At 45.5% G+C, this 72089-nt stretch overlaps 1 protein-coding gene across 3 annotated transcripts; it reads left to right on the top strand.

Annotated features, from left to right (window-relative positions):
* Positions 1–19926: 19926 nt before the first annotated feature.
* Positions 19927–66850, top strand: LOC138295295 (zinc finger protein 850-like). 3 transcript variants are annotated; one of them, XM_069233501.1, is made up of 4 exons: positions 19927–20086; positions 56906–56943; positions 59992–60026; positions 60552–66850. In XM_069233501.1, the coding sequence occupies exon 4, from the start codon at positions 61232–61234 to the stop codon at positions 64016–64018; it is 2787 nt and encodes a 928-aa protein (XP_069089602.1). In that variant the 5' UTR covers positions 19927–20086; positions 56906–56943; positions 59992–60026; positions 60552–61231; the 3' UTR covers positions 64019–66850. The 3 variants fall into 3 exon arrangements, with proteins under 3 accessions (XP_069089602.1, XP_069089600.1, XP_069089601.1); XM_069233500.1 differs by lacking the exon at positions 56906–56943 and having other exon boundaries at positions 19960–20086; XM_069233499.1 differs by lacking the exons at positions 56906–56943; positions 59992–60026 and having other exon boundaries at positions 19957–20086.
* The last annotated feature ends 5239 nt before the right edge of the window (positions 66851–72089 follow it).

The following is a 72089-nucleotide window of genomic DNA, read 5'->3' as shown; positions in this document are numbered from 1 at the left end:
GCACTCCCCAGGATTGAACAGTGGGCAAGCCACCCACTGTAGAGACTTGTGAGACTGTGGCTTTGCACTCCCCAGGCCTGAACAGTGGGCAAGCCACCCACTGTAGAGACTTGAGAGACTGTGGCTTTGCACTCCCCAGGTTTGGACAGTGGGCAACCCACCCACTGTAGAGACTTGAGAGACTGTGGCTTAGCACTCCCCAGGATGTAACAGTGGGCATGTGGCCCCCTCGTGGATTTGGCGTCATGCACTCAAGCGGCTGAGGTGCCCCCCTTTCCCTCCCCCTGAGGTGCCTGTTTAGTTGCTCCACGGACTTTCTTAGAGCACTACCTGGACTACTATGCTTGGTATATATTTTGTACATGGTATATATATATATATATATTTCTGCCTACTTGCTTTTAATATATTACAATGGTTACACTCATTTTCTATTGTCTTTGCATTCTTCCGGGGGGGGTTTGGGGGGCTGTAACTGTGATGTATTGATATGCATTAGTGTGTGTGTTGTAGTGGGTGAGGGTGGGGGTGTTGCGTGTGTGTGTCCCTGTTTTTTGCCTCCCCTATCCCCTGTGTCGTAGGTGCAGTACTCACCGTGGTCTTCGCCACCGGCATTCGTGCTCCTGGTAGAGGAGCAGGAAGACTATTGTAGGTAGAATTTGGAGTTCCGGGTTCATGGCGTCCTCGTTCCTCGTGGGGTGTGTAGAGGTGAGCGTTTTTCCTTCGGGATTCCTGTTTCCGCCGTGTTTTTATCCGCGGGGAATCAGCACCGAAAAAGGTGGTGGATTGGCCTGTCATAATAGTGTGGGGGTTACATTGTCTCCCACCTGCCTGTTGGCGGTGACCGCCAAGCTGTTTATTTGTACCGCCGTGGCGATCGGAGTGTTAAAGTGGCTGTCTTTGTTGGCGGTTTCTGCCACGGTCGTAATTGCAAATATTTTACCGACCGCCAGGGTTGCAATGACCACCAATGTCTCCATTCTTTGAAAGCATTGCAGATTGCTAGTAATTCTTTTTCCGCAATGGTGTAATACTGTTCGGCTTCATTCAGTTTGGTGACACATATGCTATGGGATGCAATTGTCCAGTTTCTAGGTGACGTTGGGAAAGGATGGCGCCAACAGCGACATCGGATGCATCGGCTTCCACAATGAATGGTTCCTCCACATTGGGATGAGCTACAATGGGGCTGAAGTAAAAGCCTTTTTTAACTCTTGAAATGCCTTCTCTGTCTCTTGGGACCAGTTGAATGGATGAAGCGTTGGTAAAAATTCACAAAGCACAAAAAACATGGGATGTCACGTAGTGATTTAGGTGTGGGCCATTCTGCTACACCCTGAATTTTTCTCTCAGTCATTTGCATGCCATCAGGTGTTAAAATGACTCCCAAAAATTCTACTTCTTTGGTATGGAATTCACATTTACTTAATTTGCAAAACAAATTATGGTTTCGTAGAGTTTGTAACACCTTTTTACATGTTCTTCATGAATTTCTTCGGAGTTTGAATAGATCAATATATTGTCAATATAAACAATGACAAAGATGTCTAGGAATTCTCTCAGAACATCATTTAGGAAATATTGAAAAGCTACTGGGGCCTTGCACAGACCAAACTGCATCACTAGATACTCAAAGAGACCATAAGGAGTTTTAAAAGCCGTTTTCCACTCATCTCCCTCTCAAATTCGAACTAGGTGATAAGCACCTCATAAATCAAGTTTGGTGTAAATAACTGCTGATTTTACCTGATCTAATAAGACTGGAATGAGGGGTAGTGGGTATTTATTTTTAACAGTAATCTTGTTTATCGCTCTAAAGTCAATACAAGGTCTCAATTCGCCATTGGCTTTGGGTACAAAAAAACAGCGGAGAAGCCGCAGGAGCTTGTGATGGCCTAATTAGCTCGTTGGCTAAACATTGATCGAGGAATTCTTGTAGGACTTGGTTTTCTTTCTCCGATAATGCATAGATTCTACAATTTGGTATATTGGTGCCGGGTACAAGATCGATCTGGCAGTCGTACGACCTGTGAGGTGGTAATGAGCCCACTTTCTTCTCACAGAAAACATCAGTATATTGTGACTACTGTTGTGGCCGATCAATTTCCTTCCCTGCTGCAGTAGCAATAGAGTGTTGAGGATTTCCTTCTTTGTCTCTTCTTGGTTGAAGACACTTGTTTAAACAAGAGGAAGAAGAAAAATGCAAAACCTGGTTGCGCCAGTCTATGCACGGATTGTGTAACATTAACCACCCAATTCCTAAGATAAAACCATATTGGGGTGCTTGGATTATATCGAAGCAAATTATCTCACAGTGGTTCAGATTCCCATCATCTGTGCAAATCATTTGCATTCGTGAGGTTTACATAGTAAAGGGCCTCCTGCCAGTTCACTACCATCGACTGCATAAACAACTTCAGGAACCTTTTTCTTTACACTGGGTATTTGCAAGTCTAGTTCAGTTGGTTGATCCACACAATTTCCTGTTACCCCTGAATCAATCAGAACTTGTACAGTATGATGTTTTCCCTGTACATAACGATTTGTACAAGATCACACTGAAGGGATCGTCAATTTGCCGAAGAGGTCCCCTTCATTTTTTCTTGGGCACTTTAGTTTTCCTGTGTATTTTCCCAAAGCAACCGCTATCTTTTTCTTTGCCACAAGTGTTGGATCAAGTTTATCTTTTGGGTTTCACTTGACATTACTTTACGAAATGACCCTTTTTTCCACAGTACAGACACTGTCCATTTCTTCGTTGTATGTCTTTCTCCTCTTTGGTCAAGGGTGGACGAATAGTTCTGATATCCATTGGTTCTATATTAGGTTCTGAGGACAACTGAGGGTGTCTAAACCTTTCCATTCGCCAGTTGGGCCTTTCCCGTTTTTTCCTTACTCCTTTTCATTCTGTGAGTCTATGGTCTAGCCTCAGGGTTAGATTAATAAATCAGTACAAGTTTTCGGTTGCGGTTCAGTTTGGGCCAAAACGTCTTTCCGTTCTTCTTTTAGTCCTTGATAAAACACTGCTGACCTTTTTTCCTCTGCCCAAGCGGTTTCCACTACTAACAAATACGTTATCAAGTCTTTGGTTTCCTTGGCGTAACTCTAGTAACTCTTTGTCTGCAGACATGGTAATTGAGCACCTGTGAAATACCTTTTTAAATTCCTCCACAAAATGACGCCAATTATACAAAAGGGGACTATCTGATCGGACTAATGGCACTGCACAAGTAGCTGCATTACCATTGAGATAAGATATAAGGAAAGCAATTCTAGATTGTGGATCCGGAAAGGTACTGGGACGGCACGTAAAGTGTGGTTCCACCTGTGTGAGAAAAACTTGAACCTTATTGGGATCCCCAGAAAACCTTTCTGGTGCAGCCAGAGGAATTTGTGTCGGCACGTTTGTAGCTAGAAGCCAGGCCAGCCTCCTACAACGTTCACGGCTATGTTAGTAGGTGTTGAACGCGTAGGACGAGACTCAGGTTGTGACCAATCCACCTTACTCTGTAGCTGGGTTACTTTGTTAACTAAATCGGCTGTAACTTTTTTTGAGTCTGTTAAATCCCCTTGCATTTGAGTGACTACTTGCATAAGGGTGTCTAAGGTGGCCATTTTGCGCAGCTCGCGTACAGACCAAGAGGAAAGTATAAACTTGTAGGCTCACTATTCTGTCACGGTGCCCTTTCCTCAGGATCTGCAAGCTGCTGAGCAAAAGGCCCACCTCCCGGCATCACCAACTCAGAAAGCTATCAGAGCGCTGAGTATTGATGAAGCCAGACGGGGGAAAGGGAATTAGGGTAGGGAACTGCAGGCAGAGAGATCTGAAAAGAAAAATGGTTAGGACAAATATGCATATACTCATTCATAAAAGTATAAACTCACCAAAAGACTCTGGAACAAAGGCATCTCCATGATATCAGCTTGAGACTCTTTGTGAACTGGGCGTAGCCCCTTCTTTAAATCATGGAACAAGAACAAACTGCAATCTCTGTACCTAAAGATGGCAAGAGCTTTGGACTATGATCATACTCTGAATATTAACCATGTAACAATTATGCTTTCATAACATAAACATTTGATCTCAGCCTAGAAATGCACAAAGATTTAAATATGTATCTCACATATTGTACTTCCGAAAAACAATGAAACTACAGCTTGATTTTCCCAAGCGCTTTCACATTTGCAACTGAGGTCTGAAATGTTTTACTAATTGAACTTAAAGCATTTTGATCATCATGCATGAAGTGCTTTACTCATTATGCCAGGGGCGCTTCTACTTGTTTTGCCTGAAGCGCTTTGCTCGTTGTGTCAAATGGTGCTTTACTCGTTTTGACTGAAGCGCTTTGATCGTCATGCCAAGGGCGCTTTACTCGTGTGGCCTGAAGCACTTTGATTGTTGTGCCAACGGCGCTTTACTCGTGTGGCCAGAAGCGCTTTGATTGTCGTGCCAAGAGCGCTTTACTGGTTTAGCCTGAAGCGCTTTGCTCGTTGTGCTAAGGGGCGCTTTACTCATGTGGCCTGAAGCGCTTTGATTGTCGTGCCAAGGGCGCTTTACTCGTTTGGCCTGAAGCGCTTTGATCGTCGTGCCAGGAGGGCTTTATTTTTGGTCTAAAGCATTTTGCTTGTTGTGCTAAGGGGCGCTTTACTTTTGGGAGTAAACAACCCCCTTCAAGATTTGACTCATCAAGACCTTACCGATACGAGTACGACCTGGCGAAGCTGATGACCACTTCCGGAGCAAGCAGGGATGTCAAGCGGTACGCATGAAGCACCGCAAAGACGCGAAGCAGAGGTCAGGGTGGGTCCTGGACCGCGCACAGCCCTATTCCTGACACTCTACCAGCTGTCCAACTTGGGTGGAGGTAAGCCCTTGCCTTCCCAAGCAGGACAGTACCCTGATGCAGTGCGTCTCTTGCAGCTGCCAAGGCTTGTTGGCATCTCCTCCAAGGGATCTTCAGGCTATGTGGAGCTCCATCCCCCAGCACTCCTTCTTGGAAAGCACAGCCCTCTGCGTGGTTCTCCTGCGGCGTGGGACCCTCCTCTGTAGTGCTGTGTGGACTCCTTCTGCGACTCCTGTGTCCCCGTCCTCTGGGTCTGCTCCTGTGGGCTCTATGTGTCGCTGAGGGTCCCCTCTGACTCCCCCTTCTGGTTGAGTCCTCCTGGGCCTTGCTGGTCCCTGGCAGCACTACATTTCTACTAACCACAAGTTTGCCTTTGCCAAGCTTGTTTTTGGAATTCCTGTACCGACACCCATCTGCAATCTTCACTCCAGCGTGGGACATTTTCTGCATTTCACAGGAACTCTTCTCCGGCTTCTGAATTGCAGTGCTGACCTGTTCTTCATCACTGTCGACCAACTCCTGCAAGTACAGCTGGGTGGGTAGTAGCTCTTACTACTCCATGACTCCCCTGTGATTCTTGGACTTGATCCCCTCTTTCACAGGTCCTCTTCTCTTGGAATCCATTGCTGGTTTCTTGCAGTCTTGTCTGGGTGTCTTCTTTTCTTCCTTTGCTTCCTTTTGGGTGGTTTTGGGAAAAATCCAATGATTCACTCCTGATTTCCTGGTCGCTGGGGGGTGTTGTGGTACTTACCTCTGTGGCTTCCTGGTGCCTTAGCTCCCCTCTACACATTCCACTTACCTAGGTGGGATTCCTGCATTCGCATTCCACCTTTTTAGTATATGGCTTGGGCTGCCCCTAGGGTCACTATTGTTTATCTACATTTGCCCTGTTTTGTATACTTTTTTATGCTTATTTCTGATTTCTAGTGTACATATTTAGTGTTTTACTTACCTCCTGAGGGAGTGTTGCCTCTTCAGTAATTTGTGGTATTTGTGTCACTAAAATAAAATACCTTTACTTTTGTAACACTGTGTGGTTTCTTTCATGTGTGTAAGTGCTGTGTGGCTAAAAGTGGTATTTGCTGAGCTTTGCGTGTCTCATAGATAAGCTTTGGCTGTCATCCACACCTACCTCTAGAGAGCCTGGCTTCTAGACACTGTCTACACTATACTAATAGGGGATACCTGGACCTGGTATATGGTGTAAGTACTTTAGGTGCCCACCACACACCATGCCAGCTTCCTATAGTCTCTCGAGATGCCTGCAAGACACTCCAGGAGAGGAAGCAGATCCTAAGTAAGGGCTGTGATTGGTTCATATGGATCTCTTTATTTAGAAGAAGAAGATTCCATCCTTTTTGCTTTATTTCACTATTGTACTTTGGTGAGAGTAGATATACTTGGCTTGCTCTCCTATCCTGTTTTCCTTTCAGTGGAAAGATTTGTTTGTCTGGTTCAGATGAACATCTAAAGGGCTTCTGCACCCGCTCAGCCTTGGTGTGGCAATACTTTGAAAAGAGGCCAGGTGCCAAGGTTTGTGTGTAGTATGTTACATGAAAACTTTGCAGCAAACAGTTCAGCCGGGGCAAGGAAAATTAAACAATATAGCATGCATACTAGATGGAGAGACCTATGTTTTCGCAAAGGATTGCACAGACAGAGTTGGCTTGTTCTGTGGAGCTAGACAACTCTACAGGGACTTCATCATCATTTTCCACAGGGGATACTGTGCCTGTGTGGGTTCTAAGTGTACAGGTGAACAACAACCCTGTTCTTTTGAAAAAAAGCAATATTTCTTTGCTTGTGCAAGCAGGCACTTTTTTCAGAGACAAGCAGGTCTGCCCAGGGCAAGCCTGTCCAAGAGCACAAATGCCCCTCTAGTTGTTTTGTAAGCTTTTCTCTGTTTTGTTTTTAAGGTGATGCTTTTGTTGTTTCTTTGATACTTCAAGTTTTACATTTTTGTTGTACCCTTTAAAAAAATAAGTAAATAAATAAAAGTGTTTGAAAACACAATAAATGTTTTTATAGTTGTTAAAACCTCTTAACAAAAACAGCTCTTTTTACAGCTACCCTCTGTTTGTATGAATTATGTTGTTTGCAATATGTTTCCCTTTTTTTCCCTTCTTAAAATCTCTTGCAAAACTCTTGGGAGAGCCAGACAAGACCACCAAGATTGATGGCTTTCGCGAGGCTCTGTTAAAAGCTCACAACTCTGAGGGGGCAGTTCTTCCTGGTTTGCACTCACAAGCCTCCATTGACATTGTGTTTTTTATAATGGAATTTGCACGTACACTCAATGTATCAATGCATATACACCAGGATACTAACAGTGTGTTTAGTTTAATGCAGTGCAATTGTGGAGGGGAAAAATAAATCACTTAGATTTATGAAACAATCCACATGTTTTATGTACAGGAGACCAACATTGGTACACAGCACACACTGATTCTGATTCATTTATATTAAGTTCATTTAATATTATTAGAAAAAGTTCAATCATTATAGAGTTGTTATCCTTGGTAGGCCACAAAATGACAATGCAATTGAACTTTAATGTTTTTATCCCTATTTATAACTACATACATGTTTCTAAATATTGTTTCTTCCAGAGCTTTGGTTGTAGAAATATAAGATAGGAATTTGGAAGTTTCCAGGGTAACCTCTGCTTTATTTTAATAGAAACATCATCACATTCAGTTCAGCCAGATGAATTTGTGAGGTAGACTCTGTGGTGACCAGAGTTTATTGATGTGTCCACGATGAAAAGCAGTATCCACAGCAGTGTATGTTTTGTTATGAATTGATATCTGACTAGCTTAAAGTTGGCGATATCAGTATTGAGTTTGCTACCACAGCTCTACATCTTTGCTGCATGAGAATGAGATATTTTGAAGTGTGTGTTACAACCAATGTAGATAACTGTTTTGATTTGGAGTCTGGAAAGGACTTGTTTTGTACAGCTTTCACAAATAGTTTTTCAAATGACATGGACGTGCAATCTGGTACTGTAAGGTGCACAAATCAGTCTGACTGATTGTCTGTTCTGCCTGAATACCTACAATTTACTCGTTAATGGTTCAATGAGCAGTTTGTTGTAAATAAATAATTAATTGCAATTCCTTCATTTTCATACACATATAGTACTACAATGATACCCAAATGTCTATCATGGCACAATTTTATGATAGACCCTCGTAATTCCTTAGGGAGAACTACCCCCACCCCTCTCATGACATTCTCATGCATTACTGTGAGTTCATTGCAAACCTCCCAAAACTTCTTACAGTCATTAGCCAACTGTTGGAGGTGGCACGTTCTTGTTGATTGAGGCAAGGCCCTAGCCAGGCAGAACCTGCCACTCCTGTCAGGAGTCAGTGATTACACTTGCTGTATAACCTGCACTCACCCTTGGGTAGCTTGGCACAGAGAAGTCAGGCTTATCACAGAGGCAATGTGTAAAGCAATGGCACAGCACTTACCCACCACAACCACACTGAACGGGACAAATGAGACTTTACACAACGTGTGTGTAAAATTTGTATTTAACACACACATTGTCAACACAGCATGAATAGCATGTAAATGTGGGCAAAAATCACTTTTAGCAATAGAATTTACAATATTAGGCCAAACTGGTAACACCAACAACAGTATGTACATGTGAGAAAACAATACTTTCCCTCGCCACACCTTCATGCGGTGCTAAATGTTGCCAGCACATGACCCACCCTAGAGTTTACCAACTTAAATGTAACACATAAATACAGGGTGCACCCTGGTTCCCAATGCTAGCAGCAATAGCCACATACAAGTTTTGGACCATTTCCACATAGCACTGTGGCATAGGCCATACTAGTAAATTGTAATACCAGCCTCAGGAATTCCCTGACAGAAGAACGTGACCAGCAACGTCACGGTGCTGCTCTCGCATTCACCCACACTCACTCCAACACATCCAGTCTGCTCTGCCGTGACGTGCCAGGGGTATCAATCAGCTCATACACACACACACACACACACACTCATACGCACTCACTCCCAGCACCTTATTGCAGTACCCTGATACCCGGCTAGTGGATGTCACTGTGTCTGCCTCAAACTGCCCTCCACCCCTCCACAAACCAAAGATTGAATCAACCTTCCCCTGTATACTAGGCTGCTTGCGGCCAAAGTCACACTTACAGGATCCCCGGGACAAGGTTGGGGGGATCCGACAATAATTAATTATTTGGGCTCCCAGTAGGAGGTTCACTCAGAGGTCTGCAACACACAAGGTCACTGGGGCCGCCCTCTAGCCACCACTGCACCCAGCTGTTACCAAATAGTTACCAATTTCAGCACCTCCAGAATGGGGACGTACCGCTGGGGCGTTTTGACTTGAGTCACCCTTGACAATTCCGGGTGCACAAGAAGAGTAACTAGTCCGCACCACCTTTACAAGAACGCATCGCGTGTGGTGCATGAAGACATGAGTTGCACCAGACAATTACAATCCCATGTGAAATGCACGTGCAGTTGATGGTAACACACGGGAAATGCAACACGTTTGACAACACTCTCAACAACAATGGGCCACGTGGGGTCCAACACAGGGTGATCCCGTCCACACCACAAGACGTGGCGGTTCGAGTCTCCAAACACAATACTTAGTCCACGCTCATGCCACTGCTGCCAGGTGGAGTCCAGCATACGATGTAGGCGCAGAAGAAGGCAACTCCAGATGATACCAGCAGACCATTGAATGTCCCTGAGACTTCTGTAGAGAACAGGGGGCAGGCCAACCTGCCCTCGGAGAGCACACTTCGGGTTACTACACAGCAGAAGGCAGGCAGCTCAGGCCAGCCACAATACAGGAAGGGTGTGTGGATTCCTTCCTCGGACAGTTATCCTATTGGGCACAACAGATTTGTCTGGCCGTACCCGTCCCGCATCACTATAGATGCAACTCTCCTCTGCTGAAGAAAAATATTCCCTTGTTATACTAAAGTGTGCCTTTGAAGTTCAAAGTGGTTCAAAGGGTTCTTTGAATCACAGATGTCTCCCCTAAACTTCCTCCCTGTTGTCCCCGAGGCTGTCGAATGTAGATCCTTATCTTTAGTGGGGCCATGCTCTGGAGGTAAGTGTCAGAAACCTCTCCCTCCATTCGATCTATCCCTTGCCCCAAATTACAGGGTTCTGTCATTCTGGATGCCCAGGTTTTATAGCTATTGCTTGTGGAATGCATAGATGTGCTCTTCTCAGGTAAACAGTGGAATGAAGCTGAATTTACAGGACACACAAAGCATTTTAGAACCTAGAAATGCCCACTTCCTAGAAGCATTAACAACAAAACCACCTTTACGATCAAAGAGAGTTTGTCATTCTGAATCCAATGATACTAAACATCATGAGGCTGCTCCCCGGCAAACCACTATTGCAGCCAGACCTAATAAGACTCTTTCTCCCATGTTACCTTATGGGCAGAGCAGCTCTCATGGGCAGTGTGAATACGCATCCGTATTTAGCACTCCCTGGGCTCATGTGCCACAGCGCAAACACAAGCCTATGTCGTGAGGTTATTTTAGCAGCTTTTTATGGGGGCATGTTATTTTAGTCATAGGCTTGCAGCTTGTGCCCTTTAGCCTAGTTACAATTAATTTTATTTTCTGAGCAGAAGCTCTCTTCTGTGGTGATGTTTTATTTTCCTTTCGCTAATACACTTTTAGCACAAAAACGTTTTTCATTCTTTTTACTCTGACATTCTCGTTCTGTGCTCTACTCGAGGCTGTCTCCAATATGTTGTTGGAATACCACAATCTCTGCCACTTCACAGAAAAACACGTTTCTCTGTTAGGGTATTTTTCCTAAAACACCAGCTGCTTTATTGTCAAATATCTCTGTGGCCCGTATACGTTAGAGGGAGAGTTCCAGACAGAAAGATTGCCACTGCATGCTGTTGTTCCATTGCAGACGTCTTTTCCAGCTACAAGGGAGAGGACTCTCAGTAGACTGACAACCCTCTTCGCTACTACCATAGTTAGGTGTTGGGGATGGTGCCTTCCTAGGGATCCTGAAGGGTTGGATTAGGGTTAAGACTGCTGTGCTCTAATAGTACTTTAGTGGCGTAGGTAGGAATCCCAACACCTGGTATTCTGACACTATGGTGGGACTTTTCTTAAGTTTCACTTTCTTTGTCACTGCATTTTTATTATTATGTTTTATCATCCTAATAATTGTAGTACATGCCATTTTATCTAAAACGCAATTGATTCAATAAAATACATGGAACCAATTTATGCTTCTGTATGTCTTTGCATGTGTGAGATGAATGTAACTGAGAGAAAAGGATGAGATCTGTTTCCCCACGATTTCCCCTGAGAAATCAGAATGTCATGCGCACGGCTGCCACAAATCACCTCCACTTCTAGGTGCAGATGAGGTACTGCTAGCTGACCGAAAGGGTTTTTCTGACAGTTGTCATAAGGTGTGGAATTGGACTCAGATCCCACAGCCTGGTGGTGCTGCCACCCGACTCCAGAGTGTTATTGGTCATGGCACCATCAATGTTTGGTCAGGCACTCAATTACAGATCTCCCTGAGAATCTCTGTCTCACTACGTGCTAAAGGCACCCCAGTACGATTTACAGAGAAGTCTCTGGTATTCAGGATTTCCTCCTCAGCTAGATAGGTAGCACCTATTTTAGACTGAAGGTCGTTCAAGCTTGAACCTTGAAAGGATTAATCGCCAGTTGGTGTCCTTATCTCCGAACCAGTACATTTGCCATGGCGAACCTGCAATGGGTGGTAATTGCAGCAAACATGCGGCCTCCCCTCACTAACCATTTATTAGCTAATGGCCTTACAGCCCAGGGGGTCCTGTCACAGTTGTGGTTGAGGCTCATCCAGCTTATAAAACAGAAACTTTGTACTTTTGGGTCACTTTTCCAGCAGTTGATGGGAACACTTATGTATTTCATCATTATCCACCTGCTAATGCACCTGCACAATACAGACCATACACATACATAGAGATACCTCTATCTTTTCAAGACCACCATAACTAGCTTGATGGCGCCCTACTCCATACAACACTACATGTTAGGCTAGCTCCTCTCAGCAATGACGGTCCTACCTGGCCCTTATTGGCAATATACATACCACATCCAGATGCAGGCACCTTTGTGGTAGCTGAGGTTCACAACTTATATCTTGAGCTTACAGCAATATATAGACTCCTAGTACAATTTGTAATGCAAGCATTAGATACTAATCCAGCACGAGCAGCTCCGGCACAACCAAACACAGTCACACTAGGCATTAACCCTGCAAAGGTGCATTCGATCATGAGTAAAGTACCCGCCAAACGTAAAGAAATTCCTTTTTAGTTAGCTCAAAAAATAAACGCACTGGATGCTGTGTTTCCCCATATAGGACCTCAAGATAAACAAAGAATTCTTACTATGTGCTTGCCACTTGGAATGGTTCCTGCAGTGGACAACTGCAACACTTGGGGCATGGTATTTGGCAGTCTACACACTACTGCACTACATGCCAATCTTCCAGAAGCGTTAGAACAAATTCAAGATGCATACGCGGCTGCCCCAGCCCTGGTTTTGGGATGCAGTTAATGGAAAATTTTGCTTCAGTGTCCTAAATCATATTAAGCAAACTTAAAGGGGAATCAGTCGCAGTAGTAATGTGAATGCGGTTCCAGGACGTTCCTGCACAGGGTCAAGAACAAGAGCTGCATACATTTATTGCTGAAACTTCAAGTATAGGTCAGGACAGTTTGGGAGCCAGACCTACTAAACCACAATTACAGGGTAAATCCAATAAGGATTCTAGCAAGCAAGCAGCTGAGGGTTCTTAAAAACGCTACGACATACAAAAACTGACATTTGAAAAAGACAGGGGAGAATCTCTGCATTTGTAGACCCCTGATAAACGCTACAACCTGTGAAATAGAGATAATATAAAAACTCCTGATAGATATCAGGATACTGATACACGCCAATCTTGTTCCTTTCAGGACTCACCAGATAAATGCGAGAGAGCTGGGTAATCATAACAATGAACAGAGTATGTGAAACCGAAAAAAATACACAACGCTCATCAGAAGTTTCAATTAAAAAACAGAAGAGAAACTTCCACAACAAAAACCCCAGTTCAAAAAGAAGAAGGTGTGGCTATTTCTGCAGGAAATCCCATGCGAGATGAGAGTTTTATTAAAGAAAGAACTGGGCACTGGCTCTGCTAGGCAGCGCAGCAGAGGTCACAATAGTTTGCCGAAATCTTCAAGTACTACTGGAGGTGTAGGCTGTATAAAATGAAAATACAGTTAGGGAGACATTGAGGGCACAATTGATATTATATTCTGGAAATTACTAACTAGCATTTATGACATTTTGTTGGCCGAAAAAGATTGGCTGCAAGAATTTGTTAGTGAAGCCCCATTGAGGGAGGCGATCATTAAACCTTCCTTCTCACCCCTGTTTCCTATAGAATTATTAGAGTCATACTGCTTACGGCCCAAGATGTCCAGTCACTCACACAACATTTAGAATGGACCACTCGGTTGCTCCATGATCTGGATTATCTGATCAATGCAAAGAAATTCGATCTAACACCTTCTCGTCAGATGGAGTTTCTGGGTTTCCGGATCAACTCTTCTACTTCTCTTCTAGCCCTTTATGCCCAGAAATGACACTTAGGGGCTCATTCTGAGCCAGGCGGGCGGCGGGAGCCGCCCGCCTGGAGGGAGCCGCCAAATGACCGCACCACAGTCAAAAGACCGCGGCGGCCATTCAGACATTTCCTCTGGGCCGGCGGGCGCTCTCCAAAAGAGCGCCCGCCGGCCCAGAGGAAATGCCCCTGCAACGAGGACGCCGGCTCAGAATTGAGCCGGCGTAGTTGCAGGGGTGCGACGGGTGCAGTTTGCACCCGTCGCGTATTTCAGTGTCTGCATTGACATTGACTGCATGCCATTGGCATGGGCACTGCAGGGGCCCCCAGGGGCCCCGCGGCACCCCCTACCGCCATCCTGTTCCTGGCGGGAGACCCGCCAGGAACAGGATGGCGGTAGGGGGTGTCAGAATCCCCATGGCGGCGGAGCGCGCTCCGCCGCCATGGAGGATTCCCCCGAGCAGCGGGAAGTCGGTGGGAGACCGCCGACTTCCCGCTTCTGACCGCGGCTGAACCGCCGCGGTCAGAATGCTCGTGGGAGCACCGCCAGCCTGTTGCCGGTGCTCCCATGGTCGGTGGCTCTGGCGGCCACCGGCCGCCAGGGTCAGAATGACCCCCTTAATCCAGAAGGAAATCAGATCTCTCTCCGCAAAGACAAGACTTCCCTCAGGATACTTGCCAGGATAGTAGGCTTACTAGCATCTTCCACACAAGCTATCTTTCCAGTGCTTCTACATTACAGAGCGCTCCAACGCCTAAAGACCCATCACCTCCAAAAAGGCCTCACATACGCAAGGCTGATAGACCTCACCCCAGAGACTCGAAGCAAACTTCAGTGGTGGCTGGTACACATGTCAGCATGGAACGGCAGAGCCATCTTCGGCTCCTGGATGGATGTAATTCTAGAATCAGACTCCAGCAAGTGGGGTTGGGGAGCCAGGTGCAACTCCATTTCCACAGGAGGCCTCTGGTCTCGCAAAGAGTCTCATCTTCACGTAAACTGCTTGGAGCTGTTAGCAGGCTCCTTTGCCATAAAAACACTAGCCCCACGCTCCAACTGTTGCGTACTACTGCGCATGGACTGCATTTCAGCGGTCCGTTATGTAAACAAGCTAGGAGGGACAAGATCTCGAGTTCTAGCGGAAATAGCAAAGATATTTTGGCATTACTGCCTCCAGAATCAGATTGCAGTGACAGCGGAATACCTTCCAGGCCAACTCAATACAAAAGCGGACTGGAACACCAGATATCTCAGAGACCTCAGCGAATGGAAACTCCATCAATCAGTGTTCCAGGCCCTTCAAATGAGATGGGGCCAATGTCACATAGATCTATTTGCATCCCGCCTCTCTCATCAGCTGCACTGATTCTTTTCTTGGAGACCAGATCCCATGGCCATGGCCACAGATACCTTCCTTCAAAAGTGGATAAGGCCACTTCTGTATGCTTTTCCCCCATTCATAATGATACCGAGCGTAGCAACTCAAACTCTACAACAGAAAGTAGAACTGTTCCTGATCACTCCTCTATGGAGAGCTCAACCTTGCGTTTCCAGTTCTATTGAAAATGTCCAGGGACCCTCCAGTTCATATCCCTTCAATCCCGGAGCTCTTGTTAGACCCAGCAGGTCTGTCCCATTGGTGCGACACACGGGGTCTGGATCCCTTGTGGGCTCCCATTGCTTCCATAATCAATTTCTTGGCAGAAATGGCATCCGAAGGCTAAAGCTACTTCTCGGTCAATAATTACTGATTAGCCGTTTCAGCAGGCCACAAACGTCCATTGATGGGAAACCAGTAGGAGAACACCCTCTGGTAAGTACGGTCATGAGAGGTATCTGATTGGCTAATCCTCCCCAACCAAAATATGTGCATTTTATAGGATGTTAACATTATCCTAAATTTCTTATGATGCTGGGCCTGCAACGCCAATTTGTCTAGGAAACAACTTTCAGCCAAACTGACTATATTACTGTGCTTTATATGATGTAGAGGGGTTTAAGGCGTGAGATCTCTGGACATTTCTGGCAGAGTCTACTCCCCGGAAGGGGTTACTTTTTCCATCTCCAGAAGAACAAAAACGTTTTCCAGGCAAGTAACTTATCCTAATTTTCCAGAAGAATTGAAACTATGTGTTGTACAATGTTTAAGGGAATACGAAGATTGCACCAGAGAGCATTGACAGTCTCCTGGAGGTCAGCTCCTGATTTCTCTTCAGAAGCCTTTTCATCCAGTATCTTCAGCTACATTAGCTCGCTGGGTGAGATGGATTCTGACTGAAGCGGAGTTGATTCTTCAATATATGGGGCCCTGTGACGTCAGCGCGCTCAGCTTCCAGCGCGATCGAAAGAGAAATGCAAGGCATTTTTTTTTCCGATCACGTGGAGGAGGCCTAAGAGGCTTCAAAGGGAAGGAAAGGAAAGTCTCTCAGAGCATTTCAAAAGCTGGACTGTAAAGCAATCTGGCTTTTGAAATGCCCACTATTGTTATTAGGCCGATCTGCCCCCGGGGGGGGCAGAAGCCTCTAGGCGCCAGAGATACATTTTGGGGGGATTTTTTTTTTTTGTTTTGTTTTGTTTTTTAGAGGTGGGGAGCGACCCCTTAGGCAAGGGTCGCTCCCCGGGGAAGGGAGCGGCAAATTTATTTTAGGCCTTTTCTGCCCCCCGGAGTGGCAGAAACCTCTAGGCGCCAGGGATAAAAAATAAATATATATTTTTTTGTTTTTTAGAGGTGGGGAGCGACCCCTTAGTCAAGGGTCGCTCCCCTGGGGGCGGGGGGGCAACTTGTATTTAGACCATTTCTGCCCCCTGTAGGGGCAGATTGGCCAATTTTTGTTAGGCCAATCTGCCCCCATGAGGGCAGAAACCACTTAGGCACCAGGGATTTGGTGTGTGTGTGTATGCGTGTGTGTTCTTTAGGGGGGCAGCCCCTTGGGTAAGGGGCGCTCCCCATGGGGGCACATTACTGTTGGCCATTGGGGGCAGATGGGCCTATTTTTGGAAGGCCCATCTGCCCCCAAGGGGGGACAGAAAGCCCACCAGAGGCCAGGGAAGTTTTGTTTTCAAAAATAAGAGAGTGGCTTACTCTCAAAATCGTCCTACTTGGAATGGTGAGGGCTGCACTTTATGGACTTTGGGACGCTGTCATGTAGAAAAATCCACAAGACCTAGACACATCTGAAAACTAAACATCTGGGTGATTCCAGGGTGGTGTGTTTCACATGCACCCACACCATTTTTGTACCCACAATCCCCTGCAAACCTCCAACTTTGCTGGAAATCACACATTTTTCCCCACATTTTTGTGATGGAACCTTCCAGAATCTGCAGGAATCCACAAAATTCTTACCACCCAGCATTGTCTCATCTATACCGATAAAAATTCTGCTGCACTTGTCAGCCTAAAAATCGTTTTTTGCAAACTGGCCTTTTGGACCCCCTTTGTTCCCCTCAACATCGACATGTTTTTGGCTCTTCCCTTTTACAAGCACTTGGCCCACCTACACAAATTAGGTATCATTTTTACCGGGAGACTGAGGGGAACATTGGGTGGTATGAAATGTGTCCCAGTGCGGTGATCCCACACAGAAATGTGGGAAAAATTTGTTTTTTTTCGCTAAATTTGAGGTTTGCTGAGGATTCTGGGTAAGAAAACATTGGGGGATCCACGCAAGTCACACCTCACTGGATTCCCTCGGGTGTCTAGTTTTCAGAAATGTCTGGGTTTGGTAAGCTTCCCTAGAAGGCTGCTGAGCCCAGGACCAAAAACGTAGTTGCCCCCCTGCAAAAACAGGTAGTTTTGCATTTGATAATTTTGATGTGTCCAGATAGTGTTTTGGGGCATTTCCTTTCGCGGGCAGGAGGCCCACCCACAAAAGTGAGGTACCATTTTTATCGGGAGACTTGGAGGAATGCTGGGTGGAAGGAAATTTGTGGCCCCTCTCTGATTCCAGAACTTTCTGTCACCGAAATGAGAGGAAAAAGTGTTTTTTTGGCCAAATTTTTAGGTTTGCAAAGGATTCTTGGTAACAGACCCTGGTCAGAGCCCCACAAGTCACCCCATTTTGGATTCCCCTAGGTATCTAGGTTTCAAAAATGCGCTAGTTTGCTAGGTTTCCCCAGGTGCCGGCTGAGCTAGAGGCCACAATCCACAGGTAGGCACTTTGTAAAAAACACCTCTGTTTTCTGTGAAAAAATGTGATGTGTCCACGTTGGGTTTTGGGCCATTTCCTTTAGTGGGCGCTAGGCCTACCCACACAAGTGAGGTACCATTTTTATCAGGAGACTTGGGGGAATGCTGGGTGGAAGGAAATTTGTGGCTCCTCTCAGATTCCAGAACTTTCTGTCACCGAAATGAGAGGAAAAAGTGTCTTTTTGGCCAAATTTTGAGGTTTGCAAAGGATTCTGGGTAACAGAACCTGGACAGAGCCCCACAAGTCACCCCATTTTAGATTCCCTTAGGTGTCTAGTTTGAAAAATGCGCTGGTTAGCTAGGTTTCCCCAGGTGGCGGCTGAGCTAGAGGCCAAAATCCACAGGTAGGCACTTTGTAAAAAACACCCCTGTTGTCTGTGGAAAAATGTGATGTGTCCACGTTGTGTTTTGGGCCATTTCCTTTTGCGGGTGCTAGGTCTGTCCACGCAAGTGAGGTACCATTTTTATCGAGAGACGTGGGGGAACACAGAATAGCAAAACAAGTGTTATTGCCCCTTGTCTTTCTCTACGTTTTTTCCTTCCAAATGTAAGACAGTGTGTAAAAAAGTAGTGTATTTGAGAAATGCCATGTAATTCACATGCTAGTATGGGCACCCCGGAATTCAGACATGTGCAAATAACCACTGCTTCTCAATACCTTATTTTGTGGCCATTTTGGAAATAGAAAGGTTTTCTTGATACCTATTTTTCAGTTTTTATATTTCAGCAAATGAATTGCTGTATACCCGGTATAGAATAAAAACCCATTGCAAGGTGCAGCTCATTTATTGGCTCTGGGTACCTAGGGTTCTTGATGAACCTACAAGCCCTATATATTCCCGCAACCAGAAGAGTCCAGCGGATGTAACGGTATATTGCTTTCAAAAATCTGACTTTGCCGGAAAAAGTTACAGAGTAAAACGTGGAGAAAAATGGCTGTTTTATTTCACCTCAATTTCAATATTTTTTTATTTCAGCTGTTATTTTCTGTAGGAAACACTTGTAGGATCTACACAAATGACCCCTTGCTTAATTCAGATTTTTGTCTACTTTTCAGAAATGTTTAGCTGTCTGGGATCAAGCATTGGTTTCTCACCCATTTCGGTAACTAACTGGAAGGAGGCTGAAAGCACAAAAAATAGTAAAAATGGGGTATGTCCCAGTAAAATGTCAAAATTGTATTGAAAAATTGGGTTTTCTAATTCAAGTCTGCCTGTTCCTGAAAGCTGAGAAGATGGTGATCTTGCCACCGCAAACCCTTTGTTGATGCCATTTTCAGGGAAAAAAACACAAGCCGCCTTCTGAAGCCCTTTTTTCCCATTTTTTGAAAAAAACAAAAATGTCACTGTATTTTGGCCAATTTCTTGGTCTCCTTTATTGGAACCCACAAAGTCTGGGTACCTCTAGAATCCCCAGGATGTTGGAAAAAAAGGACGCATATTTGGCGTGGGTAGCTTATGTGAACACAAAGTTATGAGGGCATAAGCGCGAACTGCCCCAAATAGCCAAAAAAAGGCTCGGCACAGGAGGGGGAAAAGGCCTGGCAGCGAAGGGGTTAATAGAATTGAAAATTCTTGACACTTAAGCTAGATCATTTTTTAGTCACCAATATCCTCTGCTGGCTCTGAAGAAAGATACGATTGGGACACGTGGGAGGTGGGCTGAGCACTGTGGGGGCTGCTGGTGGGCGAGGACAGCTTACTTTAGTAACAAGACCTGCACATTGAAAGAGCGTGTTCTTTGGCAAACTGAACATACATACACCGAAGGTGTCAGAGACACTCATTGCAAAGGGCACAGAAGGCGCTCACGCCTGCGTGCTCGGAGTGAATATAACTGATTATAAATAGTGGTATTCAAGCAACCCCGGCCAAGTGCAGCAGCTAAGGTAGTGCCTGGAAATGGTGATCTGCGCATGCTCAGAGCCTCAGACACGCATAAACACTGAGCAGGACCAACTGATGTACGCATGCTCATAGTACTTGGGATAATTGCTAAAGCTCATCTGGGCATGCGCAGACCGTATGAGGGACTAGTTTATCTGCCTAGGCTCAGAGCCCTATACGCGTCTGTAAATTGAATTGTAATGGTGGATTTGCGCATGCTCAGTGTCTCGGAGTGTCCACACAGAGGAGGAAAAACTGATGTGCGCATGCTTACCGTACAAGACACTATACCATTTAGACATAGACAGGAACGGTGGATCTGCGCATGCTCCAAATCAGAGATACAACAGAACATTTGCACCAACGCCTGCTGTGCGCATGCTCAGAGGGTAAGAGGGGATTATACGCGCAGAAGACACCTCAGTCCCGAGACGTTCCCTCCCTGGAAGCCCATGGAGGCTCCTCTGCTGCTGCAGACATCACAAGGCCGCGGGGTCAGGGCCTGGTAAGGAAACCGCGGGTTACCATTGTACACTGAGCAGCACATGGGCCTGGCTGAAGGGGCCTCATAGAATGAGGATATCAGGCTGTAGTGCTAGGGGGAGGATGTGACGTCACGGGAACATCAGTATGTAGTGCTAGGGGGGGGATGTGACGTCACGGGAACATCAGTATGTAGTGCTAGGGGAGGATGTGATGTCACGGCAACATCAGTATTCATCTGTCCTAGGGAGAGGATGTGATGTCACAGGAACATTAGTATGTAGTGCTAGGGAGAGGATGTGATGTCACAGGAACATTAGTATGTAGTGCTAGGGGGAGGATGTGACGTCACGGGAACATCAGTATGTAGTGCTAGGGGAGGATGTGACGTCACGGGAACATCAGTATTCATCTGTCCTAGGGAGAGGATGTGATGTCACAGTAACATCAGTATGTAGTGCTAGGGAAAGGATGTGACAGGGAGAGCAGCTGACTTTACAACTTGGGGGCGGCAGGTGCGAGACTGGGCGCCGCCTCAGCACATAGTTATCTGTATATGAACCGTGCAAGTATTTCAGAATTAGGAAAGGGGAGCTTGGACGACAGGGTAGGTCAGACTGCCCATGACGCTCTTCAGTTAAATTGACTTGATAGAAGAGCGGCCAGCATCCATGAGATCCCCAAGGGGCCCATGTACCTGACCTAGGAGGGTTTCCACATTCAGAAGTTTATGATTCCACCAAGAGATTTCAGTTATTTCTTACATATCAAATAATTACTTTGGCGCACTACTCACCCGTTAGGGTCTCAAGGCGCTTGGAGAGGGGGGTGGGAAAGTTGCCGGTTACTGATCAAAAAGCCATGTTTTGCCGTGCTTTCTAAAGGTTAGGAGGTCCTGGGTCTTGCGTAGGTTGGTGGGAGGGAGTTCCAGGTCTTGGCGGCGAGGTGGGAGAAGGATCTGCCGATGGAGGCGGTGCGGTGGATGTGAGGGGACTGTAGCGAGGGCGGCGGAGCTGTCGAGTTGGTATGTGGAAGTTTACTCGTTTGTTGAGGTAGACCGGTCCAGTGTCATGGAGGGCTTTGTGAGCGTGGATGAGGACTTTGAAAATGATCCTTTTTTTGCTGGGCAGCCAGTGTAGGGATCTGAGGTGGGTGGATATTTGTTTGTGGCGAGGGAGGTTGAGGATGAGACGTGCGGCTGCGTTCTGAATTTGCTGGAGTTTTCTTTGAAGCTTGGCTGTGTCCCTGCGTAGAGGGCGTTGCCGTAGTCCAGTCTGACAATAGGAGTAGAGTTTTTCACTCTCTTTGTGAGGGTTAGGCCACCTGATCCCTGTGAATGTATTAGGCGAGAAACATGTTGACCATGACTAGCAGTTCTGTAGTGTAGGCAATACCCACACACAGTTCAATAATATCTAAATCTCTAATTAGAGTTGTAGACATACATTCAGTTGTTGGCAGGGAACCAGATAATTGTTTTCCGTACTTCCTCCTTTTTTCGTTTTTAACCTTGGCAGGGGTGCAAGGTTATATTAAAGATAGTTTTCTTGGGCACCTTTAGCCAGTTTTAGCAGTGTTCTCATCCCCTCTCAAATCCATTCACTACCGCCATTCTTTTTTATCTCCGGCAAAGAGCCCTCTACTAGGGCACGTCAGGCATTGCAGTGCAAGACTGACGAGGAGCATGGCCCAATGATGATGTATGTCACCCAATGGTGAGTGAGGGCTACTGTTCCTGTAAGACTAATGCATGCGATGACTGAAAAGACCCCCCCCCCTATTCTAATTGGTGGAATGAAGTCCTTTCTTTTGGAACAATGCATCTTATTTCAGTTATAGGTTCATGTAGGGAGATTGATGCACTGGACCACATAATTCTCCCTAGTTTTGTATCCCTAACTTTTTTGCGGTATGGAATCTTATGGCCAGCATTGTAGGTACATCCTGAGCCCATGTTTTTGTGATAATTTTCCCATGCAGGATACAATGCATTTTATTTTCTTCTGTGATCATTTTAGCTCTTTAAGAAAAATATATATATTTGGCCTTTGCTTAGAGGGATGGTTGTTTTGCATGTTAAATGTGGCTTGTTTTTTATCTGGGGCACCAAAACGCAGGAGGACCCACCATAATGGCTAAAGCGAGGGGTTGAAACAGTGATATGCCTCAGTAGCTCATGTCCATTAGTACAACTTAGATAATTTGTAGCATATTTTAGTGGTTTTAAGTGCTGTTTTTCTCTGTGACTTTTATATACATTCTTGAAGTTTGTTTTGTCATCAACTTACATTTCATTAGTAAATATTAGAATCTAATACATTTTTAATAATTAATTTTTAATAAGTATGAATTTAATGTCTGTATTAGCTGGATTTTGTAATTCATGTATGTTTTTAATGATATGTGTTAATCCAAAATAAACAAATAAATGAATGAATGAGTATGGCAGCTAAGGTACTTATTTTGTTACTGTTGGGTGGCTTTCCCATTTCCTGATCTATAAGTGAGTAATAACCGAAAATCATCCTATTTTTGCAAGAAGTGCTAACACTGGAGAAGAATCCACCACTGCATTTTCCTTCACCATACTATCCCTAGGTTGCAGGAAAGTGAATTCAGTGTATTTTGCTTCATATTTAGCACTTTCACAATAAATTGGAGGGCCTCTAAAATCATCCACATCTAAGTAAGGCCCTTATGCAGGCAGGAACTGAGTATGGGGCACCCAAGAACTAACGGTGATTCTATTATTACAGACCAAGAAAGTCCCGACAATGTCTTTCCTGCCTCACTTCTCCTTATGAAAATTATTCTACTTTTTCTGCGTTTGTTGTCTTCCTCCTATCCATTTCACTTTCCACACTATCATTTGCTTTACCTCTCTCATTCCTCTCCATTTTCTCTCTCATCCTATTCCATGTTATATGCTCTGTTTCTGTCTCTCTGATCCTCATACATAACATTTCTTTTAGCCCATGTTTGCTGCCTCTCCCCTTCTCTTACTCCCCTGCATCCCTCCTTTTGTCTATATCCTGTCCTTTCCAACTAGTTTTTAGGTTGAGCATAGCAGCGCGAAAGCGCTTCTTTTCCGACGTCTTGGTATCTATGTGGGCTTTTAAGCATGACAGCTTCAGCACCCTGACACCCCTCACCCCCCCCGGCAACCACCAACACCACAGATTCACCTCCGACCAACCTCCTGCTCTCCTGGACCCACGTCAACGACAATGACTCCGACTCCATCGAAATCATGATCACCATCCACTCCGGCTCTTCATCTGACCTCTGCCCTCACCACATCCTCAACTAAGCAAGCTCCATCATCGAACCCCAACTATGGAAGATCATCAACAGCTCATTCGAGTCCTCCACCTTCCTGGAGAGCTGGAAACACATCAAGACCAACGCCCTCCTCAAAAAAAAACAACAAAGCAGACCCAAAGGACCTCAAGAACTTCCGGCCTATCTTCCTGCTCCCCTTCCCGGCAAAAGTCATTGAGAAGGCTGTCAACACACAACTAACCTGCTTCCTCGAGGAGAACCGCACCCTGGACCCTTCTCAATCCTGATTCTGCAGCAACCACAGCACCGAAACTGCCCTCATCGCCGCCACTGACGACATCAGAACCATACTGGACAGCGGCAAAACTGCAGCCTTCATCCTCCTGGACCTCTTGGTCACATTCAACACTGTCTGCCACCATACCCTATGCTCACGCCTCAGCAATGCTGGAATCCGCAACAGAGCCCTGGATTGGGTCACCTCCATTCTCACCAGCAGAACCCAGAGAGTCCGCCTCCCTCCATTCAGCTCGGAGGCCACCGAAATCATCTGCGGCATACCCCAGGGTTCGTCCCTCAGCCCGACCCTCTTCAACGTCTACATGGCCCGCTCGCTAACATGGCCCGATCCCACAACCTCAACATCATCTCATACGCTGACGACACCCAGCTGATCCTGTCCCTCACCAAGGACTCCGCCAAGACCAACCTCCACGAAGGAATGAAGGCCATCGCCGAATGGATGAAGAGCAGCTGCGTCAAACTCAGTTCCGACAAGGCGTAAGTCCTCATCTTTGGTTGCACCCCCTCCGCGTGGGATGACTCCTGGTGGCCTGCCACTCTTGGAACCGCTCCGACTCCCACCAACCACGCAGGCAACCTAGGATTCATCTTGGACATCTCACTATCCCAGCAAGTCAACGTCATCTCCTCCTTCTGCTTCAACACCCTCTGCATGCTCCGAAAGATCTACAAATGGATACCCACCGAAACCAGAAGAACAGTCACCCAAACCCTCGTAAGCAGCAAACTGGACTACGGCAATGCCCTCTGCGCAGGAACCATGGCCAAACTCCAGAAGAGGCTGCAACGCATCCAGAACTCCTTCGCACACCTCATCCTGGATATCGTTGGTAAATACTTTACATTTGTCCGTCTTTGGGGTGGTTTAGTTACCGGCTTGGGGACCGACCCTCTTACATGAATAATTGCACGTTTGTCGATATGTTTGACTGCAACTGAACTTCTTTTTCCTTTTTGTGTGTCTCCTTTGCAAACACTCTCATGGTGGCCGTGGCGCTTTGAATCGGCTCGCTTACGTCAACTGTTTTAATTTTCATTTCTCTTTCAGGGAGGATTTACGATTTTGGTTGATCGCTGCCTTTCCTTTGTGTTGCACCTAGCCTTTTTTTGCATGGTCATCCCCAGTCTTTTTGCCTCCTCCCTTCTAATTTTTCTGACCAGTTTTTGTTGGCTTTAGGACTCAGCACTTTACCACTGCTAAAACAGCGCTAAAGTGCATATGTTGTCTGTGCAAATTGTACTGTTGATTAGTTTATCCATGATTGGCATATTTGATTTACTGGTAAGTCCCTAGTAAAGTGTACTAGAGGTGCCCAGGGCCTGTAAATTAAATGCTACTAATGGGCCTGCAGCACTGGTTGTGCCGCCCACATTAGTAGCCCTCTAACATGGTTCAGACCTGCCACTGCAGTGTCCGTGTGAGCAGTTTTAAACTGCCAATTCGACTTGGCAAGTGTACCCATTTGCCAGGCCTAAACCTTCCCTTTTACTACATGTCAGGCACCCCTAGGATAGGCCCTAGGTAGCCCCAGGGGCAGGGTGCAGTGTATGTTTAAGGTAGGACATATACTAGTGTGTTTTATATGTCCTAAGAGTGAAATACTGCCAAATTCGGTTTTCACTGTGCAAGGCCTATCCCTCTCATAGGTTAACATGGGGGCTGCCTTTAAATATCCTTAAAGCGCAGATTCCCTTTGAGAGCAGACACAAATATGGAGTTTAGTGTCTCTGAACTCACAATTTAAAAATACATCTTTTATTGAAGTTGTTTTTTAAATTGTCTGTTTGAAAATGCATTTTCTGGATTAAACCATTCTGTGACTCTGCCTGATAGTGGATTGTCTGTCTTGGTCAGTTTGACAAGTGGGCTGTTTTACACCTCTCTTGACAGTGACACAAAAGGGGGCGGGGGTGTAGCATGCATATCCTGATGAGCCATCTGAGCTAGAGGGGAGGGAGGAGTGGTCGTTCACACCTGAAAGGACTGTGCCTGCCCTCACACAATGCAGTCTCCGACCCCCTGGTGTGCGTCTGGGGCCTGGCCTGGACAAGGAAGGATCTTGCAAACACTTGAGACTTGAGGCAGAACAGGGGTATAAGAAGAAGACCCAAAACCCCAGACTTTGAGAATCTTTCTGGAATCAAGAGGAACCTCTGCCAAGGAGAAGAGCTGGAGAAGGAGTGCTGTCCTTTTGCTGTGTTGCTTTGCTGGACTGGCCTGCAGTTGCTGCTTCTGCCTGAAAAGAGTGCAAAGGGTGAACTTTGCTGTGTGTCCTGCTTGAGAAAGTTCTCCAAAGGCTTGGAGTAGAGCTGGCCTCCTGTTGGAAGTCTCAGGGACACCAAAGACTTCATTTTACTTGACCTGCAACACTGGGAACTGTGTGTTCTGTGCTGTACAAGAAGAAAAACCACTGCGATGCCGCCAACTAAGCCGCTGGCCTGCACCGCGACCTGCTGATGCCACACAGAGTCGCATTGCCCCGTTTCACACAGCGACCCTGGTCTCACCAACGTCATCATCAGATGACTTCGCAGCCCCGACGCCATCAACGCCAGCGCACCTGACTTCATCAGCCCGGAGTTCGATCCGCAAGGCGTGTGACTTTAAGGGCCCGACAACTCCTGCACCGACTCTGGAACCCACACTGTGACGTCAGTGATGCTGCTCTCCGGAGCTCACCGCAAGGATCACGACGCCTTACAAATCCAAGGTACTGTTTGCGGGTCTTCCCGACAGCGTAGCTGGCCCGCAACACGGCAGCCAGTCGGAACTGTTGGTTTTGTGCTCATGATGCTGTGATAGCCCCAGGGGGAGCTATTGACGTCAAGGAACTGTATTTTTGAGTAAATCTTGCAGAATTAATATTTTTATTACTGTATGTTGGATTTTTATCGTATTTGGTCTTGTTTTAAATAGATAAAGATTGGCTATTTATTTTTTTTAAACTGGTGTGATGTCCTCTGTAGTGTTTTCACTGTGTTACTGTGTGTTGTGTGCAAATTCTTTATACATTGCTTCTGAGATAAGCCTGACTGCTTGTGGCAAGTTACCAAGGGGGTGAACAGGGGTTATCTGAGCGGGTATCTCCCTTATCCTGACTAGAGTGAGGGTCCCTACTTGGACAGGGTGCAAACCGACTGCCAACTAGAGACCCCATTTCTAACACTTTAGAATGAAAACATTCTTTTTCGGGGTGGATTTATGATTTTTGTTGAAATAAACTTTTGGAACGGCATATGAAAACATGTTTAAAAAAAAAGACAGTTATGGACAATGTAAGGAAATGCCTCCTTGGCATGGTTACCCCCTGACTTTTTGCCTTTGCTGATGCCAAGTTATGATTTGAAAGTGCGCTGAGGCCTGCTAATCAGGCCCCAGCACCAGTGTTCTTTCCCTAACATGTACCTTTTTGTTTCCACAGTTGGCACACCCTGGCATCTAGGTAAGTCCCTTGTAACTGGTACCCCTGGTACCAAGGGCCCTGATGCCAGGGAAGGTCTCTAAGGGCTGCAGCATGTCTTATGCCACCCTGGGGACCCCTCACTCAGCACAGACACACTGCTTGCCAGCTGGTGTGTGCTAGTGGGGATAAAAAGACTGAGTCGACATGGCACTCCCCTCAGTGTGCCATGCCAACCTCACACTGCCTATAGGTATAGATAAGTCACCACTCTAGCAGGCCTTACAGCCCTAAGGCCGGGTGCACTATACCATAGGTGAGGGCATAAGTGCATGAGCTCTATGCCCCTACAGTGTCTAAGCAAAACCGTAGACATTGTAAGTGCAGGGTAGCCATAAGAGTATATGGTCTGGGAGTCTGTCATGCACAAACTCCACAGCACCATAATGGCTACACTGAAAACTGTGAAGTTTGGTGTCAAACCTCTCAGCACAATAAATGCACACTGATGCCAGTGTACATTTTATTGTAACATACACCCCAGAGGGCACCTTAGAGGTGCCCCCTGAAACCTTAACCGACTACCAGTGTGGGCTGACTAGTTTTAGCAGCCTGCCACACACCAGACATGTTGCTGGCCACATGGGGAGAGTGCCTTTGTCACTCTGTGGCTAGTAACAAAGCCTGTACTGGGTGGAGGTGCTTCTCACCTCCCCCTTCAGGAACTGTAACACCTGGCGGTGAGCCTCAAAGGCTCACCCCCTTTGTTACAGCACCCCAGGGCACTCCAGCTAGTGGAGTTGCCTGCCCCCTCTGGCCACGGCCCCACTTTTGGCGGCAAGGCCGGAGGAGATAATGAGAAAAACAAGGAGGAGTCACTGGCCAGTCAGGACAGCCCCTAAGGTGTCCTGAGCTGAGGTGACTCTGACTTTTAGGAATCCTCCATCTTGCAGATGGAGGATTCCCCCAATAGGATTAGGGATGTGCCCCCCTCCTCTCAGGGAGGAGGCACACAGTGGGTGTAGCCACCCTCAGGGCTAGTAGCCACTGGCTACTAAACCCCCAGACCTAAACACACCCCTAAATCGAGTATTTAGGGGCTCCCAGAACACAGCAAGATAGATTCCTGCAACCTAAGACGAAGAAGGACTGCTGAGCTGAAAAACCTGCAGAGAAGAAGAAGACACCAACTGCTTTGGCCCCAGCTCTACCGGCCTGCCTCCCCACTTCTAAAGACACTGCTCCAGCGACGCGCTCCACAGGGTCCCGCGACCTCTGAAGCCTCAGAGGACTACCCTGCATCTAGAAGGACCAAGAACTCCTGAGGACAGCAGATCTGCTCCACAAAGACTGCAACTTTGCAACAAAGAAGCAACTTTGGAACAACACACGTTTCCGGCTGGAAGCGTGAGACTTTGCACTCTGCACCCGACGTCCCCGGCTCGACTTGTGGAGAACAAACACCACAGGGAGGACTCCCCGGCGACTATGCGACCGTGAGTAGCCAGAGTTGATCCCCCTGAGCCCCCACAGCCACGCCTGCAGAGGGAATCCCGAGGCTCCCCCTGACCGCGACTGCCTGCTTCAAAGACCCGACGCCTGGTAAAGACACTGCACCCGCAGCCCCCAGGACCTGAAGGATCCTACCTCCAGTGCAGGAGCGACCCCCAGGTGGCCCTCTCCCTTGCCCAGGTGGTGGCTACCCCGAGAAGCCCCCCCTTGCCTGCCTGCATCGCTGAAGAGACCCCTTGGTCTCCCATTGAAACCTATTGCGAACCCGACGCCTGTTTGCACACTGCACCCGGCCGCCCCCGTGCCGCTGAGGGTGTACTTTTTGTGCTAACTTGTGTCCCCCCGGTGCCCTACAAAACCCCCCTGGTCTGCCCTCCGAAGACGCGGGTACTTACCTGCTGGCAGACTGGAACCGGGGCACCCCCTTCTCCATTGAAGCCTATGCGTTTTGGGCACCACTTTGACCTCTGCACCTGACCGACTCTGAGCTGCTGGTGTGGTAACTTTGGGGTTTCCCTGAACCCCCAACGGTGGGCTACTTTGGACCCAACTTTGAACCCTGTAGGTGGTTTACTTATCTGCAAAACTAACAAACACTTACCCCCCCCCCCAGGAACTGTTGAAAATTGCACTGTCTAGTTTTAAAATAGCTTATTGCCATTTGTGTGAAAACTGTATATGCCATTTTGCTAATTCAAAGTTCCTAAGTGAAATACCTTTAATTTAAAGTATTGTTTGTAAATCTTGAACCTGTGGTTCTTAAAATAGACTAAGAAAATATATTTTTTCTATATAAAAACCTATTGGCCTGGAATTGTCTTTGAGTGTGTGTCTTATTTAATGTCTGTGTGTGTACAACAAATGCTTAACACTACCCTCTGATAAGCCTACTGCTCGACCACACTACCACAAAATAGAGCATTAGAATTATCTCTTTTTGCCACTATCTTACCTCTAAGGGGAGCCCTTGGACTCTGTGCATGCTATTTCTTACTTTGAAATAGTACATACAGAGCCAACTTCCTACAGACAATGCATAAAAAAATGCAAACATTACACGATCCTGTGTTTTACGATTTTATATTAATCAGCACTTAGAATCTGCCCTTTAGCTTAATAGCACATTTCTTATTTATAGGCGCATATGTTTCTGTGATTCAAAGTTTGTACTTGGAACAAGCACTTTTATTCCACTTCTTTTAGGCACATGTTTTTTGCACGCTTTTAATACCATTTTGATGCTCTGATAATTTACACTCTGTTGGAAGTTTATATGCCTTTATTTCTAATATCCAGTACATACACATGTTAGTCTCTGCTTCACATTTTAAAGACCACACTTTTACTAATGTATACGAGTGTTTAGCTCACTGAGCTAGCTGTTCTTTATACATAATAACACAACCCCTGCAAAAAGTGAAATCTATGCAGAAAAAATAATTTAGCAGCAGTACAGAAACATAAATCGGGGTGACTTTTATTCCTATTGCTTAGGTGATACCCGAGATAAACCATCAGCTCTGTGTTCAGTGTGTGTCCCCTTTAGATAATAAAAAACTTTCTTTTTCAGGGAGGGTTTACGATTTTGGTTGATTACTGCCTTTCCTTTACAATGAAAATGTTCTCTTTCAGGGGGGATTTAAGATTTTGGTTGAAATAAACTTTTGGAATGGGATATGAAAACATGTTAAAAAAAAAATACAGTAACGGACAATGCATGAAAAAAAATGCAAACGTTACACAAGCTCGTGTTTTACAGCAAATTGTGCTAGGATTGTATATTAACATTCAGAGTATCCAGTTCACATTAATAGCACATTTATTATTCATAGGTGCTTATGTTACCGTGATTCAAAGTCCGAACTTGGAAAATTATTTACAGGGAACAAACACTTTTATCCCACTTCTTTTAGACACACGTTTTAGGCACGCTTACTCCATTTATATGCTTCCCTAATTTACGCTCTGTTGGGATATTTTATATGCCTTAATTTGTATTATCCACTACAAACATATGTATGTTAATATCCGATTCACATTTTAAACAGCATAGTTTTACTTGTTTATACAACAAGCGTTTAGCTCACTGTTCTGCTTTGTTTGAGACTGAGGAGCTAAAGAATTCAAGGGAAGCAGAACTCTTAGTCTGAGTAATTAATTTATTAAGGCGCTTCCTAGGTTACGCAAAGATAATAACGTGAGCACTTAATGTGAATTCAGCCACACATGTGCAGCTCTTAAAATAATCATAGTAGTGGAACAATAATAATCGAAGAAAATGCAATACATTAACAATGAATATAATATATATGCATTGACTATGTATTCATGCATGCACACAGCAAAGCTAGATATTGAATTAAAAATGCATCCCCTTGGGGCTTGAATCCAACATCAACCATTGTCGGCCAACTTCCAAGTTGTGGAACCCATGACAACTGAGACAAAAGAGAACAACCCCAAAAGGGATTAACTCTGAGCAATGCGCCCACCCCCATAGATGAGTTCCTTCTCCCTCAGTGTCAAACTTCCCCACATTATGTACTTTAAACAAACTTAAGAGGAAGGTTCTAGAAACCCTCCTCCCTTTGAGTAAGTTGTGAAATTCAAGCGCAGGCCCTAGCAGGTCAGTGTTTGAAAAAACACAATAGAGACTGGCCAGATCTCATTGTGTATTTACAAGACCGAGCTGTACCCTGCTCTACCATAAACATTCTCAGCCTGGTACATTTTTATCTGTATTTCCTCCCCCATGGAAAGCTAAGCACAAAATGGAGTCAGTGGTCAAGATGGAGCCGGTGGTTAAATACATATGGCATTACACTCACTGAGCTATCTGTTCTTTATACGTTACACGATTCCTGCAGAAAGTGAAATTTATATATAATAAAAAAGATTTGCAGCAATACAGAAACATAAAACGGGGAAACTTTATCCCTATTGCTTGGTTAATACTTGAGATAAACCATCCGCTCAGTGTTCAGTGTGCGTCCCCCTTAGATAACAACAGGAGAGGATACTGCACTGCTGTTTTCTGAGGGGGAACAGGTCCATTGGTGTCTTAAAGCAAATTGTGCTACAATTGTATATTAATCAATGCTAAGAATCTGCAGTTCACCTGAATAGTACATTTCTTACTTATATGTGCTTATGTTACAGTGAGTCAAACTCTGTACTCAGTGAGTTTTTGATTGGGAACAATCACTTTGTATCTGTTATTTATATGTAATTAGATTACTGGAAATGTTATTTTTTGTCTCATCATTGGTATAAAGATAAACTAAATAGCCTTTCACCACATCTCCAGAGAAGACGCACATTTACGCGATGAAAAAATGTGCTTGTTTGATTACTCTGGAAGCTTTCTATGATGTGCTTTCACAATTGCACATAAAGGAGGCAGTGTATGTAATCTGAGACAGGTTTACTATTTTTTTCAACCTTTTGTGCCTTGTGGGGGACTATATTGCTTGTTGCTTTCTCTGACAGTGTTGGGGTATTTTCACATTTTTACACTTGTGGTACAAAAAAACAAACAGCAGTAAAGAATGAATAACTTTTTTTACTAAAAAAATCATACCACACATGTTTGCCTTTCTTTAGACGCTTTAACTTATAGAGATTTCTAGTAACCAATTTCATGTGACCTGATTTACCAGCTTTGTGAGAAAGGAAAACAACTGTGTAGGCCTTTGTGTTTTATTTAATAAAGAGTGATTTAGAGGGGTGTGGCCGGGCCACGGAATAAGATGGCCGCTTAGAGCGAGTGCTCCGGGCCGCGACAATCCTGGGGGGGCGACGGGGGCGCGGAGACAACCGGACAAATCACCGTGTCCGAAGCCCTCCACTTCTGCAGCAGCGGCGACGCGGATTTATGCCTGGGGACCCCGCAGGAGCGGGACAGAAGGCAGAAAACTCGCGACTCACCCCAGGCCGACAAAGCCTGCAAGAGGGGCGGAGTCGTGTCTTCGGGAGGCCGGGGACGGCGCTCCCGCAACGGCAGGGAGATAGCTAAGCAGGCCGCGGGGACTACGGGAGCCGTTACGACCCGCGCCCGCCTGCCCATCCACGGACCTTCGGATCCCTACGGGGAGACGTAACAGAGAGGTGAGGTCACCCTGACGGCTGGGAGAAGAACTCAGCCAGAGAGGTAGGACCGAACCTCTTGGAGACGGAACGGAGCGGCAAGTGCGGCAGGAGAACATAATCGGAGGAAGAGGTACGACTTCCCCCTCCCCTCTTCTCCACTACCGAAGGACAATAAAACCCCTCCACTGGTACACCATAACAAACCCTCCTCCTCCTCCCCCCCTACAAGACAGCTAATATTAAGGAGAGCAACGGAAGAGGGGGGAGAGTGGAACGACAGGAGGGGTAGAGAGAGAAGTGGGAGAACTGAGGGGAGCGGAGCAGACACGCGGAGATGGAGAGGTGCGGTGGGTGAGCGACCTGAGTTGCGGCCGAGGAGAGAGGGGTGAATAGAGGGAGCCAAAGGAGCAGAGACACAGGAGAAGGGAGAGGAGAGAAGAAGGGACGAGAAACCCACTATATCCAGAGAGGGACAACTATCATATTCCCTCCTCCCCACAAGAACGAACCAGAGAACACAGGAAGGACACCCCAAGACAAGAAAGCCCAAAGTCAAAGAGGAATGACAATAAGAGAAAGACAAGGCATCAGTCGCGAAACAATATACTGAAGAGAAGGTTCTCCCCCCCCCCCCTTCAGGTCATCCAGGCTCCAGTGTAAGCAACCAATGCTCTAACCGCCTCCCACACTCATCGGGGGGATACGGATGAGGACAGCCGCAAAATCACACATACCCCTGTCCAGATTAGTCAGATTGGACAGTCGGCAATAGACCCGGAGGAAAGCAAACCAGCCCCCCCGCTCTCCCCCCCCCTCTACTACTCACCACAAACAACACCAGATACTGAAGAACCAACTCGGCAGAGGCAGGACTTAGCTCCTCAACGCTATGGGCCACAGCAGGTTCTACAACTGACCTCTTCTTGAACATACCCTCTTCTGCCCCATAGACACTGATAGACCTCCGCAACTCGTAAAAAGCGCTAGGGGGATAAACTTAAGAGAATGAGAAACAAAAGGAAAATGGAGAACAATAAATAAGCGGACGTAGAGACAGGAGAGGGGAAAGAGAGGGAAACCAAGAAGTCGAATACCTACAACCAAGGCTACAATCAAGGACCCAAAAAACGAGAAGAGACAGAACAAACACGAGAACTGGCAGGCATAGAACATCTATAGCCTTATCAGACCTCGCGGAGGGAGATCCGGGCCTTTCGTGGACAGACTCTGTAGACAGTTTAGGCGATGCCTGGTAATAAACCGAACCATAAACCCGTCAGCAAGCCTGCACGACAGCTATTATTCTCAGAAGCGCTACAACACAAACGCCTAACCCCCACAAAGATAAACCCCCAAACATTGCCACCTTTAAATGAGTCTATCACAATGTCTGATAAAGATCACTCCACAACTATGGACAGGATATTACAGGAGATCACCACGGTCAGTCGCCGTATAGAGGGGATGGACGCCTCTATAACTTCGCTAACACTGGAAACTAAATCCATGCGATCTGACATTGCAGGCTTCCAATCTAGAGTGACGGGGTTGGAACAGCGCATGGGATCACTAGAGACGCAGATCAACACGTCTCAGGAGCGAGAACAAGACTTCCTCTACCTCAGGAGCAAACTAACGGATATGAAGGACAGGAGCCGGAGAGACAATATCCGCTTACTTGGGATCCCGGAACATGAAGAAGGTTCGGACATGCAGGCTTTTCTGAGCTCCACTCTTCCAAAGATGACTTAGCTGGACTTTGACCCGCCGCTAGAATTCCAACGGGCACACAGGATAGGCCCAAAACGCTCTGACAACTCCTCAAGGCCCCGTCCAATCATCGCATGCTTGCTGCGACATAACCAAACCCGTCAAATACTCCAAGTAGCGCGCAGCCACGGCCCTTTCCGAATAGATCAGCACGAGATCCGAATAACTGCCGATTACTCCAAGGAGACCAATGAACGTAGAAAGGCTTTCCTGGCTCTACGACCCCGGCTCCGCAAACTAGAGATGAAATACGGCCTTTTTGACCTTGCAAGAATGTGGGTTATTAAAAATTGAGTATCCAAGGACTTTTACAACCCCGACGAACTGAGACTCTTTCTTGACTCTTTCCAACCTCAGCCTATGGACTCTATCAGCACAGACTGCGTGCATGGCAATGAAGGAGGCAGCGGCGGTGTCGAAACCCCCCACTTGGGAAAGGAGAAGACGAATACGGCTCTATACGATGCTGGAGCCAGTCACAGAGGTAGAGACATGGAGAGACTAACCAGATCATATGATGACAGGGGTCAGATCTTACACGCAGTAGTAACCCATACCCAACTATCGGAGAGAGACAAATCCCGCTCCCCTTTAAAGCCAACAACTGGATCTTCTTGAGAAGACGACGCAAGGCGGCAATATGAGGGACTACCACTCGAAAGTCGAAAATAATAGCTGCAGACCTCGTGGACGGATGAGTACATTCCCAGATCATATGTGTATTACAATTATAACTGTCAAAGATTGCTAGTATCGATGTTAAAACCAGGTGACTGAAAAGTCCATGTTCTTCATGATTAGAGTTGAGGCCCTATAATGCGAACTTACCAGTAAATCGTTATCCGTCCTCAGGGAACGACAGGGGATAATTACTAGAACAAGGACCAGACTCCACCGACTCCCTGTACACCAAGTAAGGGCCTAGCCCGACCCTGTAACCCTATAACAATGTAACGGGGGCATTAAATAACAGACAAACAATTATCAACTATTATAGAAAATGCCCCGTATTCCCACACACTACAGAACATCTCATAGCAGTAAATAACATAATATACGGACTCACCCTAATACACACTATACATCACTAGAACCAACATTAGAACCGTTTAACCCCCCCATTACCACCCCAAAGGACGTTACTAGACCACATAAAGATTAAGCAATTTCAACCCAGGGACACACAACACGATATAACCTGAGGTATATCAACACCCCCATTACTCCACTTTACTTTACTTTACTACAAGAAAATAAAAGAACAGAACACAAAGACACAGTATAATACAACACCATACAACAAAGCGAAACAATATGATATCTTACACTGCCACACCACACCACACCACATTATTGTATCACAATGTAAACTATTAGCTATACCTCTCCCGAACGTTTGCACCCGTCCCCAGCCTAATCATTGTTACTATCCGTAACTACCATCTAAACCAGAATGACCATGACGGTGGCGCATATCAAGTAGGACACTGGCAACCTATGCAAATACTTTTTTTTTTTTTTCTTCAGTATTATGATATAATAATAAACAGCAAGAAGTTCGTAATGGGGTGAGATGCGCATTATCCTCGCACAACTCGGGGCCCAGCAGCACCCATCACCTATCCTAAGATAAATATTGAGACGCCTAGTATAATGACTCTTAACATGATAATGTGCTAGGACACTAGGATATGATATGTTGATTAACTCATTATGTCGGCGAAATGTTGTAAAGCATGACGAAGTAGTGTTGTAGTTGAGAAGAAATATTCAGGATGCATAATATTATATTATATATTGGTATCTTTATGTACCTCTACCTGTACGAGAATTGTACTGCCCGTTCTGCACCCCTCCCCTCCTCCTTCGCCCTGATCTCCTTCCGCCAACTGACCTCGGCCCTCTTATCTACCATGTCCCTACTATGCCCTACGACCCTATCTTATATGCCCACAAAACACCCTGCGATACCACACAACATCAAGTATTAGGCATAACACCTTACATACCACCCTCCATCAGCACTCAACACCTTCCCCCCTTTCTTTCTTCCCCCCCCTCCCCCTGTTGACTCTCCTGGGCTATCAGCAACACTCCACGACAGTACCGCCCAGGCATCATAGCTACCAACCACTCATTACTCCTACCAATATACACTTTAGCCATATAAATATGATACCTGTCAATAACCGACGAACAGACCCGCTCCTCGACACATAAACATAAACTCAGCCGTGTACTCCCCACCCCTCCTTACCACTGACATTTCGACGACTGGCTGTCTTCTGGCTCCCCCCTCACCCCCCCCGACAGAGATCGCCCCCGCCCCGAGAGACATCGGACCCGCCGTTTACAGACCTAACGAACAAAGGAGGTTGGGCTCCTAGCCTCCTTCATCCCTTTACCCCTCCACTCCCCCCCCCCCACTTGCACGCTCTCTTGCTATATTTTCAATTTCAACCTCAGCACATACATCCATCCCCTTCCCCCTTCATTCTCCTCTTCTTTTCTTCCCCTCTTTTTCCCTTATCTTCTTTTCCCTCCATATCTCCCCCACATCTGGCTCTTGTCCTACCTATATTGCTCTTTCTCCTTCCACCCCCCCTTCCTTTTCTCTTCCTTTTCCAGAGGACACCCTTGGCCTCCACCAGCTGCTACCCCCGTATAAAACACTGTATCATACCGAAGCACAACTCCCACTCTAACAATAAAGTCAATATTCCCCACCCTCCCTCCCCTCCCACCAATACCAACCCTGGAACAAGGGTGTTTATTCACACTTATCCAAGATGTTGAAGAACCACCCTCAAGCGACACGTCCATTACGGATACTCTCTTGGAATGTACATGGCATGGCGAGCTATGTTAAGCAAAAAAGGATACTGTCCTATCTCCAATCCAAAAAAACAGATATCGCTCTGATCCAAGAGACCCACCTTGACACCCTGGAATCCGGTAAACTTAAACGGGAGGGTCGCCTTCAGCTGCTGCCCAGCGAATCAGGAATCTGGAAGCTGCGGGCCTCGCAAATGCGGAGTGGCGATACTAGTGCGTAAATCCCTTCCGCTCACTATCATTAAAACCTGGAATGATACGGAAGGAAGGTATATATGCGCTAAACTTACACTAGGGGACACCTTTTTATGCGTGGGCTCCATTTACGCACCAACCGGCCCAAAACGCTCATTCCTTCTACAGCTAAATCGCCTCCTGACAGAAATCGGAACTACTCAATACATAATCGGGGGAGATTGGAATCTCGCCCAAGATGCCATAATGGATAGGACTGGCCCCATAATCACGACAGAGCGCTCCTGACGGACCTGACCACCGACGTCGGTCTAGTGGATTGCTGGAGAATACAACACCCGAAAGATAAGGAATATACTTTCCTATCTACCGTCCATGGCACCCAATCGCGCCTGGACTATTTTTTAGTATCACACACTGTAATTCCCCATATGCAAGACACCTGCATCCTAGACAGCGCCCTCTCAGATCACTCCCCAATCTTAATCCAGATCCAGGTGGGACTATCCCTCTCCGGTCGAAAACCATGGCGCCTAGCTGTACACAGATACCGCTCTCCCCAAGGAAAGGAACAATTAAAAGCTCACGTATCTACATACATGGCCGAGAATACAGGCACAGTGTCCTCCAAAAGGATCCTATGGGCGGCGGCAAAAGCGACCCTGAGAGGGAATATGATGCGAGATGCAGCACTGGCCAATAAAGACAGAATAGCCTGCCAAACCACCTTAGAGACCACAATCCAGGACCTCACTAAACAATATACCGCCCAACCGTATCCTAGGCTATGACGCGCCCTAGAACAGGCCCGCATGGCACACAACGAACTCTATACATCCCAGGCGGAATACGCACTGCAAAAACTGCGAGGCCGCCATTTCGAACAAGGAGAAAAAGCAGGACGTCTCCTAGCGGCACAACTCCGACAAAGAGAGGCAGCCTCCGCCATCGTAGCCATAACATCTTCCTCAGGAGCAGTGTTAACTCGTCCACAAGATATTGTGAATGAGTTTGCCAAGTACTATCGACATCTGTACACTCCTGAAACAACGACCGATCAGACACAAACGGAGGCATTCCTTACTGCGGCCAACCTACCGCGTTTGTCGGAGGCAGGTAGGGCTCTTTTAGACGGCGATATGAGCAAAGAAGAGATAACTCAAGTTATAACAAACCTCCCCTACCACAAATCTCCAGGAGAAGACGGATTCCCTGTGGAATTCTATAAGTGGGCCGGGGAAGAGGCAACCACCGCAGTACATGAAGCACTGACGGAAGCATGTCAGGAAGGCTCCTTGGGCACTCTATCCAATAAAGCCACGATTGTCGTCCTGCCTAAGCCAGGGAGGGACCCCCTCCTCTGTGGCAGTTACCGTCCTATCTCCCTTTTGAACGGGGATGTTAAACTTCTAGCCAGTGTTCTAGCAGCATGGCTCCGCAAGGTGATACCATCATTGATTCACAACACCCAAGTGGGGTTTGTACCGTGCCGCACCTCCAGAAACCATATGCGAACTCTTTGCCATACGCTGTTAGAATCCCTGCAATTACCTGAAGAAGCCCTAGCTCTGTCCCTAGATGCGGAGAAAGCATTCGATCGCATTGAATGGTCCTACCTATTTACAACCATGAAGCATTTTAGCCTGGGGGAACAATTTATTTCCAAAGTACGATTATTATATGATCACCCCACGGCACAGGTCAATTGTGGGGGCATCTTGTCAGACCCATTCCCTATTGGAAGAGGCACGCACCAGGGCTGCCCCCTGTCACCACTTCTCTTCCTATTGGCCATGGAACCCCAAGCCGCCACCATACGAAACTCTCACCAGATAAAGGGGATCCATATAACCGGGGGCATATCCAAAATTTATCTCTATGCAGACGACATTCTGTTTGATTGGAAACCTCTCTCCCAGCACTACTTTCCACTATAGAGGACTTCGCATCCCTATCCGGATATCGGCTAAACTGGGATAAAAGTGAGGCACTACCACTATCCCGCACAACGACGAGGGCAGCAATACATGGCCTCCAATTTAAATGGACCCCGACTCGCCTTAAATACCTAGGAACGTTTATTAACCGAGGTCTGGAACATATGGTCAGGGACAACATAGACCCCCTCATATCTAAAATGAAACAAGACTTTGCCAAATGGTCATTATTAGGCCTGTCCATGTGGGGCAGGACACGGGTCAGAATGGTCACCTTACCACGTTTTACATATGTACTAGGCATGCTCCCCCTACAGATACCTCTTTCCTCACTCCGTCTGATCGACGCATCCATAAGGACCTTCGTATGGGGCTCCTTACGCCCAAGACTGAAACCTGCAACTATACTGGCACGACGGCCCTACGGAGGATTAGGACTACCCTCGGTAGAACAATACTCACTAGCCCTACAACTCTCACAGCTAGCATACACACTTCCAGGTATACCCGATCCACCACAATGGGTGGTCACAGAGAGACTCCTATATGGACATCATACGGAAAGGGGAGGGATATACGCTGACCATGCTCCCTCATATACCCCATCCTCAAGGCCACAAACACAGCGTGGCGCAGAGCCCATCGACTACTAGGAGTACATCCCTCCCTGCACACCCAGGCCCCCATAGCAGGGAATAAAAACATAAAAATAGGAGGGAATATTCTCAGATGGCCCCAATGGTCCGAGGCAGGTATCCACAATATATCTCACATTATAGATGGAGATAATCTCCGCACATTCGCCTCTCTTCAGGAAGAGTTCGGTATCCACAGTAATCAGGAGTGGCGATATCTACAGCTTAAAAACTGTATGCGCAGAACATTAGGAGCCCCCCCGTGGATGCTTAAAACCTCACCCATCGTCACCTATCTTCAGAAATGGGGCCGACAAAAAGGCGTCATGGCTGGCCTCTATGCCGAATTAACAAACCACCTCTATTCGCAGCCTCTTCTTGAACGATAACGTTTAAAATGGCAGGACAAACTAGAGATAACCTACACAGACGAAGAATGGCCAGACATACTAGAAGCCCTTGACAGGGGAGTACGTGAAGCACGCCTGAAATTTTGCCTATTCAAAATCCTTCAGGAGTGGTACTGGACCCCAGTTAAACTTTTTAGGGCAGGGTTGATACCGCACGCGAACTGTTGGAGATGCACAGAGCCCTATTGTGACCAACTTCATATCCTATGCCATTGTCCAACAATACAGTCCCTATGGGATGCGGTACGCCTCGCCCTATCGGACTTCATACAGATACCAAAACCGACCCCACCAGCACTCATTCTTCTACACGACACTCGCCCGTATCCCTCCCTATCACGGGCACACAAACGATTACTCCATATGGCACTTGCCACGGCCACAATATGCATACTCCGGCACTGGAGATCCAGTATTGCCCCCACACCGATAGAATGGATGACGGCCATGTATCAAACGGCCACCCATGAACGAGTGATTTATAACCTACAGGACCAGGCAGAGCTATTTGCGGAGGTCTGGCGCCCATTCCTGACGAGACCATGAAGCAGCTGGTGGATGACCAACGGCCAATGACCAATGGCTAGGGAATATTAACTATCAACTACCCTTTGAGAACTTTAGAACCTTGGAATGTATCTAATCCCCCATTGCCCCCTCTCCCTCCTTCTAGCTATTCTCTTACCCTCCTTTATCCTTTCTTTTTCTCGCTTTATTAACCCCTAGACCCCTCATTTTGACGTACGCTTGGGACTTTGGACTAACCAATCTGACACCGCACATCGCTCCCTAACACAAATAATGACTGAGACACCAACTCATATAAGAAGTAGCCACTCTTTAATTGACCTCACCATAACTAACATATACACTACCTACTCCCAGGTAGTAGCTTACAATAGACGGAGAATTACAGAACGATTTGCCCCTTGATCCGGCCAGGCTAGCTTCAGGATACAAGGATTCCCTACCTATCCCCCAGTTTCCGCCTTTTACAACCCTCCCAGACCTCTCTCCTTCTTCTTTTTCTTCTTTTTCCTTCCCCATCCCTCACTTCACATGACAACCTCATTTCTCTCTTACCCCAAGATCAACCCCTCCACACTACCCTACCTTACCCCCCTACCTGTTTTCTCCATCTTTCTTTCTTCACAAAATAAGGGTACAAATCTCAATTATGCAATTAGGAATTCTTGTTTGCCTGACTGTAAGTGCACATATGTCCATAATGGAAATAATTGTGGCAAAAAACAAAAACAATGTTTTGAAAACTAAACAGTTTATTTATATATTGTATGTACCGACTCATATTCGTAATAAAACCTTTAAAACTTATAAAAAAAAGAGTGATTTAGCCCAATTTACATTGTTTACAGCCTATTAACAACCCAGTCGTTGCCGAAGTTTGTTGCGCAAGATAAGATCTTCAGACATGGAAGAGTCAGCCATGTTTAACACTATTTTAAAAGATTACTTTGATCTTTTAAACTTAAGCAGTATTTAGCATTTATTTGCAGCTTACTATCATACCTTTTCTTTATATGTGCTTCTGTTTTGCTGATTCAAACTTCGTACAAGCTGACTTGTTTAAAGGCTTGCCTTGCACCTGGGAGTAGTTTGTATTTGAAGGGCCTTGTTTAAAAACATATTCCAGTAGGCCTGCTGGGCCTTCAGTTATATGCAAGGCTACTGGAATTATGTGGCACAAACAACCAAAATATACAGTAGGGTTGACCAATTCATGTGGCAAATGAAGTCTAGTTATAAATTTACAACGCCAATAGCTCCATCACAATTAAATGCAAGACCTGTTGCATTGCAAATGCTTGTTTCTCTCTCCTCCCACCACTCCCTTTTCCCTTTTTGAGTCATGTCTCCGTCTTTTGTTCCATGTAGACCCTGGCTTAAGATGTTGTGTTTTGATGACACAGACTCCATTTCTTCTTATAAAAAAATATTAAACATGAGGCTTACACTGCATACTTGTCAAACCTTTTTAACCAGATCCTGAGAATTGCTGCCCCCTGTTAAGAGAGGATCATAAAATCTGGGTTTTTGTCCTTGCTTTTGCTTTGGGGGTCAATGGACTTCAATAGAGACTGACCTCAGTAGGTAACCTTGAAGCAGATGCTCCTGTGGCAAGCTGCACCACTGCTCAGCTGGTCACTGGGAGCTGCCTGAGTCACAGGCTCATTCTCCATAGCTTACCCTGTTGGACTGTTCAAGGAACATGAAAACGTAAAGCAAGTCTGTGCCCATTAGTTTGCAAATGCAAAAACAACATGGTGATGGATAGAATGCTTGAATTAATCTCGGCCACTGCCAATCACTCCGGCCCCATCCCAATCCATTGTTTTTTTTGCCCACCATGCCACCTCAGTTTGGGCTCAGCCATATGCAAATCAGTCTTGTCAACGCTCAGCAGATTTTCGCATGTGCAAATCTACACATGCATATTTGCTCGTGCTGCTAAAATACAGTACACAAATAGTTTCTAGGAGTACGATTTCCTAGTCTACTTCTATAAATTCTTGTGAATTAATGAAATACATAAATCTGCACTAATGCAAAGACATATCATGGGTGCACTTTTGTGACTTTCTTTAAGAATTAGACCCCTAATTAGGTTAGTGTTAACCAAGACCTTTTGTTTTTATTAACATTCTCTCTCTCTCTCTCGCTCTCTCTCTCTGTCTCTCTCTCCCCCCCTCCCCCACCCTCTCTCTCTCTCCCTCTTTCTCTCTATCTCTTGACTGGCTTCATGGTGAGTGATAGCAATCTGGTATTTCACAAGAATCATATCAGCATACTAACTAGTTTTGTTAAGTGCCAGAAACTACTGTTGCAATTGTTGCTTTTGGAGACCAAAAAATATTTTAGCTTTTTGCCAATGTTTGTTACCAACAGCTCCCACAAAAATAAAAAATTACAAAAGCTGTGCCAAAACAAGACACAGATTGACAAAGCCAAAAGACTGACCACCAATGTCTGACATATTGTTGTTGCTAATGCTTGTTTATTTTCATGTTTCTGTTAGTAGTGCAGTCCGAAGTTTAAACATTTATTTAGAGCACTCACCTAATGATGCAGGCTTTTCATTAATAAATCATAAATAGAAATTGAAACAGCAATAACATATGGACACAACTGTTACCTCAACTGCAGGCAATTGCCTTCCCTGCTCCACAGTGTGATATGGTGACTGGCAATAAAAGGGTTTGTGCTGCATGGGGTGGTCCCTAGGACACAATAAACATGAAAACTTGTTGTCCTTGACTCCAAACAATATATCCTAGGAGTCGGACTATAGGAATGCCACACCCCTGAAGCCTGGAACCTGAAGGAAATCCATTCTGATTGTAGAGTCACAATTCAGACATTTATATCCTTAACTTCATTGCTTTTTGCACAGTATAAATAGTGGGTCACCAAACGTTTCTTACCCGGATGTCATGCGTTTAATATTCCTAAATAACTTTTCTTGTAATGATATTCCAAAAAATGTTTCCAGTGAAAACATGAAATTCAAGGTATTACTGCATTAATTTGTATAAAATTAAAAAAGACATGAAAGTCAAGAAGCCCTTACATTTTTTATTAGTGTCCACATGTGTCTGATTTTGCTCTCCCCACACACGACCGTGGTTATGTAGCATTCAGTAATCTTTACAACATTGCATAATGCTTATTGCTAATATGTAATATTGAATAGTGGACCTCTAAGAGATAGCTGCAAGCCTCTAACGATGACCTCTTTTCACAGTTGCCATTGGCCTAGTATGTACAAGATACATGTGCTTCCAAGCTTAATGACTATTCTCTTTATTAGTTCAAGGTAAACGCCTCAGCCAACACCAACGGCTGCGTCACATTCCTTTACGTTCCAACCCCCAGGTTCTAGAATATGATGTCATGACATATGACATAGTAAGTGGTCACAGTAAACGGTAAGATACCACATCTTTCTTCTTCCTACTCCTTATATTGTGGACTTGTATCTAAATACGGCAGACTCACAGGGCAAACATTGATTTCCTAGAAAATTGGAAATACTGCTAACCTCACATTTGACAAGAATACAATTGGTGTGAGGTTTAGTGGCGGCCTCTGGAGCTACTTCCCACCTATCATGTTGTTGGAAAGCATATTGTCTGTCATTGGATCTTCCTTCATGGTGTGGGAATGGGTCATTAGATTTTGTGTTATCAAAATCCAACGTAGCCATATTAAAAGGTTGACAGACCGCCCGTCAAACTAGCAATATATTGCTAGGAACTGTATTGATGGTAGATCCTGCCAATGTGAAGAAAGGTCTGCAGGGCCGGCAGGCAGATTACCTGCAGTATGGTAGGAATAAAGTACTCCTCTGTACCCACAGATTTGTCTCCATCCAGCAAACTCTAAACCGTGCCCTATTTTAAATACTGTTCTGTTGGAAACTTTCTCAGCTTTCAAGATATATGCTTGATGGTTTTTTGTTTTTTAAGCCAAGCATTGGCTTTTCAATGAAAGTTGGAACTGTGTAGAGAATGTGGCAAGTGCTATTCGCAATCTTTCATAACTCTTTGGTCACTTCTCCAAGTATTAACTCACAGTCACTAATGACAAGCATTCCTCTTTTTGTGTATAAAGCAATAGGAAGTTCTGTGGGACCATACCTGGCAATTTTTTGTTTGTTTGAGAAGCTGCATCTGGTTACTCCTTTCCAGTAGTCTATTTTCCAGTCCCTCAGCAAGTCATGTAATAATCATTTTCTTTGAACATTTCCTCTTCGTACAGAGAACCTTCCCACATGACAGCCTTTTCCTTAGCCTTTATGGGTGGCTACAGAAGAATATGTTTTGTCCTTTGTACAATGATGTTTGTTTTCTTACTTTGGCATGTCTGACACAAAGATCTGACAAACGGCTAACTTTGTTGCTACTGTTCAGTGTGAATTGTAAGTCATTGGATTGATGGTGAAGCTTTTGTGGGTGCTGATTAAATCTTATTTGCAGAGTGCTAGGGTCGTCTTGGGAGGTATGATTGGCCTCATCAAAAGGGCAGTGGTGGTTTTCTGATGCTGGAGATGGCTCAGTGTGGGCATATCCTATGATCTAAAATGACTTGATAGAATAGTCTATCCACATACGCCAGAGGGAAAGTCTGGCCGTAAATGGAATAGGGGTAGACAAGCTGATCCTAGTAGACATCTTTGTGCCATTGACCCAAGGTATTGATAGTCCAGGCATAAGTAGTGGCAAGTTGAGATGTGATGGTTGCACTCAGGTGCACTGAGGCAAAGCTGAATTTTATTTTAGCCTTCACAACGAAGATGGGCCAGCTGCAGAGAAATGAGATGATAGCTATTTGGGGCTCTTAGATTTTTGCCATAACTCTACCGAATTTCCTACTGGAAATAATTCATGATTACAAACTCTACAACTTTATTGAAGGAAGGCATGGCAACTGTAATCCCGGTCACAAATCATTGATCAGTTAGTGCATCCTAATTGGGTTATGTTATGAATATATAGCTCACTAATCACCTGTGAGGGTATCCAGGAGCTCTGCAGCTGGGTATGTGGCTAAATTCCTGGTGAGATTATTCAAAGAGGCAAGTCTTCAGCTTCTTGTAGAGCTCAAGAAGCAATGAGGATGCTCTGATGTGATGTGGGACATTGTTCCTTGCTTTGAGGTTCTGTTTTTGTGTATGCAAGTTACATGTCCAAGTGAGAGTTCGGTTAAGCGGAGGTGGCGGGGAGGCTGGTGGAGGTGCACGTGGCTGTTGAGATAGGTGGGGCCTATGCATTTCCGTATTGGGAGCCAGTGAAGTTCCTTGAGGTGTGAGTGTAGGAAAATACCCTCTTTCTTGGCATGGTTACCCCCATTTTCTGCCTGTTGTCATTGTGTTTGGCTGTATTCACTGGGATCCTGCTAACAAGGAACCCAGTGATTATGCTCTCTCCCTTCTAACTTGGTAACTTGTACCATTTTCACCCCACTGCACTAGCAGAGGTGCCGCCACGAACGCCAGTGCCATTTTCATGGACTTTGTGAGGGCGGGGACGACATTTTATGCGTGTACTGAACATAGTTCCCTACCTAACTCCGTACATAGGCATGTTTGGCATCAAACATGTCAGGATCATACCCCAATACTGTTGCCATTATTGGAAGTATGATTGCAAGCACTCTGGGGGCTCCTCAGAGGACTCCCCCTCCCCCCCCCCCCCAGCATTGCTCCTACCAGACTTGTAGGGTTTTCCAGGCAGCACAAGCTGCTGCCACCCCTCAGACAGGTTTCTGCCCTCCTGCTGCTTGAACAGCTCGAGCCCAAGAAGGCAGAACAAAGGATTTCCTTTGGGAGAGGGGGGTAACACTCTATCCCTTTGGAAATAGGTGTTACATGGCTTGGGAGGGGTAGCCTCGCTACGCCACTGGTATGCTTTGAAGTGCACATTTGGTACCCTCCGTGCATAAACCAGTCCACACTTGTTCGGGGGCCTCCAGTCCCTGCTCTGGCACCGAACTGGACAATGAAAAGTGGAGTGACCACTCCTCTGTCCATCACCAGCCCAGGGGTGGTGTCCAGAGCTCCTCCAGAGGGTCCCTGGGTTCTACCATCTCGAATCCATGGTTGGCAGGGACCTCCGGGAGCATCTGAGTGGCCAGGCCAGGTAGGTGATGTCAGAAACCCCTCCTGATATGTGGTCCCCTAGCTATGTGACCAATCCCCTTTTCAGGGCTATTTAGGGTCTCTCTCTCGGGTAGATCCTCGGATTCGGCTTGCAAGATTCCAGCAGGACACCTCTGCAACCTTACTTCGACTTCTAGCCACGGGAGCTGTGACTGGACCCTCCAGGGACCGAAACTCTGCATCCACAACAAATACTCTGCTTGCAACATTGTTTCCACAGCTCCTTCCAGCTTCTTCAACCTTTACCCAGCTCTGCATCCTCTGAGGGTGGCAAATCTTCGGTCTGCACAGGCAGGAAGAAGGAATCTCCTTTAGAGTGAAGGAGTCACTTCCCTGCATCTGCAGGCACCAACTGAAATGACAACTGGCAGCGTGGATCTCCTCTCATCCTGAGCTGTGTGGATCCTGCATCACCGGTGGTGGTCCGGAGTAGTCCTGTTGGTCCGCTCTGCCAGCTGTCCAACTTTGGTGGAGGTAAGCTCTTGCCTTCCCACGCAGGACAGTACCACCGTGCACTTCATCTCTTGCACCTGCCAAGGCTTTTTTGCAGCCCCTCCCAGGGATCTTGAGGCTCCGGGTAGCCTCAGCACCCCTTCCTGCGACACACAGCCCTCTGCGTGCTACTCCTGCGGTATGGGACCCTTCTCCAGTTGTGCTGCGTGACTGCTCTGCGACTCTTGGTTCCTCGTCATGTGGGTCTCCTGTGGGGGCTGCCTCTTCTTCTGTGGACTCTTTGCCTTGCTGAGGGTCACCCTAGGACTCCTCCCGTGGGCTGAGCCTTCCTGGACCTTGCTGGTTCCCGGCAGCTCCACTTTTGCCTCACCGCGACTTCTGCTTTTGCCAAGGCTTGTTGGTGGCTTTTCCACGCCACTGACCGACTGCAATCATCCGGCATGGGACGTCAACTGCATCCTCCAGGAACTCTTCACCTGCTCCAGGTCTGCATTCCTGACCGTCTTCGTCTCACTGTCGACCAACTCCTGCATCCACAGCTGGGTGGGTAGTAGCTCCTACTCCTTCTGGACGATTCTGGACTTGGTCCCCTTCTTCCACGGGTCTTGTACTTCAGGAATCCACTGATGTTTTCTTGCAGTCTTGTCTGGGTGTTGCAATTTCTTCATTTTCTTCCTTTTGGGTGGCTTGGGAAAAATCTAGTCATTTACTCCTTTCAGCCTGGTTGCTAGGAGGCATTGTGGTACTTACATTTGGGGTTTCCTAGTACTCCCCTCTACACATTCCACTTACCTAGATGGGGATCCTGTGTTCGCATTCCATTTTTTAGTATGTGTTTTGGACTCCCCCTAGAGTCACTGTTGTCTAATTGCATTTGCACTGTTTTTGATCACTTTCCATGCCTATTGCTGATAAGTAGTGTACATATTTATTGAATTACTTACCCCCTATTGGAGGGTTGCCTCTCTAGTACTTTCTGGTATTGTGTCACTAAAATAAAGTTCCTTTATTTTTGTAACACTGAGTGGTTTTTTCATGTATGTGAGTGCTGCGTGACTACAGTGGTATTGCATGAGCTTTGCATGTCTCCTAGATAAGCCTTGGCTGCTCATCCACAGCTACCTCTAGAGTGCCTGGCTTCTAGACATCGTCTACACTACACTAATAGGGGATACCTGATATAAGGTGCAAGTACCTTAGGTACCCACCACACACTAGGCCAGCTTCCTACAGTGGTGTGATGTGGGAGTGACGAGGCAGGTTGAGGATGACTTGCTGTGGCATTTTAGATGGTTCAGTATGGTGCCATGCAGACTTTTTGTGTTCTTCCAGTGAAGGAGGAGCAGATCCAGATGAGGGTGGGTACTTGGATGACTGTTTTGTGTAGTTGTCTGATCAGGATAAACTGAGAGACCGCTTCGAAGGCCGCTGAGAGGTCAAGTAGGATGAGAGCCACTGTTTCTCCTTAGTCAAGGATCATCCTGATGTAACCTTTTGCTGCAATTAAGACATTTTCTGTGCTGTGATTAGGTTGGAAACCTGATTATGTGGTGACTAGAAGTTGGTGGGTATGTGTTGAGATACTGGGCGAGAAAAGGCGGTAGTTTGCTATTTGTTTGGGTCTGCAGATGGTTTCTTTGTGTTGACCGCACATGTTTCCTGGCCTCTTGGAACATGGCAGTGGTGATGTAGGTGCTCAGGATGCAGGTGAGTACCTTCCTGACTGGGGAGGGGCCCATGTTGTAGATGTTTTGAAGGAAGGGGTCAGTTGGTGCTCCAGTGTGTACAGTCACCATTATTTTGACTGTTTCTTCTATTGGTAACTAATTTACAAAGGGGAAGTGGTCTTATAAAAAACTGTTATTGGTTGAGGGGGTGGAAGCCCCACTCAATCACAGTTCTCGTCAGGGCAAACCACAAAAAGTTACTAAATTAACCTGTGCATAATCTAATGGTAGCTTAGCGCAAAAAGAGCCCGGCTTAACTTAGAAGTAAAGTGTAACGTATTTATGAAGCACACAAACCGTAATAGAGTGAAATACAAGAAAAATCCCAAACTAATTTAGAACAAGCATTGGCAAAGCCAATAGGTCTCACCTATACAACATCTATTGCCTTTGGCACTTGAACACCAGTGTAGCCCCTGTTCAGCACGGGTAAAAGTTAGTGATGTGAAGTGCCAGAGTGGAGGAGTAGAGTAGATTTTTTGGACTGTCGTAGAGTGGAGTGAAGGAGTGGAGTGCCATAGAGGGGAGTAGAGTTCAGTGGCAGAGAGTGTTGTGGGGTGGGGTGGAATAGGGTGGAGTGGACTAGAGTGGGGTGGATTGGAGTGGGCGGATTGAAATGGGGTGAGGTGGATGGGATTGCATTGGAGTGATAGGGTTAGGGTGGGGGGACAGGATTGGGGTAGGTGGATTGGATTGGGGTGGTTTAGATTTGACTGGGGTGGAGTGTATTCGCGTGGGGTGGTGTGGCTGGATGGATTGGAGCGGGGAGGGTGGACTGAACTGGGATGGGGTGGATAGGATTGGGATAGAGTGGGTGGACTGGAGTAGAGTATGGTGGATTGGAATGAGTGTGGATTGAGTGTGGTGGGGTAGATTAGATTTGAGGGGGTGGATTGAAATGTGGGGTGAATTAGTTTGGGGTGTGGTGGGCGGCAGTGGGATGGATAGGAGTGGGGTGGATTGGATTGGGGTGGACTGGGGTGTGTTGAATTGGATTGGGATGGATGGGAATAGGTAGATTCCATTGGTGTGGGGTGGATTGGATTGGAGTAGAGTAGACTGATTTGGGATGGGATGGGTGGATTGTAGTGTTTTTTGATTGGAGTGGAATGGATTGGATTGAAATAGATTGGGGTAGGGTAGGCTGAATGGATTGGCCTGGAATGTGGTGGACTGAACTGGGATGGGTTGGAGTGGATTGGGGTAGAGTAGGGTGGATTGAATTGGAGTGGGGTGGATTGGGGTGGGCAGGGTGGATTGAAATGGGGATTGGGCTGGAGTGGGTTGAATTGGGTTGGATTGGGGTGGATTACACTGAGGTGAGGTGGATTGAATTGGTGTGGGATGAATTGGAGTGGGGTTGACTAGAGTGGGGTGGATAAGAATGCAGTGTATCGGATTAGGGTGAGCTGAGTGGATTGGAGTGAGGTGGATTGGCTTGAGTGGGGTAGATTGGAATAAGTGGGGTGGATTATGGTGACATGGGGTGGATTGGATAGTGGTGGGGTTGATTAGATTGGGTGTAGTGGATTGTGGTGGAGTGGATTGGATTAGTAGGGTGTACTGGATTGAGGTGGGATAGAGTAAGGTGGTTTGGAGTGGGATGGACTGGAGTAGGATGGATTAAAGTGGATTGTTTTGGGTGGATTGGATTGGAGAGAGGTGGAATGGGTAGCTGCGGACTTTATTGTAGTGGATTGGACTGGATTGGATAGGATGGGGTGGATTGGAGTGGTGTGGGATGGATTGGAGTTGGGTGGGTTCAGCTGGAGTGGGATTAATTGGACTAGAGTGGGGTGGATTGGAATGAAGTAGGGTGGATTTGACTGGATTGGACTGGGGTGAGGTGAGGTGTATTGGACTGGAATGGGGTGAATTGGTATGGAGTGAAATGGATTGGGTCGAGTGAGGTGAGGTGGATTGGAGTGACGCGATTGTTTTGGATTGGAATGGGTTGTTAGGGATTGGAGTGAGGCAGGCTGCTTTGAATTAAAGTAGGGCAGATTGGGAGGACGGGGACTGCACTGTGACCGAGTGATGGAAAGGTATATACATACATACGGCCTTACCCACTGGCTTTCATCATTCTGTCAAGTGAAATATGTGCCTTACATCACTGTGTGGGTGGTGAGCATCTCTTTTCCTGCCCATATTGTACACTAATTGTGATCTGCTTTCCTTCCATGTGTTATTGTTGTGCAAAAAATATAAATAAAGGTTTTTTTTTTAAAGTGGGGCTGACTGCAGTGTGGAAGACTGAAATGGATTGGAGTGGGGCAGATTGGAGTGGGGAAGATTGTTCTGGATTGGAGTGAGGCAGATTGTTTTGGATTTGAGTGGGGCAGACTGGAGTAGAGCTGATTGTTTTGGATTGGAGTGGGGTAGACTGTTTTGGATTAAAGTGGGGCGGATTGGAGCTGGCACAGATTGGAGTGGGGCAGATTGTATTAGGGTGGATTGGGGTGGAGTGGGGTGTGGTGGACTGAACTAGAATGAGTTGTGGATTGGGTGAAGTGGAGTGGGGAGATTAGAGTGGAATAGATTGGGGTGGGATGGGGTGGATTGGGTTAGATTGCGGTGGATTACATTTAGGTGAGGTGGATTCGATTGTTGTGAGGTGAATTGGACTGGAATAGGGTGGACTGGAGGGGGTGGATCAGATTGGGATGTGGTGGAGCTGAGTGGCCTGGGTGAGGTGGTTTGGATTGAGTGGGGTAGATTGGATTGAGTGGGGTGGGTTAGGGTCTGGTGGGGTGGATTAGATGTGGTAGATTTGAGTGGAATGGATTGTGGTGGATCGGAGTGGGGTTGATTGGATTGGTGAGGTGTACTGGATTGAGGTGGGGTAGAGTAAGGTGGTTTGTAGTAGGGTGGATTAATGTGGACTGGATTGGACTGTAATGGGGTGGATTAGAGTGGATTGCATTGGAGTGGGGTGGATTGGGTGGCTGTGGAATTGATTGGAGTGAATTGGATGGGTTGGATTGGAGTGGGCTGGGTTTGACTGGAATGGGGTGAATTGGACAAGAGTGGGGTGGGTTGGCCTGGGGTGGATTTGACTATAGTGAATTGGGGTGGAGTGGGTTGGACTGGGGTAAAATGTTTTGGATTGGAGTGGTGTAAATTGGTCTGAGCTGGATTGGGGTGGATTATATTGGTGTGAGGTGGATTAGATTGGTGTGGGGGTGAACTGGATTGGAGTGGGGTGGATTGTGGTCAATTGGAGTGGGTGAATTGGGATTGCGTGAGGTGGATCGGATTGGGTGAGGAGAGGTGGATTGGAGTGGGTTGTTTGGGATTGGAGTGGGTCAGTTTGCTTTGGAGAAAAGTAGGCCAGATTAGGGGGATGGTGACTGCACTGTGACCAACTGATGGAAAGGTGTAAATATACATATGGCCTTACCCACTGACGTTCGTTATTCTGTCAAATAAAATATGGACCTTACATCACTGTACAGGTGGAGAGCATCTCGTTTCCTGCCCATATTGTACCCTAATTGTGATATGCTTTGCTGCCATGTGTTCTTGTCATTCAAAAATTATAAATAAAGATGTTAAAGTGGGGCAAACTGGAGTGGGACAGAATGAAATGGATTGGAGTGGGGCAGGTTGTTTTTAGATTGAAGTGAGGCAGACTGGAGTGGGGTAGATTGTTCTGGCTTGGAGTGAGGCAGATTGGAGTGGGGGATTGTTTGGGATTGGAGTGGGGCATATTATTTTGGATTGGAGTGAGGCAGACTGTAGTGAGGCATATTGTTTTGGATTGGAGTGGTGCGGTTTGGAGTAGGACAAATTATTTTGGAATGGAGTAGGGCAGACTGTTTTGGATTGGAGTGGGGCAGATTGTATTAGGATAGGTTGGAGTGAGGTGGATTAGAATGGAGTGAGATGGACTGAACTGGGATGGGTTGGGTGGATTGGGGTAGAGTGGGGTGGATTGGAGTGGCATAGATTGGGCGGGATGGAGTGGAATGAAACAGGGTTGGGTGGATTGGGGTGGTCTGGAGGGGGTGGATTGGATTGATTTTGCGTGGGTTGGATTGGGGTGGATTACACAGAGGGGAAGTGGATTGGAATGGTGTGTGGTAAATTGGACTGGAGTGAGGTGGATTGTAGTGGGGCAGATTGTTTTGGATTGGAGTGCACCAGATTGCAGTGGAATAGATTGCTTTGGATTGGGGCGGATTGGAGTGGGCAGATTGTTTTGGATAGGAGTGGGACAGCGTGGAGCAGGGTAGATGGGAGTGGGGCATATTGTTTTAGATTGGTGCAAATTGTTTTTGATTAGAGTGTGGTGAATTGGAGTGGGGCAGATTAGGTTTGGGTGGAGTGGGGTAGGTTGAATTGGGGTGAGTAGGGTGGATTGGTGTGGATTGTAGTGGGGCCGATTGTAGTGGGTGGATTGAAGTGTTAAAGCATAATTTCAGAAATGGAACAGGATAAAGAAACAATGTCGCTTGAACAAGTTGTCATCTTTTGAGAAGAGTGCCCACAGGGAAAACCAGAAGAAAACATGAGTGGCAAGTGAGAAATGACAATTTGGCATAATAAAAGAAAGTTAAGTTTAAAAATTTAAACTTTGCAATTTTGTTTGTCCTGCTGGGCAAATGTTTGTCAGTCACAAGTCTTTTATTTACTGGGCACTAGAAGTTAGAAAGAACAAAATAGTACCTCAATCAAGTCGGGAGCAACGGACGGGAACTAATTAAGTTGAATCAATCAGTGCTTGGTCCGTGCTCCACACTGAGGAACGGAAATGATGCCAGGCATGCCTTGATGAATTACGAGGCTGTAAAGAAGAGTGCCACGCAACTCATCAAATGGTGAGCGACAGGCGGGCCCCACGCCCTTAACTGTATGCAACAAACTCTTCCAAGGGAGATACATGCTCTAGCGCATGCACTCACAGGCTCGACCCTAAAAATAGAGAAACTTTTAATAAATAAATAAATAAAATGACAACAACTTCAGGATTTCTCTTTTTCTTGAAGAGGAATGCACTCTGATTTTAGCCATGGGTCCAGGACCAAGGAAGGCACTCCTTGGGATCAGGGACACCCCACTAGCAGGGCTCAGGCATATCTAGTTGCAGGTCCAGTTGCAAACGGTCAGCTGGGCCTTTACAGGAAGGCCTTTGGAGTTTTTTTGTGTCTCAGGAGGTCAGCCAACTCATCCCTGGATTCACTGAGGTTAGCCTGTGATGAAGGGAGCAGGTCCAGTCTTCTTTCTCAGAGACCAACCTAGGCCTCAACAGTAGGGCAGTCCTCTTAAGGCAAGACAGTCCTTCTTCTGTAATGTCAAAAGGGCCCAGGAGTGTGCTGGAGAATGGCTCAGGAAGTCCAATATTTATACCTGGTGTCGACCTTTGTGAGGGAAAGCGGGGGACAACACTGTCCTACCCCAAATCTGGAAATGTCTTCCCTTCCCCTGTCAAGGTTCCAAGAAATCTGGGGTGACAAAAAGCTGGTGTTGGTGTTCTTTATGTGTTGTGAGGGCAAGCTCTTTGAAGTGTAAGGGAGGCAAGGCACAGCTCTTTCCCAGCCATCTTGGCAGGATGGCCCATCCTATTAACACCTAAGACCCTTTTCTGTCACTGTCTGTCCGGAATACACATACCCCAACAGCAGAGCCATTCAAAGTCTTTGATACAGGATGTTGGCAGAACGCACACGATTAGGACAACAATTGCCAACTTTCTAAAAAAGCCATTTTCAGAATTGTGACTTAAAATCAGTCTTTATGCACCCTGCCCAATTAGCCTATAGGTATATGTATTAAAAACAAAAGTTTAGGCCTGGCAAAATATATTCATTTTTCCAGGTCGAAAACAGTTTAAAACTGCACTACAGGCTATAGTGGCAGCCCTGAAACATGTTTTAAAGGGCTACTTTAGTGACTGACCGAAGGGGTGCTGAAGGCCCACTAGTAGCAATTAATTTACAGGCCCAAGGTACATGCAGTACTACTTTACTTGGGACTTGCCGGTAATTTAAAACAATGGTATTTTGAGAGCTCCATTGTAGACAATGAAGTGGCACAGGGCTTGTAGTGGCTGGTGTATGCCTTATGCTCCAATAATACAATGGTTGTCTTTCTGTTTTTCCCTTTTTAATTAAGAGCATTCTATCCTTAGTGGGTGGAATGTGCTAATAGCCTTTCTGCCTCAGGCTGTACCAGTTGTTAAAGGCCATCTCCCTCGTTATGATCCCTCACCTGCAGCTCAGGCTTATAACTCAGGTTCAGAGCCTTTCAAAACTGGTATAGCCCTCAGCAGTGGGCTATAAGGCTATATTAGACGTGCCAATTAGGTGTAAGCCAAGTCTACCTTAATTGAAGGAGAGAGCACAAGCATTTAGCACTGGTTAATCAATCAATCAATCAAGGATCTATAGAGCACACTAATCACCCGTTAGGGTCTCAAGGCGCTGTGGGGTGGGGAGGGGGCTACTGAGGTCTTGGGTCTGGCGAAGGTGGAGCGGTAGGGAGTTCCAGGTCTTGGCTGCTAGGTGAGAGAAGGATCTTCCTCCGGCGGTGGTGCGGCGGATGCGGGGGATGGAGGCGAGGCTGGCGGAGCGAAGATTGCGCGTGGGGGTGTAGAAGGTGAGTCTGTCGTTTAGGTAGGCTGGGCCTGTTTCGTGGAGGGCCTTGTGTGCTCATTTTGCTTGTTTATACACATGCAGGAGGTTCTTCTGTGTCGTTTCTTTTTGAATTTTGCAACGTAGTGATGTCTCATAATTTTATTATACGTTGGATTTCTTGGGGTTTTTATATACATTGCTCATTTCCTTTGGTTATAAGCCTGAGGCTGGTTTTTGCTTGGAGTTTGTTTTTGAACTTTGCTTTTTGCAATGCTCCGATCCAGTTCTTATATAGTTTTCATCTGATTTATGTATCAGCTCACCGACCCGCACACGTTTTTTCGCCTCAGAGATAACTCGTGCCCAGGCGCATTGCTTCTCACAGGAACTCTGGGCGCTTTCTTATCAGCTTAACCCGCAGCCCGGGCAGGGGGGGTGTTACGGTACCTTTAAACGCACGGAGGCCACTGGCTGGTGGAGCGGGGAGGTATGAGTTTGATCAGAGAAGCACTTCCTGGTACACTTACCTAAAGCGCAGCAGCACTTCTGGGTACGCTTACTTAAAGCCAGCCAGCCATCTTACGCTGTGTGCCACTATGTCAGCAGCACTTCCGGGTAAACACGTTTAAAGCGCAGCAGCACTTCTGGGCATTTAACGCGTAAGGTGCTTCGTGGGCAAGACTGCAGTGTAGTCACCGGCAGTGGGGAATGAGGGCATGCTCGTATACCGCGCATAGGCACAAGCCTGTGACACCACCACAGTGTAAGTCATATGAGTCACTGAGGCACGCGCGGGGTTTCTTCTGCGGTTTGTGAAGAGCATGCTGAGGGTATGCTTGTTCCTACAGGGGCAGTTTTTCACAGTGTAATTAGACTGTTCAGTTGACGTTACCTTTTAATTGACCTCATTTCATAAAGGGAGCCTGTATCACGTTCAGACATAAGAGTTAATTTGCGGCATGCAACGTTTTTGGCACTTAATCGGGCTCATTAATGTCACTTTTAAATTTGTCGCTGTTTATTTTGGTTATTTAGGTTGCATGCAGTGCACATAGTGCGGGGAGTGTTAGACGGTGAGTACAGGATCATAAATGCATGTGGTAGTTGTGTGTCATTTCCATGGTTCACACCAGGGTTTTGTGGGTAGGGTTCTGGGAGGGACTTAGCATAGTCACTGGCAATACCTTTTGTCTTAAGAATTCCCTGAAACCCGATGTGCATTGGGAAGCAGCAAGGATATTTTATTGGATATTTATTGGAATGCCGGTGGATTATTTTCAGTTAAACTAGGAACAAAAATTATTTTGGTGTACAAGACTTTTGTATATGAGGCAACTATTCTGAATTAAATTCAGTAAACGAGTTAATAATGTCACACTAAAAGTCATCAGATGAACATTCCTTTACGATTAATGAAGACCCTTGAGGGGTGAAGGTTAAGTGCTCCTGTGCGCTGACATGGGGAATTCCCATCAGCACTGTATTTTGTATGGTGGTTCCAGAAGTGGATGGGAGGCTCAGGCTGCAAAGTCAACAAATAGTGATTAACATTGGGTGATGTACAAGGAGCATGAGACTGGGACATTGATAATTTCTAAACAAGTTAAAACAGCAGGTTCTCAAAACACAAGGACTCTTAACTGTCTAAGGAGTAGCATTGAGAACAGGGGTGACAGCTGCATGATGTAGTGTTCTGTTGACATTCTGCCTGTCTTCTCTATGCTTCTTTTATAAGTAGCTGCTGAGGAAAATGATGCATAAGGTTAGCCTCTAGTCATGCGATAAATGTTGGTGACAATGGAGCCTTATAGCTATTGGTTTCTGTGTACTGGACATGACCTGAGGAGCTCAAGGGGGTTATCAGATCCACTAGTCACCATATGATAAATTCTGGAGAAACATGAGAGGAGGGTTCATTTTCTGAGGCTGGACAGGACAGCAACAGCAGATGGAGAACATTAAAGCCAGCAGTGACTATCGGAGACTGGAGGGTGCAGTGGGCTTGGGAAAAACAATAGAAACTGTGTTCACCTTACAAGACCGAGAGGGTGGGAAGCGGCTCAGAAAGACATTGCAAACAGTGGTCACTATGTGATATCAGAAGGGCCGGGTGGAGCTCAGAGAAACATTGCAACCTGTGGTCAGTATGTGATATCAGAAGGGGCGGGTGGAGCTCTGAGATGCATTGCAACTTATTTGGTATCAGTGGGGGCAAGTTCAGCCCAGAGAGATATTCCAGCAAGTGATGCCTTTGTGCGACTGCAGAGAGTGAGAGGAGGTCGAAAGGGCATCATGTGATCAGATAGCAGCAACATGAGATCAAGGATTGCTGTGGGAGACCTGACAGAGCAGGCAGTGCATGGAGAACATTAGAGCCAGCAGTTGCTAACTGAGACTAGAGAATGCACTCTCCCGCTGAGGCTGGAGGGGACAGGGGACTCGGTGAGAACAATAGAGGTAATTATCCCTATTTAAGACTGGAGGAGTGGCTAAGGGGAGCGAGGAGCTGAGAGAGACAATGCAGCCAGTGGTGACTTAGTGGGCTTGGCGAGGACAGGAGGAGCTCAGGGGGAACCTTGGAGGCAGTGGTCACCTGCTGAGACTGGTGAGGATTGGGATAGGTTGCGGAGAGCTCAAGATTAAAATTAGAGCCAGTGATCATGGTGGGAGACTGGGACTAGATAGAAGGAGCTTATGAGGAACATTAGAGCCAGTGGTCAGGCTCGAGGTTGTGGGATCCCTGTGGGAGGCTGTGTGTGCCAGTGATACTGGAGAAAGTGTGAGATCTGTGGGGGAACATAAGAGCCAGTGATCACCATCTGAAATTGGAGAGGGTGTGTAATGCCCTAGAGCAGTGGTCTCTAAACTTTTTAATGCCTCACCCCCCCCAGTTGAAAAATAAAAATCATTGCGCCCCCTCAGAATTTTTCACAATTATTTTATAAAGCTGGCAATGTTTAAATATGTCTGGACTTATTTAAACATTGCAGTTAAGTACTGTTACCTTTTTAAAAACGCAATAACCTGTTTCTGCATAAAACAAAGCCCTGTTATCTGTATATTGCTTCTTTTGGCCAGAGCCTGGCACGTCCCCCTCTCCCCTCCCCGGGATAATTTGAGGCTCCCCTAGGATGGCCCGCCCCCCCAGTTTGAAGACCCCTGCCCTAGAGGGATATGTTTAATGCAAGGGTTTGTGAATCCTTGGAAAAACGTCTAATGAATGTATTCGTACAACCTGTAACAGAAATGGTAAGAGAGATGTGCATGCAAGAGTAAAGCGGGAGACCTCTTAAGAAGCAGACAGCACCAGGGCCAACTCAAGGGGCAAAGAATTTACTATTTGCAAACTATTTCTACTAATCTGTTTTTATTTTATCTAAACACTATCCTTCTTTTGTACTTTAAACACATTTACTTCCTTAACTAAGTCAGTATCATAACCATTATTATGAAACAAATTGTTTCTAGATGTATAAATTATCTATATGGAAAGGCAATCATATTTATGTCCTTTGTTTTGTTTTAGAAGTAGGGCCTGATTTAGATCTCAGCAGATGGAATTCTCAGCCACAAATGTGTCCGCCATACTGCAATCTCCTTAGGATATAATAGGATTGTAATACGGCGGACAGGATAACCATCACATTTGTGATGGAGTATTCTCCTACACCAAGATCTAAATCAGATCCTTAGTGTACGCCTCAGGAGTCACACTTAGTGGGCCTGGTCCGATAATAGGTCCTCCTCCTTTCATTCTAAAGTGCACAGCACCTTAGTGTGTCAGTGACTTCACTGCTTTGTAAGACTTGTTTTCCGGTGTTGTTGTGCTGCCCATCACTCTATTGGGTATTTACTGAAATAATTTACTTCTATATATTAGTTTATTACTCCGGCCCCCACAACTGCTCTCTTTTCTTCCTCTGTATCTCTGTAGTTATCTGTGGGCTGCATGTGGTACATAAAAATGCGACATGAGGGCATAATAATAAATAGGGTAGGATGTATCAGTAGGTATTTATTGAACACAAGACCCCTCATTCTCGTGGTACTGTAATGTATGAAATAGCAAAAGATAGGAATAGTTGCTTTAATTGAGACCTAACCCTTTTATGTCTTGGCAGATTCACTGAGCAACAAGCTTGAATATCACCAAATAGTAAGTGGCACATGGTTGCTAGATATGAACCTCCTAACTACTTCATATAGTGGAGGGATGGGATCAGAGTAGCCACACATTACTATGTATGCTAACTCTAGTTCTTATACTGTGATCCATAGTCTATTGTTACATTGCTTCAACCCCTGTTTATTTTCCTCTGCCCTTGTTCTGTTGAGAGTTGTGTTTCTTTCAGTCCTTTTTGGCAATTGGGTGAAGGTCTGAAAGACTCACTCTCCTTCATGATCCATCAATATTTAGTGCTGTTTGTTCCACCAGTTGCTTTAAGTAAAGAAGTTTGACTTGTGATAATGTTTTACTTCATACATCCATACTTAATTTGTCATTTATGTGTATTTTCGATTTTGCCTTATGTGTGTTTTTGATTTTGCCTTTGACTTGTGATAATGTTTTACTTCATACATCCATACTTAATTTGTCACTTATGTCTATTTTTGATTTTGCCTTATAGTTGTGGAAATTAACTTTTAACTCATTCAAAATGTGTTTTTGTCACCCCAACAGGTGAAGCAAATACAGCATGAAGGGAAAATGGATCAAACATTAAAGTGTTTCAAATAAATTGTGTATAACAATAAGTTTTAAAATGTTTGAGATAAATGCAGCTTCCCATGGCAGCAATAATGTCTCAAGTATGTGTTTGCGGACACAAAGCCTCCCAACTACAAAACAAGTTCTAGGATTGTTGCTGTGTCAGAAGAGCTTCCAGTAGATGTGATCTCAGTTACCTGCGAATACTGCACTCTGGAGCAGCAATATATGCCTAATGAATATGAAAGCATTTAACTTTTAAACTAGTCTATATTATACAGAGATGAACGACCACACTAATGAACTAAAGCATTCCTTGAAAAATTTATCATAAATGTTTTAAAGCACGGCATTTTAAATGCCTTACTTTCGGCACATCAGAAAGCTGATATTGGCAAAGGATCATGTCCATATATTGAATCTAATGAGGAAGTGTTGAAAAAGAGGTAATGGTTTTAATTCAACGGTCACATAATGGAGAGGCCTTATTCATATTTTTCATGTGACAAAACTTTTTTTTTTTTTTAAGTCTTTCTATACAAACAACAGGCCGGACACAGAGTGGGAAATCCATATCCATTTTCTGAATGTGCCAAGGATTTCTTCCTAAAGTAGTACTGTACGTTTTGTGAGAAATTATATGAATGCACTGAATGTACAAGACATTAAGGCTAAAAGAAAATCTAATGCAACATCAGGAACTTCACAGTGGTGAGAAACCATATAAATGTACTGAATGCAACAAGGCTGTTATTACAAAGGAAAAGGAAAACCTAATGAATCATCATAAACTCCACACTGGAGAGAAACAGTGTGATTGTGCTGAATATGACAAGGTGTTAATTAGAAACGGCAACCTAATGCAACAGCAGAAAATCCTCACAGGAGACAAACCACATGAATGTGAGAAAGCATTCATTACAACGGGACAGTTAATACAACATCAGAAAGTCCATGCAGGAGAGAAACCATATATGTGTACTGAATGTGACGAGGCATTCATTACAAACCAAGATCTAATGCAACATCAGAATGTCCACACGGAGAAGAAACCATATGAATGTACTGAATACGACAAGCCATCCTTTACTAAGAGAAATCTAATATTCCAACAAAAATTCCCTGCTAGTAACAAATCATATGAATTCTCTGAATGTGATAAGTTATTTAGACTGAAGGAACATCTAACGCAAACTCAAAAACTCCACACGGGTGAGAAACCATATGAATGTACTGAATGCAACAAAGCCTACTCTAGAAAGGGTCAACTAGTCGAACTCCAGAAAGTCCACACTGGGGAGAAACCATATGAATGTATTGAATGTGACAAGGCATTCATTACAAAGAGGCGGTTAACACAACCTCAGGAAGTCCATACAGGAGAGAAACCATATAAATGTACTGATCGTGACATGTCATTCTTAACTACTAGAAACTCAATAATCCATCAGAAAGTCCACACTCAGGAGAAGCACTATGAATGTGCTGAAGGTGACCAGGCTTTCATTAGAAAGAAACAGCTTGTGCACCACCAAAAAGCCCACACGGGGGAGAAAGCATATGAATGTACTGAATGCAACAAGTCGTTCTTTACTAATCGAAATCTAATACGCCATCAGAAAGTCCACGCTGGGAAGAAACCCTATGAATGTAGTGAATGTGATAAAGCTTTCATTATAAAGGCACGGTTAATGCAACATCAGAAAGTCCACACAGGAGAGAAAACATATAAATGTACTGAATGTGACAAGGCATTCATTGCGAAGCAAAACTTAATGCATCATCAGAAACTCCACACTGGCGAAAAACCATATAAATGTACTGAATGTGACAAGGCTTACATTAGAAAGGAACAGCTATCACACCACCAAAAAGTCCATACTGGTGAGAAGACATATTACTGTAGTGAATGTGATAAAGCGTTTAGTAGAAAGGGATATCTAATTCGACATCAGAAAGCCCACACTGGCGAGAAACCATATGAATGTGCTGAATGTGGCAAGGCATTCATTAGAAAGGACACCTTAGCTGTTCATCAGAAACTCCACACTACAGAAAAACCATATGAATGTACTGAATGTGATAAGGTTTTCAGCTTAAAGGGACATCTAATGCGACATCAGAAACTCCACACTGGTGAGAAACCATATAACTGTACTGAATGTAACAAGGCCTACATTACAAGTAACCAGCTAACCCAGCATCTGAAAGCCCACACTGGGGAGAAACCATATGAATGCACTGAATGTGACAAGGCCTACAGTAGAAAGGATCGACTTGAGCGACACCAGAAAGTCCACACTGGTGAGAAACCATATGAATGTATTGAATGTGACAAGGCATTCATTACAAAGGGAGAGTTAACGCAACACCTGAAAGTCCACACAGGGGAGAAACCATATGAATGCACTGAATGTGACAGGGCGTTTATGACAAACAAAGATCTAATGCGACATCAGAGTGTCCACACAGGGGAGAAACCTTTTAAATGTAGTGAATGCAACAAGTCATTCTTTACTAATGGAACCCTAATACTCCACCAGAAAGTCCACACTGAGGAGATACGATATGAATGCAGTGAATGTGATATGGTGTTAAGTACAAAAGGAAGCCTAATCCAACATTGGAAAATCCACACTGGGGAGAAACCATTTCAATGTACTGAATGTGCGAAAGCATTCATTACAAAGAAACAGGTAACAGAGCATCAAAAAACCCACACCAGGGAGAAACCATTTGAGTGCACTGAATGTGACAAAGCATTTACTACAAAGCAAAACCTAATGAATCATCAGAAACTCCACACTGGCGAGAAACCATTTGAATGCACTGAATGTGACAAGGCGTTTATTACAAAACAAGATCTAATACGACACCAGAGAATCCACACAGGAGAGAAACCTTATAAATGTACTGAATGCGAGAAGACATTTTTTTCAAAGAAAGGGCTAGTATACCATGAGAAAGTGCACACTGGGGAAAAACCTTATGAATGCACTGAATGTGACAAGGCGTATGTTGAAAGGGGAGAATTAGCACGACACCAGAAAATCCACACAGGGGCAAAACCTTATCAATGTACTCAATGTGAGAAGGCATTCTTTTCAAAGGGAGGACTATTCTACCATGAGAAAGTCCACACTGGGGAAAAACCTTATGAATGCACTGAATGTGACAAGGCATATGTTGGAAGGGGACAACTAGTGCAACACCAAAGAAGCCACACGGGGGAAAAACCCTATAAATGTGCTGAATGTGGCAAAGCATTTACTAGAAGTGACGGTCTAATAATACATCAGACACTGCACATTGGTTTAAGATCACATAAATGTACTGAATGTGATAAGGCGTTTAAGACAAAACAAGTGCTGTTGAGACACCAGAAAATCCACAAGGGGAAAAACCATTCAAATGCACGTAATGTAACTGGGCATGCATGACAAAGAGCGATCTTATGGAACATCAGAAAATACACATGGGAAAAACCATATGAATGTACTGAATGCAAGAAAGACTTTCACTATAATTGGCTCTCTAAAGATACAGATGCAGTGCATACAGGTCTAAAACCACATAAATGTACTGAGTCCATGAGGCTCTCGGTACAAGGGGAGCTCAAGAAACGCTAAAGAATTGAAACAGGGATAAAACTATATAAATGTACTGAATGTGATAAGGCATTTAGCAGAAAGGAAAGCCTAATGCAACATCAGAAATGCACACAGGAGAAGTTATAATGTTGTACTGAATGTGGCAAGGCATCCATTGAATGAGTGTTTGAATGCGACATCAGAGAGTCCCCACTGGAGACAAAGCATATAGATGTACTGAGCCTGACTAAGCTTTTACTACAGGGGGCATTTAATGCATCATCTGGATATCAGGCTTAAGAATCAAGTTCAAGTCAGGATTACACATTTCACAAAATTAAACTTATAGGCTATAGGCACTGTCTTCAGGCAAAAAGAAAGATGAAAACTTAGTCAACTCTCAAGTTTGTTTTGAGTACTTTCACATAGCAGTTGTTGTTGAAGGTCTTTACCAAATCTCATGAAGGGTAAATGCCGCCATACAGTATGAATGAAAGAAAAATAAAATCACATACAGGCTGCATGTAGCCCTTGATGAAAATATGCCCATTCGGCCTGTGCTCTAATGTTGGTGATAGCGGTAGATTTAAAACGTTTAGAAATGGTAACATTATAACTGTAAGAAAGTAAATCTTTTATAACTGTAAATAAATCTGTTATTGTTCTGTAACTAAAACCATACAGATCGAAATTGCAGAAATGTAATTGCAAAAAGTTAATATAAAATGTAAATAGCAGCCCCATCCGAGGAGTCCCCGACAATATTTGTTCTTTACCAAAAACCTTATGAAATATTCTAGGCCTGGGGAGCTTTTCTCCTATCGGCTGTTGAATACACGGATCCGGCTAGGACCCACATTAGTAAAGCAATGTGATTAATCCTGACTGTAGCATCTAAAAGTCTTACAGCCTCTATTACAAGCCTCTAGTCTGAGGGCTGAAAAAAACAACAAGGGAGCAGGGTGAGTGTGGTGTCTTGCATCCTGCCTGAAATCTTAAACTTTACCAAGCTCTACATTCTGTTGTAGAATGTTACAATTGAAAAAGACTGCAGGGGTTGAGGCTGAGCTGGAGATGCACAGGGGTGGATGGAGTTTCTCTTTTATTGAAACTCCTTAATGCTACATTTGTGAATATTCATACCATCAGTTCATCTTTGACATGTGCCTATGACTGAACTACTCGCCAAAAGAGTAAGCGAAACTATAACATCTCAAGGCACAGTGCCATTGCCTGCTTCACCTTGTCGGGATGTTATTTTCATATCCACTTCTAACTGGTGTATGCTGTGCCCTGCATATTTATTTTGCACAGAACCCCATTACTTTCTTACATTTTGCTTAAAACTGCTTAGTTACCTGTGCCACTGACTTTTCAACCAATTTTAAGACTAGTTCCATTGTTCGTCCCAAGTTAAAGTAATAGTTTTTATTTGCTTTGCTATTTCCACCTTCTTCTTGTCATCATTGAAATTGGCTTGAGATTTACAATTGCATTGACTTTTGGCCTTCCCAAGCACTAACTGGTTGTTGTTGTGCAAAACACAGCCACTTTGCATTTCATTAACCATACATGCCTTTATTTTTTCCCTTGTGTTGTAACATCAGAATAAACCTTCCACTGCGTATTTCATATCATGTGCCAGCATTGCTGTGCTCCGGCACATTTCTCTTAACATTGCTGTGCAACAAAATGCATCTGCCACATCCAAGGGAACTCTCTAAGTTGCACTCCTCATCCTGCACCTGTGTTTCTGGACTACTGCTTATTTCTCCAGTCATTTCAATGCTTCACTGGTAATATGGAGGGACTTATCTTTATTGATGGTATTAGCTTCTTCTCCTACTACCATTGTTTAATCACTCTGGCTAGATCAGCATCTTCACGTTAGCAGCACGTGCTTCCCCCAATGTTGATACGAGGCTTCATCTCTCAGCTTGTCATGGGTTCCTTTTTAGCGCATAGACTGTGCACTTTTAGCTCTAGGACTGTGGCATGTGCCCTTTTACTTATATGCACACTTCTATTATATTTTAGCACAGCTTGCTTTTTAGCAAGGTTGTTTTGATATTCTAATTGGCTGCCTTTCTGCAAAATCATTGTTGTTAGTTTCTTTGCACAACATTTCGCTACGTACCCTGCTCAAGGTTATCATTGCACACAATACATTTATTTTGGTATTGCCAGTCTAAGAGTTACAGAGTCAGCCTTCTCACCATAGACATATTATCACATCAGGCCTGTTCTCAGAAGACATCACGTTTTGTTATATAAACACCACACAAGCCGAACATTAGAGGGGACATGCCAGCCAGGGACATCTTACGCTGTGTGCCACTTTGTCAACAGCTTTGCTGATCTTGGACTTCTATTTTCAGCCAGCTGGGAGGATTTCCAGCAGACCAAAAGGCAGACCCCTGCTTTTCTTCAGGTATGGGATTAGGGGCTTCTTCTATGGACTAGTATGGGCAGAAGGACTAACGCTGCAGTGCTCTCATATTAGGTGCTAGAAGTGTAGGTAGGAATTTTCAGACTAATGACTATGCCAGGATGTTGGAACTGTTTATATGTTATACTCTAATGGTCACCATCATTACTGTGTTATGTTTCATCTGTCTTGTAATTACAGCTCTTGTCTTTTGCCATAGATTGCAGTTTCTTAAATAAATTTAATGAAACTTATACTGCATTTGTCTGCCTTCACATGTGTGAGACTTGTGCAAATGAGAGAAAGATGTATGATCTGTTCCACTACGACTTTCCCGAGGAGTCAGAATGTCATGTTTTTAGGCTGCCACAAATCACCTTTAATTTTTAGTTCTGATGGATTCATCTACCTGTGGATTTTTCACCTTTTGAATACCCCCAGTGCACCAGCAGTGGCCAGAAATTTTCCTCTCCAGCTCTCCTCATTGACGAGGACATCACAATGGCACGGCTCTGCATGCGACTCCGTCTGACATCATCGAATCCATAGGAAATCCTCACCGGCTTGCTGACGGCGGTTCCGTTTTTTACACAACAATTTTTATCCAACCTCTCTGTGTGGTTGCACTGTTACAAGGGAATTTTATTCTCTGTGTCTTGTTAGGCGACAGTGTTTTCGCCTAAGAAGTCGTGCTCCAAACCTTGATGAGAATGTGGAGGTCAGATGTCGGTTACAGACCCGCACGAAGATTGCCTTTGGTGCCTTAGTTCGGATCACACCGTCAGGAGCTGCACTTCGTGTCAGAGCTTGAATCCCAAGGCTCTTAAGTAGAGAGAGGTGAAATTGTTCTTGGCTAAAGCTAAGGACAAGAGAGGCCATAATAGATCACAGCCTCGAGCGGAGTCGTCGTTTCCTAGATCCTTGAGGTTGCACAAGAAGAGACAACGCCATAGTTCACGGCATCAGTCATCTTGAGAAGCCAGTCCTCGGCCTCTGTCTCCTGCTTCGAAGTCCCGGCGTCAATCAACTTGGGAAGTGAGTCCTACTCTGTCTCCTCTTCTTTCTAAGTCACCTGAAGTTTCCCCGGCGCCGTCTTTGGTAGAGATCCCGGTGTCATCTACGACTCTGATAGCAGTCCTCTCCTGTTACTCCACCCAAGCAGGAGACTAAAGAGCAGGCAGCAGGTCATGTTCAGCCTTCCCAGCAAGAGCAAGAATATTCACCTTTCCAGCTCCAGGGACAGACCAACACATTTTTAAAATGCTATGTATAGCATTTTTAATAGGGCAATGACCCCCCCCCTCTGGTGTTCCAGCTGGCCCCACAGGTCCATTGTATTTCTCCCTGTGAGGTTTCCCGGCGCAGTATATGCAGACTTCATTCCTGTCTTTTATGCTTGCAGCTCCGCATCCCTGGCCTTTAACGGCACTGAGGAAGACACCTTTGCCAACTGATGTTCGGCAAGATTTGTCGGCACCGGTGGTGCCGGTACTGATGTTAGAGATCACATCCGATGTTTAGTCACTCAACTCGTGCTCTGCAGGTTTCAGGGTCTAAATTACTGGTGCCGACACATTCTTCACATCACCGACCATCCTCCTCCACACACTCCGAGCCCCAAGCAGACAATGGAGCCGGAACACAGAGGAACAGCTCTCCAACACCCTCAGCAAGCATCCCCTGCCCCCCCAACGCAGACACCAACATCCCAGCATGGAACTTCCACCAATGGATCTCTGAATGCGCGATCACCCTAGCACCTCTCCGTAAGACCTCAGCATAACACCACCACATGAAGGCCAGCTGGTTCTCCCCCACACTCCAGGTGCACCTGCTGATAGCTAGAGAAAGGATGGAGGACAGCAAGTCCCCGGAAGACTTCCAGGCCTTCAAAGCAGCCATCAAATCCCACCACCACCTCATAACAGTCACCAGGAAAGCCGCCCTGCAGGACCGTATCAGACCACAAAAGAGCTCTTCACTGTGGTCAAAGAGTTTGCCAATCCCCAATCAGAAACGGCAAACATCCCTCAAGACCTCTGTGACAGGCTAGCCAACTTCTTCCACTGAAAATCAGACACATACGAGAGCTTCAGATCCTAAGACCCTTTGAACCCTCCAACAACCCCCCAGATCCAACCCACTGAACCACCACAGACCCTGCACTGCTAGACTACCCTCACCACAGACGAGACCAGCACCATCATGAGCAGTATCCACACTAGAGCCCCTAAGGACCCCCTGACCACACCACATTTTCAACAAGGCCAACACATCCTCAACTGCTCCATAGAGACATTCACCTTCCCAAAGGACTGGAAGCACGCAGAGACCCGCTTGCTCTTGAAGACACCCACAGCTGACCCCCAGGACCTCAAGAATTACCACCCCATCTTTCTTCTGCCATTCCCAGCCAAAGTCATTAAAAAGACCATCAACGATCAGCTCCGTAAGTACATCGAGGACAACCACATACTGGACACCTCCCAATCAGGCTTCAGGAACAATCATAGCATGGAGCCCCCCCTCCTCGCTGCCACAGATGACATCCGCTTGCTCCTCAACCATGGCCATATAGCAGCCTTCATCCTACTGGACCTATCGCTGCCTTCGACCTGGTCTCACACCTCACCCTCTGCTGCAGGCTTCATGCAGCTGGCATCCGCGGAAAGACTCTACAATGGATACGCTCTTTCCTGTCTTGCATTCATCATCTTGGACTATGGGCAGAACATCCTCTCCTAGGCTGACGATACCCAGCTGATTCCTCTCACTGACCAAAAACCTCACTACTGCCAAGAAGAATTTCCACAACTGGATAGCAGCCGTCGCTACCTGGATGAAGGACAGCTGCCTCAAGCTCAACTCCGACAAGACCGAGATCCTCATCCTGGGAGAATCCACATCAGCCTGAGATGACTCATGGTGGCCATCGACCCTCGGCACCCTCCACCCAATCAAACCACGCACGCAAACTCAGCTTTGTCGTGAACTCATCGCTCACCATGACCCGCCAAGTCAGCTCAGACTTGTCCTCCTGCTTTCACACACTCCGACTTTTCTGGAAGATCTACAAATGGATCCCAAAGGACTGCTGCAAAACAGTAACCCATGCCCTGGTTACCAGCAGACTCGACTATGGCAACGCCCTCTATGCCGGTACCACCCAGAAGAACCTGAAGAAATTGCAGTACATTTAAAACACCCCTGCCGAACTCATCCATAGACATTCCCCACCGCAAACATATCTCAACCACCTAAGAGACCCCATTGATAAAAGAATTAACTTCAAGCTCCTTGTCCACGCTTACAAGGCCCTCTACGACCTAGGACCTGTCTACCTCAACCACTTCTTCACCTCCTACTCCCCCACCAGACCTCTCTGCTTCACTCAACTGGCACTAGCCATCGTACCCTGCAAACAGAAGGCCTCAGCGGGTGGAAGATCCTTCACCTACCTCGCGGCTAAGAGCTGGAACACCCTTCCTCTGCACCTCAGGCAGTCATCATGGCTGACTCAATCCAGGAAGGAGCTTAAAACCTGGCTCTTCAACTGAATCTTAGAGGACTAACCCCTCTAGTGCCTTGAGACCCATACGGGTGAATAGTTGCGCTTTATAAACCTTGATTTTTTTTCAATTTTTTTATTTTTATTTGTTCATCATGCCTCAGTGGGATTAAAATTTCTTAACATACCTCATGGGTGCACCATTTGAGCCTTTGCATAGTTGCCCGTTGAGGCTCCTTATGATAAAAACTGTTTTTCTAGTGGCAATTATGTCAGCACTTTTCATGCCAACAAAGTGGTTCTGAGAACCAAGGCGGCTTTCCTGTCAAAGGTAGTGATTCCTTTTCATTTAGGGCTGTCCATCACCCTTTCGTCCTTTTACTCTCCTCCCCATCCCTCTAAGGAGGAGGAAAGGCTGCATTGTCTGGATCCGAGGAAAGCGTTCATCTTCTACATGGATAGGACCAGTGAGTTTAGAACAGACAATCAGCTTTTCATCGGCTGTGTAGGCAAAATAATGGGCAAAGCCGTCCACAAAGAAGCATTGTCAAGGTAGGTCATCCTTTGCATCAAAATATGTTATGCTTTGGCAAAGAAAGAATGTCCTGAGGGTATGAGAGTTCTTTCGACCAGAGCTAAGTCTACTACATCGGCCTTGGCTAGAGGTGTACATTTGCAAAGCAGTGACTTGGGCTTCCCTCCACACTTTTGTGAAGCATTATTGCTTGTCTCAGAAGTGAGGAGGGACGTCCATTTTGCCCATTCAATGCTATAGCAATTCTTGGTATAAACAGATGGACACCCACCTCCGAGTGCGGGCTGCTTTGGGACTCTACTCAAAAGGTGAGGAATCCACAGGTAGATGCATCCATCAGAAGAACAAGTTACTGACCTTTGGTAACACTTTTTCTGGTGGATACAGTTTATACCTGTGCATTCCTCACTGACTCATCCTGGCATTTATTGCCTAATCCTGCCATTTTATTAATATCGTATAACTTACCTGATATTATTGAAGATGACAACATATCACCAAGTTCAAAGTAATTTGAAGTGGCTATTAGGAAATTTGATAACCATTTTTATCTAAGATTTCTACTATCCTTGAACACTATCCTTTTAGTGTAAGGGAACATGGAGAAAATTAGCCTTTTATTCTAATTTTGGGATAACACTTTGTAGTGATGACACTCACACCATTTCCGTTTTCAAGTGTAACAGAGACCATTGGGGAGCAACAGCGGGGTACAGTCACAGTCTCTAAGAAACTCTTTGTTGCTTCTCAAATACACTCACATTCCGATCTAGATCTGTGTGACTTCACAGTCCCAGTGTTCTAAGATTGGATTGGAATAAGCATTGAACGTTAGAGTATTCCTTCTCCTTCTTACAAAAAAACAAAATTATGGCCTAAAATAAATTCTTAGAAATATAAAAGGAAACTGGATTAAAAAGAAAATGAACAACAAATGGTAGCTTAACTTCATGTTACATTACAATGTGCTCACTATAATATCATATCTATCGATATCTTACAGTAGGTTTTATAACCCTAGTACGTAAATATTCACAGTAGTATAGTTGTCTTCATGAAAATAAATTTCCTGGAGTGGCAATTCTGCATAGAACACACCATCGGAAAGCCAATTTGAAAAGTATAAAAGCATGCATGTGATGGCAATGACACTGCAGGGTAAATTTGTCAAAAATGCAATAAATGTCTTCTAGAATTATTAATGATACCTGATGGGCAACACTCGCCGTCGATTGCTTCTGCGGACCAATCCATCACTACTAACCAACCCATCGATGTAGGTCATATCATTATCATCATCAACTTTATTTTGATCTGTCATGAGACTTGAATCAGTATTGTTCACTTTTACTACTTTTTCAGCGTTCCACCAATTACAATTGTTGATCCTAACTGCATTTCCGCAAACTTTATCAATAACAAATGGTTCCGAAAATGTCATTTCTCCTTT

This window comes from Pleurodeles waltl, chromosome 5 (genome assembly GCF_031143425.1).
Source record: "Pleurodeles waltl isolate 20211129_DDA chromosome 5, aPleWal1.hap1.20221129, whole genome shotgun sequence".
NCBI classification, from domain to species: Eukaryota; Metazoa; Chordata; class Amphibia; order Caudata; family Salamandridae; genus Pleurodeles; species Pleurodeles waltl.
This window is presented reverse-complemented; position numbering and strand designations above follow the sequence as displayed.

Coding starts and splice junctions, on each gene's coding strand:
- LOC138295295 (XM_069233501.1), top strand. CDS start 61,232: ATGTACAAGACATTAAGGCTAAAAGAAAATCTAATGCAACATCAGGAA.